Raw genomic sequence first — 72089 nt, forward strand, 5'->3', positions numbered from 1 at the left:
TTGCTACAGGAAGGCCCCATTTTCTGCAAAGCTTCCTTAGGTCAGCCTTAGTGAGGTGGTCAGTACGAACAAAGAATGAGTAGGTACACAATCCCATTCTGATAAGATTTTACCAGCAAGAACCAAAATCCAAAGTCCCAAATATCAATAGTATATCCAGGAGGACATCAGAGAACCAAAAGCGAAAAAGATGAAAAATCAAGTTGACCTTCAACTGTGGGTAGGTAGTGAAATACTTAGCTACTGTATGTCACTGCACAAACACAAGTCTTATCCTCACCGCTGATCACCAATGTTAGAAATGGGGTTTTTGGTTGGCAGTCAGGTTGCCCTCTGTCCAAGCAAGAACCCTCACTCTAGTCAGGGTAAGTTACACACAATCCAAAATCAGCCTGTGCTCACCCTCCGGTAGCTTGGCACGAGCAGTCAGGCTTAACTTAGAAGGCAATGTGTAAAGCATTTGTGCAATAAATCATACAACACCATAGTATAACACCACAAAAATACACCACACAGTGTTTAGAAAAATATAGAATATTTATCTGGGTAATTGTAGGTCAAAACTATCAAAGTTGCAATACGAATTTGTAAAGATATCACTGAAAAGTGATTTTAAGTGTCTTTAAGTCTTTAAAAAAGCAATAAAGTGTCTTTCAAGCACAGAGTACCTGGTTTCTGGTGGGAAATCTCCTCAGAGGGCCTCAGGAGAAGAGATGCGTGGAAAAAGTGGTGTGTGCGTCGATTTCTCCTCAGCACACACAGACTGGCGTGGTTCTTTTCCACGCGGGGAAGTCGGGCGTCGTTTTCCGGCGCGCAGACAGTCTCTTTTTGTGGATCGCGGGGATTACCAGATGTCCCGGGTTTGTGCGTGGATTCTCCTGCTTGTTTTCCGGCTGCGCGTCGTTCTGCGGGGCTGCGCGTCGAAGTTTCGATCTCACGGTAGGCGTTGCGTCGATTTCTCCTTGGAAGTCGGGCGGCGTTGTCCTTGCGAGGCCGTGCGTCGAAATTTTGGTCTCACGGCAGGCGTCGCGTCGATTTCTCCTTGGAAGTCGGGCGGTGTTGTCCTTGCGAGGCCGTGCGTCAAAGTTTCGCGCTCACGGTAGGCGTCGCGTCGATTTCTCCTGGAAAGTCGGGCGGCTTTGTCCTTGCGAGGTTGTGCGTCGAAGTCTCGATCGTCCCGAGGGCGTCGCGTCGATCAGCGTCGGTGTGCGGCGTTTTTCTCGCCGCGAAACAAGCTGTGCGTCGAAATTTTCAGCGCACGGAGCGTCCAAGTGAAAGGAAGAAGTCTTTTTGGTCCTGAGACTTCAAGGAACAGGAGGCAAGCTCTATCCAAGCCCTTGGAGAGCACTTTCACAGCCAGACAAGAGTTCAGCAAGGCAGCAGGGCAACAGCAAGACAGCAGTCCTTTGTAGAAAGCAGACAGGTGAGTCCTTTGAGCAGCCAGGCAGTTCTTCTTGGCAGGATGTAGTTTCTGGTTCAGGTTTCTTCTCCAGCAAGTGTCTGATGAGGTAGGGCAGAGGCCCTGTTTTATACTAAGTTGTGCCTTTGAAGTGGGGGTGACTTCAAAGAGTGTCTAAGAAATGCACCAAGCCCCCTTTCAGTTCAATCCTGTCTGCCAGAGTCCCAGTAGGGGGTGTGGCAGTCCTTTGTGTGAGGGCAGGCCCTCCACCCTCCCAGCCCAGGAAGACCCATTCAAAATGCAGATGTATGCAAGTGAGGCTGAGTACCCTGTGTTTGGGGTGTGTCTGAGTAAATGCACAAGGAGCTGTCAACTAAACCTAGCCAGACGTGGATTGAAGGGCACTACAAGTTTTTAGTGCAAAGAAATGCTCACTTTCTAAAAGTGGCATTTCTAGAATAGTAATATTAAATCCGACTTCACCAGTCAGCAGGACTTTATATTACCATTCTGGTCATACTAAATATGACCTTCCTGCTCCTTTCAGATCAGCAGCTGCCACTTCAACAGTGTATGAGGGCAGCCCCAATGTTAGCCTATGAAGGGAGCAGGCCTCACAGTAGTGTAAGAACGAATTTAGGAGTTTTACACTACCAGGACATATAACTACACAGGTACATGTCCTGCCTTTTACCTACACAGCACCCTGCTCTAGGGGTTACCTAGGGCACACATTATGGATGACTTATATGTAGAAAAAGGGGAGTTCTAGGCTTGGCAAGTACTTTTAAATGCCAAGTCGAAGTGGCAGTGAAACTGCACACACAGGCCTTGCAATGGCAGGCCTGAGACAAGGTTAAGGGGCTACTGAGGTGGGTGGCACAACCAGTGCCGCGGCCCACTAGTAGCATTTAATCTACATGCCCTAGGCACATGTAATGCACTCTACTAGGGACTTACAAGTAAATTAAATAGTCAATCATGGATAAACCAATCAATAGTACAATTTACACAGAGAGCATATGCACTTTAGCACTGGTTAGCAGTGGTAAAGTGCTCAGAGGTCAAAAGCCAACAACAACAGGTCAGAAAAAATAGGAGGAAGGAGGCAAAAAGTTTGGGGATGTCCCTGTCAAAAAGCCAGGTCCAACAGTGGCCATCTTGAAATGAGATCCTATAAAAGGAGAATGAAGTCAGATTCTCATAGCTTCCCAACGCAGTTTGTATTTGGCAGTCATTGGAGGCTCATTGTGGAGCCAGTGTTGGATTGGAACTTTTGACTTTGTACTTTTTGCACTATTTCGCTACTCAAATCCTTTTCACAATCGCTATCGTTTTCAAGGCCTTTTATATTAGCACTTGTTTTGTGCACAGACTACTTTCTATCACGTTTTTAGTTTTTTTGGCCCACTGTTATTTTTCACTTTTTTTTCTCTCTCTCCCTTTTCATCGTTGACATTGTACATATCATTATTTTCCCTGGATCGAAACTCATTACAAACTTATGTCCATTGAATTTTCTAGTAAGGCCGTATGAGTCATAAGCAAAGACTACACCACAAAGAGTTTCAAGAGAACAAAGAATAACCATTGCTTTCTTACAGAAAAACCGCTTCAAGTCGTTGAGAAGGAAGGGCAAAATTAGAGGACTTGCCACTTGAGGCATTTAGGTAAAAAGATAATAATTAATTGAATATTATAACGTTCTTGTCTAATCTGGTATTGTTTCAATTCAGATTTCCATAAACAGATTCAAAGGCAGTGTGGCAAACGTTACATCAGTGTTTTCTCTCTATTCTCATTTCCCTTTTTCTACTTTTTATGGGCTGCTGAGATATCTGTTACAATTTTAAAGCATGGGCTCTGTGAAAGGGAATATGATTAGCTTCATGGCAATCCTGGAAACCTGTAGGGGATATATGTGAACTATGACACTCATCTTGGGAACATTCTGCCCTCAACAGCAAGGTGAAACCCTCTCCAAAAATGACCAAAAACACCCCATGAGTAGTTTTGTCTTACCTTGGGGCTTGTCACTAGTGTGTACCCTGAGTCTTATGGTACAGTGAGCACAGGAACCATGTCTGGGTGTACACATTATACTTAGGGGAATAGCAACAAGGTGATGGATGGAATCCTTGCATTAATCACAGCCACTGGCAATCAGTTGGGGCCTTATTCCAGTCCATTGTTTTTCACCCTTCATGCCACTCCAGGCAGACACTGCAGTGTCACCTCTTGAGGGCATCCTACATGCCACAGCACATCTCATCCTGAACCTGAAGAAATGTAAGCACATCACCACCATCATGAAGGACCTTCACTGGCTTCCCTTGCCTTTTCATCACCATCTTCAAAACCAGCAGAATCATTTACGAATCCATTATGACTAGTATCCATGCTTATCTTGCAGAGAAGCTCGCCATCTCTGGTGATTCTATTAACACCTGCAGCCAGGATATCATCAGAATGGCAATTAAGAAGTATTAAAAAGAAAAAAAAATCCGCAAATGTTTTCCATCTATGTACTCAACATCTGGAACAATGTCCCTGTAAGGACGTCCCCAGGGCTGATCCAATTTTAAAGAGAAGTTAAGACATGCCTCTTAAAGAATACTACACCGGAATGCATTAACTGTCCACAAAACAGCTACCTTTCCAATCAATTGTTGACTGTATGCTTGTCTTTCACCTGGTACCGTGCTATACTTCAGTTTAGCTAGGTTTGCAATATAGAAATAATACACACATATATATAGATATATATATATCAAACCAAGGCCCTTTCAGGGTTAGAGTGACGCATAAATTATGCAAAAAACAAAGGAGAACTCTGGGAAGTTTCCAATTTTAGGTGTAGAGCTGCTCTAGTAAGGAGCACCCTGCAACACCAGCGACACTCTAGATTTGCTCACCTCAAATGTCTGCTTATCTAGCAAAGTTTTTAAGCATAGGATCAGCACAGTGCTATCCTTGCCGAGCTAGATAGTGACAAAGGGGGGAGGACCACGGAAGCACCGCCAACAGGCTGGCGGTGCTTCCCTGCCCATTCTGACCGCGGCGGTAAAGCCGCGGTCAGAAAAGGGAATCCGGCGGTTTCCCGACGGATTTCCCCTGTCTGGGCTGAATCTCCATGGGGGCGCTGCGAGCAGCGCTGCCATGGAGATTCCGACCCCCTTCCCGCCACCCTGTTTCTGGCGGTTTTTACGCCAGGAACAGGATGGCGGGAACTGGTGTTGTGGGGCCCCTGGGGGCCCCTGCACTGCCCGTGCCTCTGGCATGGGCAGTGCAGGGTCCCCCTAACAGGGCCCCAGCATGATTTTCACTTTCTGCATAGCAGACAGTGAAAATCGCGACGGGTGCAACTGCACCCGTCGCACCCCTGCAACACCGTTGGCTCCATTCGGAGCCGGCTTCTATGTTGCAGGGCCTTTCCCGCTGGGCCGGCGGGCGCTCCTTTGGCAGGCGCCCGCCGGCCCAGCGGGAAAGCCAGAATGGCCTCCGCGGTCTTTTGACCGTGGAGCGGCCAAATGGCGGTGACCGCATGGCGGGCGATGACCGCCAAAGTCTTTTGCCATTTGTACAGCAAAATCTTTAAGCATAGGATTGACACAGTGTCATCCTCACTGAGCTGTAAAATGACAAAAGCCATTTACCACTCCAGGCACAGTATTACAGCTTTGGACTGGTCAAATACCATCCAAGCCAACCTGGAATGATTAAAGCAACCTCTGACATGTGTTTCGCTCTCATTTGAGCTCTTCAGAGGGGTACCGCTTTGTCCAGACACAAGAGAGCCCCTAGTATAAGTCAAACCACGGCCCTTTCAGGGTTAGAGTGACGCATAAATTATGCAAGAAACAAAGGAGAACTCTGGGAAGTTCTCAATTTTAGGTGGAGAGCTGCTCTAGTAAGGAGCACCCTGCAACACCAGCGACACTCTAGATTTACTCACCTCAAATGTCTGCTTAACTAGCAAAGTTTTTAAGCAGAGGATCAGCACAGTGTTATCCTCGCTGAGCTAGATAGTGACAAAGTCTTTTGCCATTTGTACAGCAAAATCTTCAAGCATAGGATTGACACAGTGTCATCCTCGTCGAGCTGTAAAATGACAAAAGCCGATAGCACATACAGTCCTGTACTATTTATTCACCAGAGAGGGACAGAAAACCTTCATAACTGCATTCCAAATTGCCAAGTGCAGTTTGTCTTTCTAGCCCTTGTTCAATAAAGAGATAAGGGCTGTCATGAAAAATATTGGCTTAATGCAAATGTTATACTATGTTATGTTACATTATGTTATGTGTATTTGTATTGTGCACAACTCACCCAGGGTGATATTGTGGCGCTACAGCAGAAACTGGAACTGTTTTTGCTGAGCTAGAGACAATGCTAGGCAATGAGCCACATCTTATGTTTTTTGTGGAATTCAAGAATGAACCAAGGAGGCAGCTCTGATTAGCAAGGTAGGAGAAGGCACGAGTGCTAGATCTGGTTCTGCGTATGCAGAGTGTATGCGAGTGGGAGTCTGGCTGAGTGGAGGTGTCTGCTAGGTTTGCAGAAGTTTATGACGCTGATGAGGTATGAGGGGCCAATGTTGTGTGTATGAGGAGATTGCAGAGTGCTCGTTTGTGGATTGGGAGTCAGTGGAGCTCTTTGAGGTGTGGTGTGGATTCAGTGTGGGGTAGGAGGTTGAGAGTGAGCCTGAATGGTGACTTTTTTATGGTCTGAAGTCTTCTGGTCAGTTGAGTGTTGATTTTGGAATAGAGTGCAGTGCCATAATCCAGCTTGGTAGTGATGATGACTTGAGTGACTCTACAGTGAGCCTTGGTGGGGAGTCATTCAAAGATCTTCTTGAGCAGGGGACAGAGACCGCATTCACTTGGCCAGCCATGGTGAGTTCATTGTTGATTACTATTCTGAGGTTTTTTGCATGGGTTGCCGGGAGGGGTGTGGGTCCAAGTTCAGAAGGCCAAAAGGTTGTGTTTTGCAGTGAGGTGTCTTTGCCAAAGATTGCTATTTTCACCTTGTCTGTGTTGAGCTTCAGATATGTTTCTTATACATCTGGAGACTTCGGTCATGCAGGTAGAGAAATAGGTACAGATGTTTGGCCTCTTGTCAGGGAGGGAGAGTATTACAAGTTGGGTGTCGTCATCACATGATATGATGTTGATCCCATGGGCACAGATGATGCTGGTAAGTGGGGTCAGTTAGGTGCTGAATAGTGTGGGGCTGAGTGAGGATCCTTGGAGAACTCCAGATATGAGGTTGATAACGTCTGATATAAAGGGTTCAGGCTGCCCAACTGTGCATTGCCTGTCAGGAAGAAGCAAATCCATGAAAGTGCAAATGCTTGGATGCTGGCGTCCAGCAGTCATTGGATAATGATGAGGTGGGAGAATATGTCAAAATGTCCAGTAGGATGAGGGCTGTGGTATGACTTCTGTTCATGATCCTTTGGATGTTGTCTGTAGCGGTGATGAGGGCAGTCTGTGTAATGTGATTGGACCAAATCAAGATTGAGTGGTGTTTGACATTGAGGTTGGGGAGCTTGGCATTTGTTGATCATCTTTTCCATGACTGTTAATGGGCAGAGTAACAGCAAGATAGGGTGGTAATTGGCTTGCATCCTTGGGTCTGCTGCAGGTTTTGAGGAGGGAAGGTATTGTGGCTTGTTTCCAGCTGCCTGGGTGGCTATTATGATGAAATCATTCAGGATCAGGTGAGAACTGGGCTGATGGGGTCAGGCCCTTTGAGGAAGATGTGGTGATAGAAGAGGTCCCACAGTGCTCTGGAATGTATGGACCACATGGTCATTGTGGTTTCTTGAGTGTTGATGGTGAGCCAGGTTGCCAGGGTGCTTTGGTTGAGATGAAGAGGAGAGCTTTGATGATGGAATTTGTTGCAGATGCTGGTGATATTTTAGCTGAACAATAGAGGCAGCTAGATGCAGTGATCCTGAGAAGATGTTATGCTGGTGAAGCTTGGTGCTAGAGAGGTGAAGTCTTTCCTAATGGCGAATATTTCCTTGGCACTTCTGTTGCTGCTTTTAATGTGGTTGGATAGTGTGGCACATTTGGCAGCTCTGATTTGCTGATAGTGTCTGCAGGCAGATGTGTAGGTGCTCTTGTTGGTGCTGACCGAACCTTGTCTCCATCTGTGTTTAAGATGCTTGTAGTAGTGATTGGTGAGCCTGAGGTCTTCTGTGTACCTGCTTGATTGATTGTGGTCTGGTTCTCATGGCTTTGTTGGCTTTGAGAGAAACCAGGGTGTCTGTGCAGATAGTGATCCAGGTGTTGAAGTTGACGATGGATTCAGGGAGTTTGCTGTGTCAAGGCCTGTGGTGTAGGAGTTTGCAAGTCAAAGATGTTTCTGAGATCTTGATGTAGACCTGTTGTGAAGATTTGGGTATGATGTTACTGTGGTGGTGTGGGATGGCTATGGTGAAGTTGAAAAGGGTGTGGTGAGACCAGTTGATCAATGTTGCTTGTCTAATGAGATGTTGTGAAGCTGGAGAAGATGGTGTCCAGTGGGTGTCCGTCAGTGTATGTGGGGCCTTGCACTCTCTGGGTGAGTCTGAAGTTGGACAGGGAAAAAAACAGCCCTCCCTGGGTCATAGACATTTGTCAGGTCAGATCTATGGTTGGCTGACTTCTTAACCTAAATCCAATTAGTCCCAATCTTCGTGTTCTGCAGAAGCAAAATATAAAAAATTGAATTAACCTTACCTTTAGGGGTGCATGCTCAGAGGATAGAATCCATACTGTTCTTATGACAAACCCAGCAAAAGATAAAACAAAAACAGCTAATTGTCACACTGGGCAACGTAGTTAAGTTCAGGACCTCTCTGATTCATAGCATTCTGACTATTCATACCCATCTTGTAGGCGGTATTCTTATTTCACAGTCAATTTTCACACTGTCGTAAATGGGTTGCCTCAGCACTCATAGTGAATATAGCATAGCTATTACATTGAATGCATATTAAAAATGTTAGACTTTTTTAGTATTTATATACAGACAGACACACACACACACACTAATTCCTGGTTTTTCCACACCTGACTGCAAATATATTAGTTGACAGTCATTTCGAGAGTATGAACTGCTTTAAGGAAAAAGACCATTGCCTGGGGGAAAACGTCTGCTATGTGATGTTTCCATGTGGATTGAGCATTACATTTGACTCCATTTTAGGTTGGCAACTAGTCTCAGTCTCAGCATGTGTGTTTAAATTATATTGGCTGGTGATCAACAAAAGCCCAGACTATTGTCAACTTATGCCTCACTCCCCCTAATATGTTTGCCCATATTTTGCTGTTGCTCTTCCTCCTTATGCTCACCGATGTAACCTCTCACCTTAGTTTTTAAACTACCTCAGTTTCAGAATGTCAGTATCTCTCACCTGCCAAGGTTTTTGGATGTCACCTTATCCATAATTTCACTGAAAGATGATCATTGAAAGAGTTAATGCATCCAGCTGGCATATCCAAGGAGGCATAGAACAGAAGGAGTGCAAAAAAGGCAACTGTTGAAATACTTCTTGTGTGTGTGCTTTCGTATGTATGCTGTTTCTGCCACACTATAATTATCATAAACTCCTCTGTCTTTAGATCTGAGAGGAGTCAAAAAGTGTTGAACCATTGGGAGCCCATTGTATGTCACAACACTGATGCAAGAATATTGTGATACCCAAATAAAGTTGCCTCACATGCCATTAAATGACTTCATTAATTGAGTCCAAAACAACTAAAATGGGTTTAAAAATAAATCTTTCATGAGGAATATACCATTACAAACAGATGTGAGGGTTAATAGGTATCCAGTGAAATGTTCATTAAACACGTTTTCAACTTTGATCTGAAAGACTTGAAGGATGTGGCATTTTTGCAGCCAGGCAGGATCGGCTTCAGTTAATCCGTGCCTGATGTGGAAAGTTGTTCCCTACAGAGGCTTTTCACTATTTTGACCGCAGCAGAAGATGTTTTCAGTTCTAAAAGTCAGTTGAAAGGGGGCTAGGAGGGGCCTTTTTAAACCAAACACTAGTATTTCTGTTCTCTCCATGTTTAGCCAAAATAGGACAACTTTAGATATTTACAACTGCCATGACCCTTAAACAAACGTTCGCACTGGGAGTGTACTAGATATTACTTTAATAGACGCAATGGGAGAGCGTTCATGGTTAATGATGTAATACGAAGAATGTCATTAATCACAACGACAATGTACTTTTTTAAAGCAAATTTTAAAAACAGCATACATAAGTTATATTTGTTTAAACATTTCTAAAACATTATACATTATGTACATTACACATACATTGTATTGTATTAGTATTTATATAGCGCTTACTTCCCCTGACGAGGCGTCAAAGCACTTTTTGGCGAGTAGCACGCTACTCCGGAACCCAACAAGAATTAGTGTGGATTAGTATAGGGAAATATGAGTACAGTTTTAGTATTATTATGAGTTAATTTGTGCCATGGGTATGAGAGTTTGTCCGTTTGATTGACTGGAGTAATGGAGGAGTGGAGAAGGAAAGAATCCAGAAGTGTTAATTGGGAGTTTATGGTAATAGGATTTAGGCTTGGGATGAGTAAAGGGAGGATGGAGGAGGGAAGAGTCTGTGGAAGGGGTTAGGGAGATCATAGTAGCAGGGTGAGATAAATGAGGGAGAATATAGTAGGGTTGTTTGGGAGATCATGGTAGTAAAGTGAGGTTTGGGTGAGTTAGATGTGGAAGCGGAGGGAAGAGCTTAGGCAGAGTTATTTAGAAGATGAACGTAGTAGAATGGATTTGGGATGAGTCAGAGTGTGAATGGAGGATAGATTGATAGAGACATGACATATGGTGATGGGTAGATAAGTGTTATATAAGCTGAGAGCAGGGATTCATAAGTCTCTAGTATAACAACGTATCTAGGAGTTATGCAATGACCTATGACCATGTTAAGCATAGAATAACATACACACACATATATATATATATATATATATATATATGTACACACGCACACGCACATACACACATGAATACACACACATATGCACACATATATGTACATATATATAGATATTTAAACCATGAGTAAATACACTCAGTTAAACAGGTTTAAAGAGTGTGTGTGTAGTTTATTGTTATGACATAGTAGCAATACATATTTTCTAAAGAACTATATATAACTAGAATATACACATAATCAGACAAAAATATTTATCAACATAGGCATATGCAGTCCATAGTTGTTTGAATATGGTGGTTATGAAAGAAAGAGCCAACTCTTGAGTAAAGTAATTGTCTGAAGACAAGATAGTTATCTGTGGCTCTTATAGTTGGGAGTAATGAATTCCATAGTTTGGCTGCTTGAACGGAGAAGGATGTACCACCTATAGTCTTTTTCTTGTATGGTGGTGTTCTAAGGCGGGGTGCCAATCTTGAGCGGTGGTTTCTTTGTTGAATGTATTTGCTTATTTTGTTTCTGATAAAAAGTGGTCCTGTTCCATGTATAGCTTTGTGGTGATACAAAGCAGCTTGAAAGTGCATCTTCTGGCAATGGGTAACCAGTGTAGTGCTCTCAAGGCAGGGGAGATGTGGGCTTGTGGCTGTACATGTAATAGTAGCCTGGCTGTGGAGTTCTGAATACGTTGTCGTTTTTTCATAATAGATAGAGATGATCCATGGTAGAGGCCATTGACATAATCCAGTTTGGATAGTACAAGCGAGATAGTAGCTTGCACCTTGTGTGGAATTACGAGGTGGGGGAAGATGCGTCGTGGAGTCTTCAAGGTGATGAAGCTTGTTTGTGCTAATTTGTCCACTTGGGCATTCATAGTTAACTTGGAGTCCATGGTGATTCAAAGGTTTTTAACTTCCTTGGATAATTGAGGAATTGGTCCGAGATCGTCAGACCAGGCACACAGTGGGTCACAATTTTTCCAGTCACCACATATGAGTATTTCTGTTTTGGAGGCATTTAGTTTGAGATGGCTCCAGGTCATCCACTGATCAACGGCTCTGAGGCAACTGAAGATATCTGAGTTTTCAATGTTTTTGGGGCATTCTAATTTAAGTAGTATTTGTGTGCCATCAGCATAGTTGTAGCATGTGAGATGAAAATCATTGATCAGTTCTGGTAATGATATCATGTAGATGTTGAAAAGCAAAGGTGAGATGATTGATCCTTGGGGGACCCCTGCTTTTGTGAGGTAGGTTTTGGACAAGAAGGGGGGAGAATAGATGATATTAGATCTTTTTTGAAGATAGAATGTAATCCAGTCGCGAGCAGTCCCTTCTATGCTGGCTTCGTGGAGTCTTTGAAATTAGGGTGTCATGGTCACCCATATCAAAGGCAGCCGAGAGGTCCAAGAGAAGTAGTGCAGCAACTCCATTGCAGTTGACTGTGTTTTTAAGATCATCCCAGATTGCTATGAGTGCAGATTCAGCGCCTCATCCTGGGCGGAATCCAGTTTAGAAGACTGAAAGCATAGAATTGTCTTCAATGGATTGTGACATCTGGGCGAATGCTGCTCTTTCTATCAGTTTGCCCAGGAAAGGTCCATTTGTGATTGGCCTGTAGTTGTTGGGGTCCAGCGGGTCTAGGTTTGTTTTCTTTAATAACGGTCATATGTATGCCTTTTCAGGTCTACAGGAAACGTTCCTGTAGTTAAAGAGTTGTTGATGATTCTTCTTACAGGTGTGACAGCAGAAGTAGATAAAAGAATGTTCTTGAAGATTTGTGGTGGACAAGGGTCAGAAGGTCAACCAGAAGGTCTGCTTGCTTTGACCAAATCCTAAAATTCCCCTTTGGGATATTTGTTTGAAGGACTGTAGAGGCTGGGTTGGTTTATTCTTAGAGGGTATTTTAGGAAAGGGGTTGGTGCTGATGGTTTTCTTCTGCTTTAAATAGGAGTCCAATGTGTCTGCCTTGGTTGTATAATGATTTGCCAGTTTGTTTGTGAAATCTTGAGTAGTGGGATGACTTCCTTCCATGCATGTAGGATTTCGAAATGCATTGAGAATTTTATAAAATTCTTTGGTTGTAGATTTAGCATTTTGAATTCTGTCTGAGTAGCTTTTTTGATTGATGATTTGTACATTCTGTTAAGCTTGTGTAGCTGCAGTTTGTCTTGACTGTTGTTTGTTTTGAGCCAGGTCCGCTGCAATTTTCTGATTTGTTGCTTTATCTTTTTAAGTTCTGTGTTTCTCCAAGGTGTTGGTTTTCTTTTTCGTGTTTAGTGTTTCTGAGTGGTATTAGGATATCAAAAGCTTCCTGTAGCCACTCATAAAGTTTTGGAACAGAATTAATTGTATCTAGATCTGTGTTGGCTGTTAGTTGTGTTTCTAAGTCATCAAAATTGAGTTTACTCCAAGGTCGATAGGTGTATGTATGTAAGTAGTTGTGGCGTGTGCTGATTTGTGGAGTTTTATGTTGGAAAGTTATCAAATGGTGGTCTGACCATGTGATTGGCATGATACTATGAACGGTAACTAGTTCAGGCTTAACAAAAATGACATCTAGGATGTGTCCAGCGATGTGTGTGGGATTGTGTACAATCTGATATAGGTTCAATGCGACTAGGCCAGTGGTGATAGCTTTTGGATGGGGCGTATTAGGTTTGTCAAACCAAATGTTTAGGTCCCCAAGAATGCATAGGTTTGAGTATAATATAATAAGGTTTGAGACTGTGTCTAGAAAAGCGTTGGGGAATGGTTAGTTGTAAGGTGGAGGTCTGTAAAGGAGGAGAAAGTTACAGGAGGAAGTTGAAGTAGGGTGGCATCTGATGAGGAGGGCTTCACAACCTTGTATGGAAATGTTGTCTGTTTTACTGAGATGTATTGCCTGTTTGAATATAATAGCTAGTCCACCTCCTCTCTTGCCTATACAGTTTTGTGTCATGGTTTGATAGCCTGGAGGAAGGGCTTTGTGCAACACTGGGGCCATGTCATCTCCCAACCATGATTCTGTTATGAATAGTAAGTCAGGTTGTGTGTCTGTGAGCAGGTCGTAGATGTGGTGCTTCTTTTTTGAGAGTGACCGAGCATTTATGAGCTGGCAGTTCAGAAAAAGTTTGTTAGTGGCAGTGTTGTTTTGTTTAGGAGAAGGGTAAGCAGTATAATTTGAGCTTGAAGCAGGTGTGTTGTTAGTTGTGATAACTGTGTGAGGGTCACAATAGTCTTGTTTTTCAATATAGTGTTCCTCTTCCAGCAGGTTTAGGAGGCATTTTGTTGGGTCTGTGTGTGTGGGTGGTGGACTTGGCGGCTGAGAGAGACATGAAGAGTGTACTGTCTTTGTAGGGTAGCCTTATTATGTAATAGACAAGGGGATGCGAAGTTGTTAAGAGTGTCATGTTGTTTATTTTGTTTGCGTCTGTTTAGTGTGGATGGGGTATAAGTTAGGGGTGGTGGAGGAGCATGTGGATCATGATGTAAGGCTCTAAATTGTACAATGGAGGAGTGGCGAGTGAATGAAAGTAGCTGGGTTGGGGTGCTTGTGGTATGTGTTTGTGAGGAGTGAGAATAAAGGGATAAAGATAGGGCGGGACTTGTATTCTTTGTGTAGTCATGAGGGTGGGAGTGGGTGTGACGATAAGTATAATGAAGGTTTGTGTTGATTTGATGTGCTGATGTGTGTGGTTTGTATTGTGTTTGTGGAATAGTGAGAGGGGATATTGATGTAGTTGTTTTCGGTGAGGGATTTGTATGTGAGGTAGTGCTGGTGAGTAGAATTAGAGTATTACAGGGGTTATTGATGTGTTTTGGAGATTAATGTATGAGGTGTGTAAGAGGGGATGGATGTGTGTCATGGGAGTTTGTGTTAGTTGAGATGACTGGAAGAGGTAACATATGTGGTAGAGTGGAGTGTGGGGATTGTATGGTTGTGTGTAATTGATGAAGAGATGGGAAGGATGATTGTAGATGGTGTGTTGGAAGGCTGGGTTTGGGCATTGTTATGATGAAAGGTGGTCTGTGGGGAGCAAACAGAGGATAGTGTTGTTTGTTTGTATGAACAGAGAGTGTGTATCTGGAAGGCAGAAAGTAAAGTATAGTGTGGTTTTGTGTTGTGTGGGTGATGGCCGGTTGTGTTAGTGGGAGTGGACAGAGTAATGTTTGCTGTGAGAATGCAGGGGTTTGACTGTTGTAGTTGTGGAGGATATGTGTATATGTGTCGTATAAGGGATATTGTTTTGGATGATAGGACATTGCAATCTGTCTGTGGTCAGTTTATGATGCATGAGTTGGATGTCTTTGCAGATAATGTGTTTGCATGTTGATGGATGTGTAGGGAGTAAAATCCTTTCTGGTCAATAGAGAATTGGGCAGTATTACTGGCCCTAGGCCCTACCAGTCCCGAACAGGCCCAAACAGACAACTGCCCTTGTCCTCTCCGCCCTTAACCTTGACGCCCAGGCTGAGACACACTGAGTCCTAGGCTTAAATAGCCCTATTGGCCAATAGAGATCTAGTCCTAAGCCTAACCAATCACATTTGTAACCCTGATTCTAACAACCAATGGGAGACTCAGCCCTAATTACCAATCATACCCCTTAACCTGACAACCAATCACAACTCAGCCCTAGAACCAGGAACCAATCAGAATCTCAGCCCTATCCACCAATCACAAACCCCAGCCCTAGAACCAGGAACCAATCAGAATCTCAGCCCTATCCACCAATCACAACCCCAGCCGTAGAACCAGGAACCAATCAGATTCTCAACCCTATCCACCAATCACAACTCCAGCCCTAGAACCAGGAACAATCAGAATCTCAGCCCTATCCACCAATCACAAACCCCAGCCCTAGATCTAGGAACCAATCAGAATTGCAGCCCTATCCACTAATCACAAACCCTAGCCCTAAAACCAGGAACCAATCAGAATCTCAGCCCTATCCACCAATCACAACCCCAGCCCTAGAACCAGGAACCAATCAGAATCTCAGCCCTACCCATCAATCATAACCCCCAGCCCTAGAACCAGGAACCAATCAGAATCTCAGCCCTATCAACCAATCACAACCCCAGCCGTAGAACCAGGAAACAATCAGATTCTCAACCTTATCCACCAATCACAACTCCAGCCCTAGAACCAGGAACAATCAGAATCTCAGTCCTATCCACCAATCACAAACCCCAGCACTAGAACTAGGAACCAATCAGAATCGCAGCCCTATCCACTAATCACAAATCCTAGCCCTAAAACCAGGAACCAATCAGAATCTCAGCCCTATTCACCAATCACAACCCCAGCCCTAGAACCAGGAACCAATCAGAATCTCAGCCCTATCCACCAACCAGGAACCAATCAGAATCACAGCCCTATACACCAATCACAAACCCCACCAATCACACACCTCAGCCCTAGAACTAGGAAACAATCAGAATCTCAGCCCTATCCACCAATCATAACCCCCAGCCCTAGAACCAGGAACCAATCAGAATCTCACCCTATCTACCAATCACAAACCCCAGCCCTAGAACCAGGAACCAATCAGAATCTCAGCCCTATCCACCAATCACAACCCCAGCCGTAGAACCAGGAAACAATCAGATTCTCAACCCTATCCACCAATCACAACTCCAGCCCTAGAACCAGGAACAATCAGAATCTCAGTCCTATCCACCAATCACAAACCCCAGCCCTAGAACTAGGAACCAATCAGAATCGCAGCCCTATCCACTAATCACAAACCCTAGCCCTAAAACCAGGAACCAATCAGAATCTCAGCCCTATCCACCAATCACAACCCCAGCCCTAGAACCAGGAACCAATCAGAATCTCAGCCCTATCCACCAACCAGGAACCAATCAGAATCACAGCCCTATCCACCAATCACAAACCCCACCAATCACACACCCCAGCCCAAGAACTAGGAAACAATCAGAATCTCAGCTCTATCCACCAATCACAACCCCCAGCCCTAGCAGCAGGACCCAATAGAAAAACCAGCCCTGCACAACCTATCACAACACCATATGCAACAACAGATAGGAACTTATATAAGGGGCAATGTAACTGAACTCCAGTCCCTGTGGGCAGAGAGGAGGCAGCTGCTGCCCTATTCAGAATTTCCTTGGATACAGACAAGCTGAATTCACACTTCCAAGCTAGCAGAGTCTACTTTCCATGTAAGGGATAGACTGTTTAAAGAAAACACTGAAATATTGCTTGTCGCGCACTCTGAAATGTGGCTTTTTTAAGGCAAAAATCAGGGGACGCGGACAGTTTCTAAATACAATTTACATCACAGAAACAGATAAAGCAGTCTCCTAAACACACTCTGCAAGATGTATGTAGCCTTTTTACTTAGAAAAGGGGGGGTGAGGGGGTTTTATGCAGTCTTGTGCCAAAAACTAGAAGGGAAATTCACACAGTCATGGCTAAGAAAACACCACTTTAAAAGTTCAAGCTGCCTGAAAAGTTCAAGCTGCCTATGTCAAGCTGCCTGTAGACATAGAGTCTACAGTAAAAAAGGCACGGGTAGCAGTAAAAAACACCTTTAAACAAATAATACTATTTCCCAGAAAAGTCTGGGGCTCCTTATCTAGGTCTTTTACACTAGCAAATTGAAAAATTACACTACTCTTAATCAACCCCTTCAAACCAAAAGAAAATACATTTTCAAAATACTCTCTTCTGCGTAGCTGTAGAAAATCCAAAGAAGAACTTCCTTCGTCACCGAAAATAATTTATATTAGCACCCCATAAACTACAAAAATAAACATGGTCCCAAAAACGTTAACATACAATGTAGGGTTCCATACGACATTCATCGATTCCTTTAAAAACATGAAAACATAGATAATGTAGTCCAAACATATCCTCATTATTTTTAGGTACATTCATTTTAAATTAAAAAATAAACAATGTTTCTGTGTTTAATTGTATTCTATTTTAATTACTATGCACTTATAACTCATTAATTTATGTTTCTACATTACATTGATGTAAGGTTAAATATGACTTGTGTAACTCCAGTCCAAATAATACCTACGAAACTGTAAACAGCGGGTTATATTAACCCACCTAAAACAATTTTCAAAATATTAAGGAATAAGGGCCTCATTGACAAGAGGCCTACGCCGCTAGAGCATCACTTTTTACGACACTCCAGTGGTGCAGGCCTCACAATCATATCTATGAGGTAACGCAAAGCCACCCTGTGTGGCTTTGCATGGTCTCATCATATGAATTAAGGCAAGGAAGTGCAAAGCACTGCATTGCCTTTCTCTACATCAAGGAGGCGTTCCATGGGTGTTGTGGTGGGTTTTCCCTTGCAACACCCATGGGTTTTGACACGTTTCCAGACTTACAAGAATCTGTAAACCTGGGAATGTGTCAACACTGTCCGCCTCCCCAGGAGAGGCATAAAGATGAGAAATAACTTTATTTCTCCTAGTTTTTATCTCTTTCTATGTGTGTTTCCTTGTGCAGCAGACATAGAAATAGTAAAACGCCTCCATTGATTGTTTTTGTGTAGGAAGATGTCCCTTCCTGCACATAAACAAAAGGGCCAACTATGGTGCAAGGGTACCTGGATTGGTGCTAGGTACCAATTTATGAGCCAGCACAGATAGAAAGGATAGCAAGGAGCCCTAATATGGAACCTTTCTGCTCTTTCCTTTTGACGCAAGGCGGCACAGCAAGATGCCTTGCAGTGTTGCCCTGTACCAAAAAGTACTAAATAAGGCCCTGAATTTAGAGTGTCAGAAGGGAGATTTGCTATTCTGACTCTAGTCGCCCCACAAACATTAGAGAAAGTGTATTTATTTGGAGGTATGTGTCAGACTCTCTACAGTCTCACAAACAATTGGGGAAATGCATATACCAAGGCCACACTTACTATTCCAACCCTAAGTTTACAAACCTTTGGGAATATGCCCTTATTTTTTAAGATCAGTTTAATATTCTAACTCCAATCTATAAACCTCGTTGAAAATGCCTATTTCTGGGAGGATGTGTGGTCTTATTTATTATTCTAACTCCAATCTCACAAAATAATGGCAAATGCATGTATTTTGGGGATCTTATTTACGATGCTATCCAAATCACACAAGTGTTGAAGTAAGTGCATTCATTTGGGGAGAGGGTCAGATTTACTGTTTGAGGTCCAGATCCACAAATAGTGTTGACACTGTAAGTATTGAGAGTGCCATTCTAACTCCAGTGCCAAATGCATGCATTTGGTTGCATGCAATTTACTATTTTAACTCCAGTTCAACAAGAATTTAGAAAACTATGTGGAGTGATTTACTATTCTAACGTGTCTCCCACATTAAAGAATATGTATACATTACATGGTGCCAGATTTACTATTCTAAATTCAGTCTCACAAACATTTATTAAATATAGGAATGTGATTGACTATTCCAGTGGTTCCCAGCCTGTGGTCCGCGTATCCCCAAGGGTCCATGACATGTTCCTAGGGAGTCCGCAGCCCTCGGCTAGGAGGAAGGCACTTCTCCAGTTGGGGCCTCCTTCACATCCAGCAGCTTCAGCATCAAGATAATTCTAGTGATTAATGTACCTGCTGGAGAGAGTTAGGAGTTTTGCATACTTGCACTTTGGACTCAAAGGTAGCTCAGATGGTTAATATGTCTTTTGCAAAGATTGTGTATTATGCAAAGAACAGTATTTTATGTGCATAACACAGCGAGTTGCTGCTTTGTCACAGATATTATTTTTTTATTGTGCAGTTCATAAGTGACAATCGTAATCTAGCACAATGAGCTATGAACTGCCATTAAAAAGCTGCATGCAAACTGCATAGCACAAATTAGAAAGTTGTTTTTTCCCAGACTTTCATTTTCCTTATGATGCTAAACAAAGTTTACTTGCATAGAAATACATTCTTATTATTAAAGTCAACATAACCACTATGTTGAGTACCGAATCCTGAGTTTTTGCTTCCCCATACCAAGCACTCTTAGAAAATGCCTACCAGTGTGGCTGACATGTGAATCCTACATCTTGTAGTCCCCTGTAAAGTGCTCCAACACCCTACACTGGTATGAGAAGTGCTATAAAAACAAATGAAGTACATGTGACAGAGATACTGTGGAGAAATGAGAGGCCCTTATGGTTTTACCTCTTTTTCCCACCACATATTTATGCAAAAAAACGTTCTCAGATCCTATGTACCGAAGATACAAAACAGAAATCGCTTGGGAAATGTTGAATCTAACCTGAGGATTCAGGTTTCCTACATAAAACTAAACATTGAAAAGTTAGTTGCCGAGATGCAGCACCAACCTTCCCATTAAAATGTTTTGATTACTGCTAAATTTTCACATAATTCGAGTATTTGTTTGGTGTGTACTTGTCTGTGTGTTTTTGTGAATTACTGTTTTAATGTTTAAAATGTAAATCGTACAAATTGCTTAGGGGTCCCCGGCTTCCAGTAATGATTCAGTAGGGGTCCTCAAAAGACAAAAGGTTGGAAGCCACTGGACTAATCTACTCCAGTCCCACAAACATTGAGGAAAGTTCATATATATGGTGACGTGAGATGTACAAATCTATATCTAGAATGTGAAAAGCATGATTAGGGGACTGGTGTACTATTATAACTCCAACCCCAGCAAAACTGGGCAAAATACATACATTGGGTTTGTCAGAATTACTGTTACAACTCCCTACTCACAAACATTTGGGACAATCCTTATTTGTGTTAGGCTAAATTTACTATTCTAACTCTAGTACCACAAACACCAAGAAAAGTACATATACAATGTAGGTCTTATCTGCGATTCTAACCCCAATTCCCACAAACAGCAGGGAAAAAGCAAGTATTTTGGGCCTTATATTTACTTAGATTGGCTGTTATAATTGCATTGCCATAGATAATGTGAAAAACAGATATATAGGAGTAGGTGCATGTTGGGAATGGCTCTCTCTACAGGTCACCCTCAAACGTTTTGCCTTTTACCCTCCACTTTTAGCTGAATACATTTCTGTTGGCTTTAGGTCTCTGAGCACTTTACCACTGCTGACCAGTGCTGAAGTGCATGTTCGTCTCCCCTAAAACATGGTTTGATTGTTATATCCACAATTGACAGATTTAGTTTACCTGTAAGTCCCTAGTGCAGTGCACTACATGTGACAAGGGTCTGTAACTTAAATGCTACTAGTGGGTCTGCAGCACTGCTTGTGGCACTCACTCAAGTAGCTCTTAAACATGCCCCAGGCCTGGCATTGTATAGTCTGTGTGTGCAGTTAACTCTGCCATGTCGACTTGGCATTTAAAACCTCTTTCCGAGCTTTAAACTCCTCTTTTAGTATATATATGTCATCCCTAACGTAGGCCCTATGTAACTCATATGGAAGGGTGCTGTGTAACTACAAAGCTGGACATGTGCTTTTAATTCTTACATATCCTGGTAGTGAACAACCTCCAAATTTGTTTTTCATTACTGTGTGGCCTTCCCCTCTCATAGGCTAACATTAGGGAATAAGTATTACATATAATAATAAGCTGTAATTCCTAATTGAGGAGGAGTACCTATGTCATATTTAGTACCTATGTGTTAGACCTGACAGCCTTAGGGTGGTGTTCCCTAACTAATTGCCTACATTCCTCCTTTTTTCTGATCTCGTTTTTGCTTGTTTAAGGACTCTGCCCAGTTTACCACTGCAGGACATTACTAAAGTGCTTGTGCTCTCTCCCCTAAACATGGTAATATTTATGGCTACCCAATTGGCACATTTAATTAGCGTATAATTCCCTAGTAAAGTGCATTATATGTGCCCAGGGCCTGCAAAATGAAATGCCACCAATGGGCCTGCAGCACTGACAGTGCAACCCAGATAAACAGCCCCTTAACTGTGTCTCAGGCCTGCCAGTGCAAGGCCTGTATTTGCCTTTATTTGCACTTTACTTGTCTCTTAAAGCCTTGCCAAGCCTTAAACTCTCCTTTTCCTACACATAAGTCACCCCGCAGGTAGGCCCTCAGTAACCCATAGGGCAGAGAGCAGTGTATTAAAAATGCAGGACATGTACTTTTAAATTTTACATGTCCTGGTAGTGAAAAACTCCCAAAGTCGTTTTTTCACTAATGTGAGGCATTGGGAAATCCTTAATATACTTTGAAGCTGTAATTCCTGATCAGAAAGGAATAGCTACATCATGTTTCATATCTTTGGAATGGTAATGATAAATCCTCTTTACAGGTAAAGTTGGATTTAGAATGACTATTTTAGAAATGCCAAAGTAGGCATTTCTCTGCTCTTACTGCGTGCCTTAAAGCCTGTCTCCAATACATTTCTGGTCTGCGCTGGATGACTGCTCCCTTTGTTCATTCCATCCAGACAGCAAAACACAGGACGCTCAACTGCATCTGCATTCACCTGCATACTGATGGGTCTTCCTGGGCAGGAAGAGTAGAGGGGCTCACAATTACACTTAAAAGGGTAGTGGCTTTACCCCACACAAAGGACTGATAACCCCCACAGATGGGCTAAAAGACAGGACTTGGCCTTAAAGGAATTGGTGCACTTCAAAGTTACTCTTTGAAGTCTTCCTCACTTCAAAGGCACTTTTGGGTATATGCACTGGGTTTGTGACCCCCTCAATTCAGACATGTGTGGACCTGGAACTGAACCTCTGTCAGAGGAACTGCTGTGTTGCTCAAAAGTCTCACTTGGACTGCTTTTCTGCAAGGACTGCTTTTCTGCTTGTAGCTCTGCTTCCTGTTGCTCTCTGATTTTACTAAGAGGACTCTGCCTTCCCCCCAGAGTGATCTTTAAGGGTTTGCTGGCTTGCTCCCTGTTCTTCCACAGTCTCTGGGACATCAGCAACTGCCTGCAACACTCCTGGTGCTGGTGGACTCTGCCTTCTGCGAGTTTCACCCTTGCCTGAGGTGCTCCATCCAAGGTCTGGGCCCCAGAAGTGGGGTCTGCAGTTACTTTCTGTAAAAGATGATGCATCACCTCCAGGGTGGGAGAAAAATTGGCTCATTGCTCTCCGACGGCAAAGTAGTGGCTGCCTGATGACTGCAGATTCACAGCCTCCTTGGATCACCGAGGATGCTCTGCATGGCCTGATGCCAATGCATTGCATTCACCTCAGTGGATCCCGACGATGATGCAGTGACCCAACTGCATTGAAAATATTAGTGCATTGTGCCCTCAACGTCAGCGCTTCGCTTAACCAAAGATACTGTTACAGCAGACCCCGGAAGTGTTCTGTAGACGGCCAACTCCATCACAGTCAGCCTGGATTTTGGATTAGCACCGGTCCCTCACGACTTCAAGTAACCTGCTAGTGATTTCTAAGCACTGTTTTCACATTTAATCTTTCAAAATGTATACCTTGACTTCCATTGGATGGATTTTTGTTGTTTTTGTCTTGTTTAACTTGGATAAAAAATTTCTATTTTTGTAACCTGGTGTGGAGCCTTTTTGTTGTATTTTCACTGTGTGAATGAGGTATTGCACAAATACCTTACACTTTGCCTTTTAAGTTAAGCCTGCCTGGTCTGTTCCAAGGTACCAGAGGGTGAGCACAGGATAATTAAGGCTGTGTTGTGACTTGCCCTGACTAGGATTGTGGTCCCTACTTGGACACGGGGCATACCTGTGTCAACTAGACACCCAGTTTCTACACTATGGAAATGTGATGACAAATCCTCTTTAATGGAAAAGTCAGATTTATTGCTAAAGTTTGGAAAATGCCACTTTTAGAAGTTGGCATTTTCATGCTTTTCACCTGCAGCCTGTCTCTAATACATGTCAGGGGAGGGGTGACAGCTGGTTTCCTGCATTCCCTCTAGACAGCCTCAAACAAAGGAAAGGTAGGTGTGACTGAGTGGCCAACTGCTTGTGGATGGGTCATCCCGGGGAGGGCGGGAGGGAGTAGATAACAATTACACCTGAATAGGCAGTGTCCTGCTTCCACACAAAGGAACCCCTAGTAGTGAGTCTGGAGCCAGGGCAGGAAGAGAGGTTCTCTATGCACTTCAAAGACCCTTCTTTGAAGTCACCCCTACTTCAAAGGCACAACTGCGTATAAGTACTGGACCTCTGACCCTGCCAAATCAGTGCACTTCTGGACCTGTAGATGTTCTGCCAGGATGAAGGACTGCTGTGCTGCTACAAGGACTGCTATTCTGCAGGGCCCCTGCTCTGGAAGAAGTGCTTTTCTGCTTTGCTGTCCTTCTGCTACCATCTGTGCCTGGGCGAGAAGGACTGGAACTACACCACTTGAAGCTGGAGTGACTCCAAGGGCTTGTCTGCTTGCCTTCTGTTCTGAAGTCTCAGGGACATCGAAGCCTTCCAGCAGCTTTTCTCCAACAACTGGGTTCTTGATAACTGTGAGTCTTCCCTGCCAAGTGGTGCCAATCCAGTCCTGTGCCCTTGGAAGTGGGTTTTCCTGTGCTGAACCAGCAGAATCCACGCATTGCATTGTTGTGCCAGCCATAACCGACCCATCTCTCTTTGAGGTTGATGCATCACTGCTGCCACTTCTCGAGGACATCACATTGCTGGCTGTGTAACTTGACGACGATGCATCACCTTCATTGTAAAAGGGTTCGCCACCACACCGCTGCTCGAGGACATCACATTAACGACTGTGTGACTTGACGACAACACATCCCTGATTGCGCGGATCAGAACTGACACATCTCCTTTAAACCGGCCCTCATAACGGATCATTGACACTGACTCAGCCCTCCAGAGAAGGTACTTTTTCATGGGCATAAAGTTGGTCCATGTAGCTGACCGGTGCTCCATCGCGGTCAGACTGAACTTTTCAATTTACCCCAGTCTAGCATGACCGGTAGCCCTGGTTGGCGTTTTCAGCTTCTAAACACTATCCTTGTGAATATTCTTTCAAAATTCATATCTCAGCTTCTACTTATTGGATGTTTGTCATTTTGGTCTTGCTTTGCTCATAAAAATGTAGATTATCATTCTACTTTGGTGTGGAGTTTTTTGTGGTGTTTTCACTGTTTTACTGTTCTAAGTGTAGCACAAATAAGTTAAGCCTGCCTGCTGTGTGCCAAGCTACCAGGGGGGTGAGCACAGTTTAACTTATGGTGTGTGATTGACTTATCCTGATTAGGATTGTAGTCCTTAGTTGGACAGGGTGCATACCTCTGCCAACTAGGTACCCAGGGCCTCATTTACAACTTTGTGGCACAGGGCAGTGCCGCAAGGTTTCTTGCAGCACTGCTCTGCATCAAAAGGAAAGGGCGGGAATGTGCCTGTTAATAAATATGGCGCATTTGTGTCCTTCCTGCCTGCGCTGGTGCTGAAACTGGTACCATGATGCAAGGGTGCCTGCATTGTTGGCATGATTGTTTTTTGTGGAGGAAGGAACACCTTCCTGAACAAAAACAATCAATGGTAGTGTGTTCCTCTTTCTATGCATGCTTCAGAATGCAGCACATATAGAATTAGCAAAAACAAGATGAAATAAAGTTATTTCTGCACATTATGCTTCCCCTAGGGAGGCGCACAGTTTTGACACATTCCCGGGTTTACATATGCTTATAAAACTGGGAATGTGTCAAAACCCATTGGTGTTGCATAGTAAAACCCACTGCAATGCCCATGGAGCGCCTTCTTGACATAGAGTAAGGCAAGGCAGTGCTTTGCGCTGCCTTGCCTTTCTCTATATCTATCAGGCCATGCAAAGCCATGCTGGGTGACTTGCATCACCTGGTAGATATGATTGAGAGGCCTGCACTTACGCTGATCCTAGTCCAAAAAACTTTGGGGAAAGTACATATTTTGAATCAGATTTATTTTTTACTCTTAACTCCAGCCCAACAAACAATAGAAAAAGTGTATTGAGAGCATGTTTTTAAGTCTCTCTCCATTACCCGTAGCATTGTGAAAATTGCACTGGCTAGGTGAAATTTACTTTCTAAACTCAACTCTCACAAACATGGTGGAAAGTGGATAAACTGGAGAATAGTAAAAAAATATGCTATTCCAACTTCTTCCCTAAGAGCAACTTTATCATAATTTACATTACAATGCATGGAAACTAAAAAGACAGTTTTTAAAATGAACTCAGAACTGTTGGGGTACAAATGACATACTAATGAAAATGAGATCTATAAAAACAAATTCTAAATAAAGTTAAATCGCAAAACATAAAAACTGCATGAAATTGTAAGCCTATGTTTACATTTCAATTACAAAAAAAAAGTCCCTTGGTTGTAAATATTTCATTACATATACAAAATTTAAACAACAAATGTAATAAATACATGTGAGTCCATAAATTGTGATATCAAAAAGTATAGCAAATATAATAAAACGCTGTTATAGAAACTGCAAAAAAGAAACAAATTCTAATATTAAAAATATTGTTAAAAATGTAATCTAGAAATGTAACACCGTACACCAGAGTAACCAATAAACCCTTTAACTCATAAAATTAGAGGCATACAACTATAGTAAAATTTAACACATTCTTAACCCAAAAATAAAATTAAATACATTTGATTCAATTCATTTAAAAAATGCTAAACCCCAATAAATGAAAACTTTGAATCGTTTCCCATTTTATAAAAAACATATTTTATATTTAAAGCCTTATCTACCCTAATAAACAAAATGATCCATTACATAGCAAAACAATTATAATAACAACAGATAGAACATTGACTTAAAAATTAACTTTAAATCCAGAACTTGATACTAAAGCACCTGATTAAGATATTACTGCAAATTATATTGAATCTCATGATATGTTAATATACTGTGCATCAGGTCATCAATTTACAAAAAGAGGCATAAAAGACACATTGACCTTTGACGATTGATTCTGATTTTGATAACTGACCTACGTACTAAAACATCAGTTCCCAAATCCACATTCAAAGTGGGCCACAATCTGACCTACCACATGAATATTAAAGAGGTGGGCCGCCCATTGCGACTTACTTTAATTGGAGGCCATCACAAACATAGTGGCCTGTGGGGGGTCGGAAAGCAGACATATCTCTGATCCCATTTGAATAAAGTAAATGGCTACTTTAAAAAAAAAAAAGGTTTCTTTGAGTGTTGGCATTGATCCAGTGAACCACTGCCTACTCCTCAACAAACTTTGTTTTACAGTTTGCAAAAGGAAAGGTGTCGCCTTGACACTGCTTTCCTTTTACACATGAGTTATCACCTCCATTGACATATCAGTATCTTTTCAATGGTTTATTTTAGAAATTAAAGTTGTAAAACAGTAATATCGTTAATACCAACTCGCAATTTGTCAGAGAGGTCCTAAACAAGCCCCAGGAAAATTACAATTCTGTTTTCGTTTTTAAACCAATTTTACAATTCGGTAAGCCATATAGAATCTCAATGCTGGTTTAGTGAATGCCAAAAACTATTTTGATGTCACAAACCATCTAATTTTGTGTAAATCTCAGAGTTTGCGCCCACAAAATGGCTCATTAACATCTGGTCCTATACTTTTAACACTAATATAATTTACAAATAGGAAAAATCTTTATTGTTGTCTACAATGGTGGCTGGCAACTACAGAGACCAGTGGGGCGGGCAAATAGGTGGTGGGTGGGAGCCTGCATGTGAGGCACCTATATACTACAATAAATAAAATAATTAGTCACTTATCTTGTTTGCTGCACAACACGTCCTTCTCACTCTGGTCCAGTGTCCTTCTCTGTCTCCTTCAGGCTCCAGTGTGGGCCCCAGCCAACTCCCCTAACCAGTCCTGGCACTGCTGTCATGCTGATAATCAGCATGAGAGAAGCACCAGGATTGGAGAGAGAGCAGCCTCTCTCAGCACTCTCAAGGACACTGGAAGTCCGTGCTTGCTCTCAACCCAACTGTCTAAGGGAGGATTAAAATGTGCATGCCCGGCTGGCTGTTGCAAGACAGCCAGTCAAAGTGGCATGCAAACTTTCAGCTTACGTGCATAGCCCACCATTCCTCCTTTTACTGCAGCCATGGCCCAGAACCGTCCTGTGAATTGGTTCGGAACAGGTTGTTGAAAAATAAACTAGTAATAAATTAACTTTATTACCATTTTTATGTTTCATCTACGGGGCTTTTCTGGGGACACTTTTGTTAGTGGGGAGACACGCCTCCACCCTAATGTAGGAGCCAATCCTGGTTGTCTACCGTAATTTTTTAGATGTCACAATATTTTTTCCATGATAGTCTAGACCCTCAATAAAAAAAAAATATGTTCAGGTACAAATCATATGGAATCATCAGAAAAATATCATGATTACACTTACCATATTAAGACACAAACAGCAGCCCCATATGTATTTCAGTATATATGGATGAACTGCTCCAAACTGGAAGCCCTGAAGCACCTTAAATCACAAATATAGAAGAAGAGTTTCAACAATACAGGCTGTATTAGAAGCAGCCATATGCAAATCAGTCTTGACCATGCTTCCCATGGGAACAGTTCAGCCCTGTTTGACTTGTGCCACATTCTATCCATCATCTCTTCTTTTTGCATTTGTTGCCCTAAGTGGAAAAGGCATGCCCAAGAGTAGGTCCCATGCTAGCTATGACACCAGATTCAAGCTTGCCTGGCTGATGACAGGTGATACCCCAAAACCCATCACAGGGTGCTTGTTTCTGGTCCAGGGAACACTTGGCCTGGCAGTTTTGACTGGACTGTTCCCATGGGGAGCAGGGTAAAGACTGATTTGTATATGGCTGGGTCCAAACTGGAATGGCATGCCTAGCAAAAAAAACTGAAGGATTAAACCCAGATCAGTGACTGGGGATGAATGTTTGATTTGTTCTGCATTCCATCCATCATCTGTTCTGTTTGTAAATATGTTTCTGCAGCAGCCCTCACTGACAGAAAGAGCTGCCCTCTTTTGGCAGGACACCATTCCCAGAGCAGGGACACCAACCATCTTTCAGATAGACCAGAATATGTATTAAACATGGAACATATGAAGCAAACAATCTCTTGCCACAACTACTGCTATGGCCTTTAGCGGTGTTTTCTGGTTTTACAAATGAGAAAATCTGGGGGAGTTTCGGAGTGGGAGTGGCCCAAATGTTCCTTCCATAAATTAAGGTATAAACACAAAAGTTTTCTGTCCTAGGAGGGCTCACCATCATGTTACAAACTGGCATAAATAAAAGGATGACGGGTGACATAATCTGCTGCCAGTTCATTGACACAAAGTTTGCTGATGGGCTTCTGTTTAGCATTCTACCCTTTGGTCTTTATTTCCTAAAACAGTAGATCATTTCTCACAACGTTCGTAGTTCTGCAGATACCATGAAGATGGGAAATGGAATAAAAAGAGGAATGGAAAGTATAAAATCAGTATTTCATGAAAGTATAAAATTTAGCATTTGTCAAAGCCCAGCTCACCTGAGTTCTTGTTCAGTTCTGATGGAGGTTGAAGACAATCCGACCCCGCCCTGAAACTGCTTGTTCCAGCACACTAGTTTTTAAAACAGTGCACTAAGAACAGAAGCTCAAGGGAAGGGGGGAAGTGGATAAAATAAAAAAAAGAGAGACAACACCGTTCTTGCGTTTCCACTGTTGAAGTGCTGCACAAATCTGCGGCCCTTTCTGACTTCTGTAGAAACTGGTGCCTAATGAAACATAAACAAAGAACAGATAAGTGCAACCTATTCCTAAATGGGTTCCTGACTATCCCTTTATTTATTAGAAATTCTCTTCTAAAAGTACCTCTTGGATCCTGGTCTCTAGTTTCCAGGTTTGGAATGTGTTACTGCTCTGGGATGTGTTTTCTATTACTGTAAAACTTTTTTTCCATATTTCCAGAATCTTTTATAAAACAAATACTGTACTTTTACATCAAAATACAGCATGTAATTTGTGCAAGTCCTTGATTTACTGTTTGCCTTGCTGTTAATGGTTTCCACTGTTCGATTCTTAAAAGTTCCATGAGAAAAAACAATGTTTGCTTCACAAAGTTCTGCAAAATATTCTTGTAACAAAGAGTTTGAATCACAATGTTCGTGGAAGGTATTTCGTTTCAAATTGTCTATACATGAATCCAGAAATTGTTGTCAAAGTTCTTTCAGGTAATAAAAGGTTTTGCACTTACTTGTTGCTGGCAAGAGATACTGATCAGTCTAACCTTGTCTTCTTTCTCTTTTGCAGGTTACTCATAGGAGAGAGGCTGAAGCAAGGAGGAACCGGAAACCGGAAGAAGGAAGAGCCAGAAGCTGCGCCCATTGAAGTCAATGAAAGTCTGTAAAGAGCTGGAGTGCCAGCGCTGAGGGATCTGTTCTAAGCGGGAGGTAGACGAGCACAAGCACTGGGTGAGGCTCGGGGGATGCCTTTTATAGACAGGGCTGGGTGTGGTTTGAAGGGCTGGGTGTGGTCCTCACATGCTGCACATGTTCTTGAAAGGTGTGCAGAGTTTCAGTTATTATGCAAATGAGTTGGATTAACACATGGCCTAGGGAGGAGTGTTTTAAAGAAGCCTTGGTAAAAGCGAGGCCCAATGTGTAAACAAAACAGCACATTAAACAACATACACAGAAGCCTGGGGGGGGGGAAGGTGAGATAACAAGAAAGGCTTTCAATAGTAAGTTTAAAATGGAGCTATTACAGAACCCACTAGTGCAGTGAGAGGGGACATGCTCTTTGCTGTGTACAAACTCTAACAGCATTATGAGAAAAACAAAGGGACAGGAGGACAGCGCAGAGTTAATAAAGATGAAAAGGAAAGTTGTATACAAGATAGTGTAATGTAGGCAGTCGTTTCAACAAGATTAGTGGCGATTGAAGGTGCAATTGTAAAGCAGCCGCTGTATGGCTTGTTCGCACTTTGAAGTTAATGTTTTGATTCTACGTCCTTCTGACCAGTTACCATTTGTTTGTTTGGTCCTTGAATCAATAATCAAAGGACCACTTCTGTCACTTCTGTCACTGAAAACATGCTTACTTCCCCTCTGGTCTTATTTCTTCTGCAATAGCACACATCTTCTGATTTGGTTTCTGGATTCCAACAAAATTCACAATTACAAATGCACAATAACGTACTACTTTCAGTCCATACTGAGGGTATGTATGTCTTCATTTTGCTGCAAGATTACATGTGTTGCTAGCAATAAATATTTGCAAAAATAGATTGGACTAAAGTTATTTGAACTTAGACCATTTTATATATATAAATATATATATATATATATATATATATATATATAGATATGGATATACTGTAGATATATAAAATTGTTGGCCACCCAACCCTTTTTCAGTCATTACGTGTCCATAGGCCAGCTGTTCTTTAGGTCTGGCTGCTTGTTTTGTCAAGACTTGTTCTAAATGATGAAGACGATTTAGGAAGAATATTTCTTTCTAATTGTATTATTTGTCATAAAGGGCTCTACTACGAGTCGGGTGGAACAAAATTATGGCATACTTTCATTTTAGGTTTATCCACACCCGATTTTTCAAGAGTGGAAGAAACTGGCTTGATTTTTTCATCTGGTGAAACTGATAGGAAAAACTGCACCAGACTTTCTGTTAGTCTTGACACCCTTGTGGGGTAGTTTGACAGACTGTTTGCCTTCATCCTTCCTGTTTTTCTGAATTAGTTTTTGTTGCTTCTGGGAATCTGCACTTTACAACTGCTAACTAATGCTAAAGTGCATATGGGCTCTCCCTAAAACATGGTACAGTTGGCCTACACCTAATTGGCACATTTAATTTACTTGTAAGTCCTTCGTAAATGGTCCTCCACATATACAGGGCCTGTAAATTAAATGCTAGGTCTGCAGCACTCATTGTGCCTCTCATTCAAGTAGCTCCCTAAAACATACCTCAGGCCTGCCAATGCAGACTGTTGTCAGTTGTAAACTGCTAATTTGACTTGGTAAAATAATCCCCTTGCCAAGCCTAAAACTTCCTTTTTATTTCATAGAAATCACTCTTAAGGTAGACCCTAGACAGCCCATAGGGAAGGGTGCATTGTATTTAAATGGTAGAACATGTGGACTTACATCTTTCATATCCTGGTAGTGAAAAACTCCTAAAGTTGGGTTTCACTATTGCAAGCCCTATTGTTCTCCATATGATAACGTTGGTTTATCTTATTGTAATTCTATTTATAAAGCGCTTACTACCCCTGACGAGACGTTGAAGCATTTTCGGTGAGTAGCACACTACTCCAGAACCCAAAAGGATTAGTGGTGGATTAGTAAAGGGAAATAAGAGTGTAGTATTAGTATGGATAAATATGAGTTAATTTGAGCGCTGGACATGGGAGTCTGTTAGTTGGATTGAATAGAACAATGGAGGGATAGAAGATGGAAGAATCCAGAAGTGTTAATTGGGAGAGCATAGTAGTAAGGTGAGTTTTGGGATGAGTAAAGGAGAGAAAGAGGAGGGAAGAGTCTGAAAAATGGATTAGGGAGATCATAGTACTAAAATGAGGTTTAGGATGAGGCAATAGGGAGATACATGAGCGGGAATTTAGTATGGTTGTTTGGGAGATTAAAGTCGTGAACTGAGGTTTGGGCTGAGCCAGGAGGGGTAGAGGAAGGGTTATTTTGGAGTTCACAGTAGCAGAATGAGGTTTGGGATGAGTCAGAGAGTGGGACAGAGGATAGATTGATAGAGGTACAGGGTGAGACAGAGTAATGCATTGGAAAGTGTTTTTTTGTTTGTTTATAGTACAACATTATACAACTCAGAGAAGGCAACCATCCCAGCCCTGTTATTATAGCACCAACTTTCATAACTCAGTAGGCAACTAGCCCAGCCCTGTTTATAGCATAACCCTATGTAACACAGAAGAGGCAACCCCCCAGCCCTGTTTACAATACAAAATTACAAAAATCAGAGGAGACAACCACCCTAGCCCTGTTTATAGTATAACATTATACAAATAAGAGAAGCCAACTCACCAGTCCTGTTCTTATAGCATGACCTTTCATAACTCAGGGAAGACAACCACCCCAGCCCTGTTTATTGTATAACCCTGTACAACTCAGAGGAGGCAACCACTACTGCCCTGTTGATAGTGCAACCCTACAGAACACAGAAGAAGTAACTACCCCAGCTGGGTTTATGTTATAACTCAAGGGAAGCAACTACCCCAGCCCTACTTATTGTATAGCATTACAAAACTCAGAGGAGGCAGGTACTCTAGCTTTTCCTTCTAGTAGTACACCATCTACATTGAAAGTAATATCTTGCCTTTTTTTGTACAGCTAAAGTGCCCTCTAAGACTATGACTTGTTAGCCAGTAATCAGTGAGGTACATAAAGTGGCAGCTCGGACACCACTTGATTTTTAATCAATCTTTAGCTGTTTTAGAACTATGGCCACAATCATAAACAGACTTAAATGGGGAGAAATGCACATGATGATACCCCCTAATCATTTCAGTCCTCAGTAGCTTTCCAAACCGCAGTACCAGAAATGGCCCCGCTCCAGTCTTTGCAATGCAGGTACAAGTAACAGGGTGGCCCTCTCGCCTTTTTAAAATATGGGGCGTATTTATTCTTGTTTTGCGCCATTTTAGCTTCATTTATTTAGATGCTAAAATGGTGCAAAGTTAACTCCATATTTACATTTTGACGCTAGACCCATTTCGTGTAATAATATAGGGCTTAGCGCCATACTGAGGATGCGGCAAACTACTTTGCGCTAATTAGATGCAAGGAAGGCGTTCCCGTCCTCAATATCACGCTAACCCCCTAACGCCTTATTCATACTCTGGCGCAAAAATGATGTGCGTGCAGTAGCCGGACCCAAATAATGGTGCTAAGCCTGCTTAGCACAATTATTTAACGCCTGGGTCTGACCAGGCATTAGGGGACTTTTGGACCCATTTCCATGGCTAAACACCATTGAATGGGCCCACAGGTGCCCACCCCAAGCCCCAGGAACGCTCCCACCCACACCAGAGGGACACCATAGGATGGGGCCCCATCCTGGGTAAGTAGTGGTAAGTATATTTCAATTTTGTTTTGCAGTGCCATTGGGGGGCCCTTATATGGGCCCCCCGTCTGGCACTGGGTATGATGGACATGCCCAGGGGACACTGGGCCCCTGTGCTGACCACTGGGGTGGTGGGCATGACTCCTGTCTTTACTTTACTATGGGTGTTTCAGGAAATTTTGCTAGGCTGGATATCGGCATATTTATATTTAGGCAGAGAATTGGAGGGAAGGTATACAGAAGACCCAAGGTCCAGAGTATCAAAAGGACATCCACCGCCCATTCCTGGGGGCAGACCACTTCTGAACAAAATCGTGTAAGGAGAGCATTGTGGGGAGAGCCAAAGAGGTTGATCAATGGATCCCAGAAGTGGAGACAAATGTCTGAGCAAGAGCACAGATAGATCGTACAGGACTGAGGAAGGAAGGTTGCAGTTCAAGTTGTCAGCACGGTAATTGAGTTGACCTTGACTGTAGACTACCCTCACCGCTCTGAGATGAGCCTCCCCTCAGGAACAAATCAGTGAGGTCAGATGATTCAGAGGGGCACTCCGCATCCCACTTTGGTGATTAAATAACAATGAGCCACCTGATTGTCGGTATGAATCAACAGATTCAGCCCCAGCACTAGTCCTGAAAAACCTGAATTGTCTCTCAAATCACAGCCAACTCCCATCAATTGGAAGAATGAGCCCTGTTCCTCAGAGACCACTGACCGTTTGCTTCCAAGGACCCCAGTGTGGCCCCCCGAACTCCAGACACTGGCATCTGTGGTCAACAACAAGGAAAAAGGGAGCTGGAATCTGATCCCTTTCTTCAAGTTGGGAGTGTGCTGCCACCAACCCAACTCCTGAACCACAACAGGGATGGGAGGAACCCTGGAGTCCAGGTCTGTATGGGACGGATCCCAGAAGGCCAACAAATAATTGATGAGCGGCTTTAGGTGAAGGCAAGCTCAGAGAACCCATACCATGGTGGATGCCATGAATCCCTGGATCCTCAACCAAGTCTGAGCTGGAACCAATTGTTGAGACAAAAAGACCAGCAGAAGATGTTGCAGAGTCTCTTTTCAAGCAAAAGGTAGGAAAGTGACCCCATCTGAGTTTGGAACACAGTGCCGATAAACTTCAACCATTGAACTGAGACTAGCTGTGATTTGGCCAGATTCAGTTTGAAGCCCAACTGTTGAAACAGAGACATTGTTGCTTCAACCACCAGCAGAGCGAGGGAGAGAGAGAGAAAGCCAGATAAAACAATCATAAAAGTTGGGAAACACAGAGAACTCCCAAAGCTGTAAAAACGCCTGCAGCCTGAGCCAATACCTTGGTAAAAGTCTGAAGAGCAGTTGAAAGACTGAAGAGTAATACCTGGAACTTGAAATGGGCCTTGTTCACCTCAAGTCTCAGAAACTGCTGGCTGTCCCGATGGACAGGGACATGAAAATAGGTCTCTAAATCCAGGGTCGCCAAATCAAATCTCCTTGCTGAATCAGAGGAATGATGGATTGCAAAGTGTTTATCGGAAATGGCTCCACCTTTACCAACCTGCTCAGAGCCTTCAGATCTAGGATCAGCCGCTAAGAACCACGTGGCTTGCGAACAGAATGGAGCAGAAGCCTGGACTTTCCTCTGCTTCCTACACTATGATGATTGCTTCCCTTGTGAGCAGCTTCTCCACTCCTGAAACCAAAGCAGTTTGCTTCGGAATCTCTTTTGACAATGGGGTTTCCTGAAATTAACCCACTGGAGGAGGACCATCAAAGGGAATCCGATAACTATGGCTGATGATCGACAATACCCACTGGTTGGAAATCAACTGTACCCATTGATCCTGGAACACCCTGGGACTGTTGATTCTGGGGTCTAGACTTTTTGGTGAACACGGCTCTCCTACCTCGAGTCCGTCCATGAAAGGGCTGAGAAGAGGACAACACCGCCTGAAAATTCTGTTTGAGAAAGAAAGATTTCTTCTTCTGAACAGATTGAAAATGCTCCAACAGCTTCTACTCCTCAGCAGACCGTTGAACCATAGTGTTCAAATCGTCCGCAAACAGCTTGGGACCCTCAACCTGTAATTTATGAATCAATAACTTTTGCGCTGCCTCCAGTTGCCATGGTTCCATCCACAGAGACCTGCATGAAGCCAATTCTGCCTTTTAGGAGGAGGAAAAAGTCCACTAGCTCTCAAAAGTGGCATCAGAGAGGAACTGGGCCAACACCTCCAATTGAGCCACGACAGGCGCTTAATCCTCTTGATCTTGAAGGCAATCAGTCTATCAAAACCCTTAATGAGAATCTGTGAGGCAACTCTTTTGCTTTGTTGAGCTCTATAATGTTTTGATTTTGTTGTTGTGATGCTTTCTTTTTCATGTTATATTATTTACTTTAGATGTGTCACTATCTGCTGCTACATTTCTAATCTAAAGCAATTGATGCTATTAACTCCATCAGTGCAGAGAATGGAATGGTTCCCTCCTCAGTATTGGCACCCATGCTGAGGATGGAACCGACCATTAAATCTCTCTGCTGTTTACAGCAGAGGGAAGAGTTTGTTTTCTAAAAACAGCCTTGGGAGCTAGGAAAGAGCTTTCCCAGTTGCTGATTCTGCTTTTAGTTTTCACTGAAATGACAAGCTGTGCGCCCGTGCGCTGACTGCATTTTAGTGAAAATGAAAGTAAAATGAGCCGATCAGCTCATTTCACTTTCTCTGCCTTGTTGCTCAGGGGTCTATCTCAGGCACCTGAGCACTGAAGCAGACGGTAGAAGTATGAGTAGAAAGGGGAGAATCCCACCTTTTCAGTAGTACCCTTCCTTAATGGATCCCTGCTTGGATTCACCACAGGAGGGTAATCCCTAAGCAGGGATCCACCCAGTAGACACGAAGGAGGGGGAACGGCTCCTTGGGCAAGGGCTTTTGCTCCCACCAGTTTTTTTCAGCAAAATCAGTCTTTTTGACCCCCCTAGGGGGCTCATGGGAGCAATAGCCCCCAACCCTCCCAAGAAATGAGAACAGTCTGTCTGCCCACCTGGGGAGGAGGATGGGGCAATAGCCCCCAATTTGCCTCAAGGGGGGCAGAAAGCCCCATAGGTCCTAGGGAGTATCTTATTTAGTCAGAATAGGGGTAGATGATGCCCAGAATGGGCTTGGCAATGCCCCCACCCTTCCCAAAAAAAGAACACAAAATGTTTTGTCCCCCCTAGAGGCCAGATGGGGCAACAGCAACTGATCCACCCCTGGGGGGCTGAAATCCCACTAGGAACCAGGGAGTAATTTTTTTTACCCAGAGTAGGAGTGGGGGCTTCCCAGAATGGGCTTGGCAATGTCCCTACCCCCCATAAAATGACTCTTTCCGCCCCAGCTGGGCAGATGGGGACAATAGCCCATGATCTGCTGAAAGTCCATTAGGGAGCAGGAGGTGTTTTTTCACCAGAGTAAGAGTGGGTGCTCCCCAGAATGGGCTTGGCTATGTCCCTACACCCCCCATCCCCTGAAAATATTAGCACAGTCTTTCTGGGAGAAAGCCCACTAGGTACCAGGAGTTTTTATTTTTTTTATTTTTTATTTTTACCAGAGTGAGGTGCAGGGGTCGGCCAGAATGGGCGTGCTAATGCCCCCACCACCCCCAAGAAATGGCCACAGTCTTTCTGTCCCCCGGGGGAAGATATGGACAACAGCCCCTGATGTGCCCGAAAAGCCACTAGGTACAGGGACTACTTTTTTCTTTGTGTGGGGGTGAGGGTTGCCCGGAATGTGCATGCCAATGTCCCCACCCCCCAAAAAGTAGGCACAGCATTTCCGCCCCCCCCAGGTTTGATGGTGGTTATTACATCTGATCTGCGCCCCCCCCTCCGGGAGCAGCAGAAAGCCCACTATGCACCAGGGATATGTTTATAGGCATGTCAGGGAGCGACCCTATAGGCAAGGGTCATTCGCCTTTTTTGGGCACACATTTTTGCAGTTTCTGCCTCCCCTGGGGGCAGATGAGCGCTAGTTTTGGGCTCATCTGCCCCCAAGGCGAACCGAAAGCACTGGATACCAGGAAACGTTTCTGTGTGTCTGTGAACTGGAATTCAGCTGACGGTCTGCGTGTACTGGTGTTTGTCTGGCTGTGTATACTGGCATTTTGCTGGCAGTGTGTATGGACTTGCGCTTGGCTGGCGGTGGATGAGGACTAGCACTTGGAGGTGGTGTGTGTAGACTGGCACTAGCCTGGTGGTGTGCGTGGACTGGTACTTGGTTGGTGGTGTGCATGGACTAGCACTTGGCTGGCGGTGTGCGTGGATAATGCTTGGCAGGCTGTATGTGTGTATGGCACTTGGTGGGTGGTGTGTGCGTACTGAAGCTTGGCTTGCAGTGTATGCAGACTAGTGTTTGGCGGGCAGTGTGCGTGGATTGCACTTGGCTGATGGAGTGTATGGATTGGTGCTTGGCAGGCAGTGTGCATGGATGATGCTTGGTTGGCAGTGTGCCTCGATGGCGCTTAGCTGCCAGTGTGCGTGGATGGTACTTGTCTGACGGTGTGCATGGACTGGCACTTGGCTTGCGGTGTACAGGGACTGACGCTTGGCTGGCGGTGTGTGAGGACTAGCGCTTGGTGGTGGTGTGTGAAGACTGCCACTTGCCTGGCAGTGTACGTGAACTGGTGCTTGGTTGGTGGTGTGCATGGACGGCACTTGCCTTGTGGTGTGTGCGAATGGCACTTGGCAGGCAGTGTGCATGGATGATGCTTGGATGGTGGTGTGCATGGACTGGTGCTTGACTGACGGTGTGGCTTGCAGGGATCCCCAATGTTTTCTTATGCAGAATCCCCTGAAAACCTCAAACTTAAATAAAAAGTTACTTTTTCCTCACATTTCTGTGAGCTCGAACTACCCCAAATATGCTTAGCACGGGGGGGGAAGGCTTAGCAGTGAAGGGGTTACAGTTCCTGTGACAGGCAACTGTTGCTTCTCTTTAAGGTGGAAAAACAAATTTGCTCGAACTCCTAAACCATTTAAGACACAATTTAGCCCACAGTTGTGGTAAAAGCTGTGTCCTAAATTAGGATTTGTACTTTATATGATACTGCTTTCACGGTCAGACGGGTCTATAGGGCAATCCGCAGTGCCTGAGGGGGTGCTCTGACAGGTCAGTGTATAGGCTACTTTTAGATGTCTGTGGGCATAATTCATCATCTGCTGGGCTGTTTTTTACTGTTGGTTTTCCTAATAGGAAACAATTGTTGCCTGTAGAAATGCTCTAATCCATGTAGTCTTCAAAATCTCAAAAACTATTTATACAGCATGTATTTACACATTCAAAAGTTCCTGAATTCGTAAATATGGGGCACCTTTTACACTAGCTGATTCACTAATAGGGGTCATTTTTATTTTGGTGCTGAGCCTATTTTTGATCCCAGTTTGACCCAGACAACTTCAAGAAAGATAATTTAACATTGTAATTTGAGGGGGAGAGCATGAACAGAAAGAGAAAAATGTGTTTGCTTACTGGATATTTATGCTTCAGAGCACTAGTCTGATATGTGAGGACTGTAAGGTATAAGAATGAGGATTTAAGGTGGGAGGACACACATTCTATGGTTCCAATTATGGGTGATGCAAAATTCCATGGGTCAATTCTAGGAGACAATCGTTTTCAAAACAGGCTTGAATTTCCTAAGGGAATTCCTGCAATTATGTATTAACTCCGATAGTATGGAAATAACTAAGCAAACTTGGCAGAATTCTGCATGGTATTCCCTGCTCTTTGGCAATCAGTTCTCTCATCTACCACCTATTTTTGCAAGTGGTAAAAACGAGTCAGGGGCCTGGAGTGACGTAAGAGTGAGAGGAGGGTGTTGCTAAAAGTAGAAGGGGCAAAGGAGACTGTCGCTTGGCACATGCGAGCATTACGTGCTCCCACCATGCCCTTGCTTGGGTCAGGTGGGGCTGAACATGGGTTGGAATGCAATGCAACCCTTTCTCCTTAACAATTTTACATGCCAGAATTTCCTGGGTGCAAAATCAACTCTAGTGTTCCGGGTACCCAGTAAATTGTGATGCAACAACAAAGACCATCTTGTGATCGAGCAGTGTGGAATTCCATACAGGAATTCTGCTCTGTCTGATTTATATTCTAGTGCTAGCTAGTAAAGACAATATTGAAAACATTAGGGTTTACCCACGTATTGATGAAGAATGGCTTTGAACATGAATACACATTGTAGCAGGGTAATTTAGACAGATACAGTATGTAACTTGGGAGATGAAAATTAAATGTGAGTGTGAAGCAAACAAGGGCGAAATAGTGAACCAAAGAGCTGTATTATACTAAAGCAGATTTATTATCCCCTTTATAGTACTTCTGAAAAAACGTAGGGCCTGATTACGAGGCTGACGGTCATGAGACTGCCAGCCCCGATGTGACGGTCGGACCACCTGACTCCAGGCATTCTGACTGCCACATTACAACACAGGTGGGTGGGACCGCCAGAAGACCTCTGTCCCCATCAGGAACATTGTTCCTGATGGGCTGAGGGCAGTTTAAGTTGTGGTCAGCCACGGTGGTGGTGTACTCAGTGCCGCCATGCTGATTATAACTCAAGTTTCTGCCTGCATTTTCATGGCAGGGAGCCTGCCAGGAAAAGACTGGTGGAAAGCTAGCACCGGGGACAACAGGAGAGCCCCTGAACTGCCCATGTACAATGCACGGCCAGTGCTGGTGCCCCCATGTCCAGCACCCTCAGAGTGCACACTTTCTGCTTTGCAGACAGTGCACATTCCAAGGGTGCTGGTGTGCTATGGTATTGGCCTCCGACTCCTTAAGGGAGCCAAGAGCAATACCGTAGCACTGTTCCCGCTTATCAGCCTGGTGGGAATGTCATAATACAATGTCCCTGCCAGTCAGTGCCTCTGGCATGACAGCAGTGTCCTCCCCACCTGCATTGGAGGTCCTTTGGTGGGACCACCAATGCCATAATGAGGGGCTTACTCTCTAAAACCCCAATTTACAACTGCACTCTTTGCTCCATTAATAACTAAGATAAGAGAGCCAGGGACCAAGGGTCCAAGTTACTGCAGAAGGCCTATACATCCACAGTGCAGAGGCAACAGTCTTACAGATGTTGCGGTAGATGTAAAAAAGTACATCTTGCAAATGGGACAGAAGCAACACTATTATTATCAGACACACTTACCTGTAGGTGTATTTGCCATGCAAACTCTAAAAAGAGACAGACAAAAATCAAGCAATCAAGCATTGTCAAAGCCTACAGGTCTGACCATAATGTGCTTACTCATGCTGTAGGGAAGGAATTTGCCTTTTCCACCTGGTTACCCTGTTGTTTTTCCTTATTTTGCCGAACCTCGTTGTTGCTAGCCATAACGGATACTAACCAGTAGTAAAGTGCCTGTGCTCTCTCTTTTAACCTAGATAAATTGGGATACTCTTAAGTGCCATATTTATCCTGACCATAAGTCCCTACTAGATGGTACATGGTGTACCCATGCCCTGTAAGTTTAATGCCACTAGTGGACTGCAGCACGTATTGTGACATCCACTACAGTGGCAGTGCAAATATGGCTTCAGCCTACCTCTGTAGCCTGACTGGAACAGTTTTAAAAGTGTAATTTGACCTCTGAAAATAAATCCATTGGACAGGTCTAAATCTTCTTTTAAATGATTTATAAGACACCCCTAGATATACATCTTAGAGTATGTAAGGCAGGGTGCATGCTATTTAAAGATATGACATATAGAAATGCACAGCTAAACATTTCCTTATAGTGACGAGCAACCAAAACCTATTTTCACTGCATCAAGGTTAGCCTTTCCATAGAGAAATACCAGGATGCACTATCATATTTATTTGGCTAGAAAACATAGGAATGTCATTGTTGCACTCTTTGCAATATGTATTAGAAACCAAATTGAGATTTGTAATAACTAACAAGGAAAAGGTATTTTTAGAAAGTTATATTGTCCCTTCTTAACGCCTCTGGAGGCTAATTTGCACTAACCTTCAGCTGCAGCTCCCTGAGTTCTCAAGCTCTGAATGAGGAGTGAAAACTCTTCCCACAGCAGAGACAAAGGCCTGAGTGTAGGAAGGTGTTTCTGTTCTTCTGGCAGAATGACCATTTGGGCAGTACCCAAGAACTTATTTTACTTCAAAAGTGTCTCCCCAATCACAGACAGATGTCAGATGACATCTGGAGCCATATTACAGAAAGCTCCCTGAGGATGCAACGGGCATGTGCCCCTGTTTTGTGCATCCCTGAGCACTTTGGTATTACAGAAGGGACCATAGATGGTTGTGCAACTCCTTCTGTAATACAGATAGCACTGGTGCAAATGTAGCACCAGTGGTATCTCAAGAGGGAGTTCCCTCATTTGCACGAGGGCACCTACATGCAAAGGGATCTCTAATCCCTCTTTAAAGTGCAGATGGGTTGCCATCTGCACAGTGAAACTCTGAATGGCTTTGAAACAGCAGCTCTGTATTTCACTACCCCTAGGGCAGCATGAGTTTGCACCAGCCCATGAGGCAGCACATTTCTTGTGACAGGGAGCACTTTTCCTGTTTGTGCACAGAACAACTATTTAAAGGACGCTGTGGCACGAACAGGGAAAGTGCACTGTATGTGTAGTACGGGTGCTAGACAAGCCCCTTGTTTTTGTTCACCCAGTCGGGAAGACAATACAATTGGAGAGAGAGTTGCCGCAGAACTGGTTCAGAGCAATCACAGAGAAGGTGTTACTAATTTCCCTAGTCACACCTCTAGGTTGGGTACAAACGTTCTGCTGAAGAGGAGAAGGGTTACACACCATGTTGGATTTAGGCAGAGAGGAGGACTGTAGGATTGTTTGCAGAAGGGCAGACCCAAAATGTGGCTAAAGTGGGTAGGGTAACTGCAGAGAACCTTTAACCCATTGGTCAGTAAGGAGCCAGGAGTCACTCCCACACACAAACTGGTGAGAGGCATAAATGTGGCTTTCCCAATACCCTACTCAGAACACTACTGGATCTGAGGAAGATCAGAAGAGAACTGAACTTGCTGTCTGAGATCTGAGGATAACTGAAGCTCTGGATAAGCACCCTCTTGTACCCAAGATACAGAAGTGGACTCCAAGGGGAACCAAGTTGGCCTTCTTTAGTCTCTACAATTCTTCAGTGGTACAACAAGCTACAAGAGGCCTTTCCTGGGGAAGATTCTCCACTTACCAGTTCAAACAGGACCTGCCTTGGCCCGGTGACTGGCGTCTGCTCTAGTGAGTCCTGAACACTAAGGCGGTCATTATGAACATGGCAGGAAAGACCGTCGACCGCCGTGTTTGCGGTGAACAGAATCCCGCAGGTGGCAGCGAATGGAAACCCACCATATAATGATTGAAAAACACAACCCGGGAAAAAATTCCCAGACCACCACTCCCCGCCAGGACCCTGTCGGCGGGAATCCCGGGCCACCCCACCCCGCCACCGCCAAGCACACCCACATCCCGCCCTCCAAAAAATGATGCACAAATCACCTCGGCGGACAGTGGAGGCCCGATGACCATTGGCGGCTGCGACCGCCACGGGCAGCAAGTGGACACAACAGCAACAAGTGCACACATTGGCTAGGCCTATCACCCACACACCTGACACAAATCCAGAACACCATAAAACACCCCATACACACCCCACAATCCCTTGCAACGAAACCAGGACCCGGAGACAGAGAGCACCTGAGCCAGACAGAGAACGCCAGCATACAGGTCACGCATAGTGACCCACACAGGAGCACCCATACCACGTCCCCAGTCCCGACGCCATCCACCACCCTCTCCATGTTCCCCACCCAAAATCCCACGATTCACCGAAAGGGAGCTAAGGACCATGGTAGACGAGGTCCTGAAGGTGGAGCCACAAATATTCGGGTCAGAGGTGCAGAACACACCTATTGCACGGAAATCGGAGCTGTGGCAGACCATTGTCAACAGGGTGAATGCAGTGGGACACCATCCACGCACCAGGGACGACATCCGCAAGAGATGGAATGACCTGCGGGGGAAGGTCAGGGCCATGGCATCCAGGTACCACATCGCAGTGCAGAAGACTGGGGGAGGACTGCCACCGACACCACCCGACTACACCGACTGGGATTAGAAGGTACTCGCCATCATGCACCCAGAGGGACTCACAGGAGGAATGGACTCGGGTAAGTCATATACAATTACCCCATATACAACACATCTTCAATGCATGCACCACCCCACCCCACCTACACACACCTCGACCCACACCACACCCAGCCATTACCCACCACATCCACTACCCTGCATTACCCACAACCCACTACCAGGCCCACATCACTCCCGCTGTGCACAGCCACCCACCCCTGCACGTACCCACAATGGAATAATATCCCCCACCACAATGTAACCCCGCCACTAAATGCAATGTCCACCTCACAAAGGTACCCTGGAAGGCCACTGAAAGTCACACCAGCACAAAATAGCATAGTTCTGTACACCTCAAACCCTCAGGCATATGTAAGAGACATGTCTATGTCCCCCAACAGGCACCACCACCCATGCAACCCTAATGGAGGGGACAAGGAGTGCCACTGCACTCCAGGGAGACAGAGGCACATCACAAGACCTTGGTGAAGAACCCCTGGACACTGATGAGCAGGCAGGCCCCTCACACAGCCATGGATGCTCACCATGCAGCAGCCCCACCCAGGAAACCACTGTCACCCCTAACACCCAGTCAAGACCAGCAGGCCAGGGGAGGCGTACCCACACCAGAAGACCCAGGGTATAGACAGGTGGAACACAGCTACAGAGGCCACAGTCTCCCACTCCCAACATGCAGGAAGGCGAGGCCCAGTACAAGTGGCATGTCAAGACCTGCACAGGGGACACAGTCACAGGGGGCTAGGGCAAGTTCATGTGCCCCAGTGGGTCAGGGGGCAGGGCACTGTATGGATGCAGCAGCCCAGGACGTCATTGCAGAAATATTGGGGGCCTACCAACATACCCAAGACAGGTTGGCACAGATTGTGTCCACCCTGGAGCAAAGTCAGAGGATGCAGCAGCAACAACACCAACACGCCATGGAGCAGTGGAAAGAACACAATGCCACAATGGCCACCATTGCTGGAGCACACCGGACAAGAGGCCCCCACAACAGCCCAGGCAACCAGCAAGAGATGACCCAAGCAGCAGAAACAGCACAGGAAATACCCTCCCAAGAATCACAAGGGCCAACCATGCCACCCCAAGAAGCTCCACAGCAGGCGCCCAAACGTAGTCTCAGGCCAAGATATGGCACAGGAAACCCAGCTAAGAACAAGCCCCACTCCAACAATTGACACTGCTACTACTGCAAAGCAACCATCCTACCCATTCACCAACTACACTTAGCTGAGGGCAAAATGAAGTACTAAACTACAAATAGGACTCACCTATGACATCCAACAGGGCTGCCACCAAGTTGGTTTTGAGGACACCCAACCCTTATGACTTCCATCCTTCCATCACTGTATATAGCACATTTCACTGTATTAGACCAATAAAACACATTTCTCACCTGTAACACTGTCCCCTGTCTTCAATGTTGAACAATGTGGAGTATGGATGCAACTGGCAGAGAACAACTTTATTGTCAATTTGTGCTTGATGGTGGTAATGTGTGTTTCAAATTAGGCAAGGAGGGAATGCATATATTGTCTGTCAGTACCATGCTGAAGAGGTCCATGTCTCGCCTATCATGACCAATCCCCCATATATGACATGGCACACTGACATTATTAGTCACTAACCACAATTACAGGCTTAAGTCCCAGACAGTTATTGGAAGTAGAGTTGTATCAGTTGGTTCCTGGAATTGAAATCTTCCCCTTCCTCATCCTCACCATCACTCTCCTCACCTCTCTGAGGTAACTGATCAGGACCTATTGCGCCCTCCATCTCCAATAGGGGGATAGAATGTCTCACAGCCACGTTGTGCAGCATGCAGCAGGCCACCTCTGTTCTCCAGACCTTATCAGGTCCATAGGCCAGGGACCCCCCAGAGATATGTAGACACCGGAATCTAGCCTTCAGGAGACCTATAGTATGCTCTATCACCCTCCTAGTACGTCCATGAGCCTCATTGTATTTCCTCTCTGCATCCGTCCTGGGATTCCGCACTGGTGTCAGGAGCCAACGCAAGTTTGGATAGCCAGAATCACCTAGAAAAATGGTCAATACAGAGTCGTCATTGTAATGTCCCTTAGTCAGACTGGCAGGTTTTCTGCAATGTGTCAGTTAGTGACTGGCAAACTTACCTATGATCCACCCTCTGTCCTCTTGTAGTTGTTCCATCTTCTGTGGCACATTACTGTTCCTCAAAACAAATGAATCATGGACTGAACCCGGAAACATGGCATTCACATGGGAAATGTACTGGTCTGCAGTACATACCAATTGGATGTTCATAGAGTGAAAGTTCTTCCTGTTTCTGTACACTTGTTCACTCACTCTTGGGGGGATGATAGCTATGTGGGTGCCATCGATGGCACCCATGACATGGAGAATGTTTGCAAAGGCATAGAAGTCAGACTTGATGGCAGGGAGGTCAGCACTTTGGGGGAATCGCACATAGGACTGCAGATGTTGTACAAATGCATTCAGAAACCTTGTCAGTACCTGGCTGAACATTGTTTGTGAGAAACCAGCACCCATGCGCACTGTCCCTTGAAATGAGCCTGTGGCCAGGAAATGGAGTGTGGAGAGCACCTGCACCTCAGTTGTAATGGCATGCTGATTACAATTTCCGGGAGTCAGTGCAGGATCCAGTAATGCACATAGGTCCTGAACAGTTGCACGTGTGAGTCTGTAAGTGATAATGATATGACGCTCCACCATGGTCCCCATATCCACAAGTGATCTGTACACCGATGGTGCCCTTCCTCGCCACAAGGGTCGGTACCTATGAGGGGTCAAAAAAAGGAGTGATGTGCACACATACATTGGCATATTTGCTAAATACATGCAGTGCATTGTTCATAGTAGTGTCTGTACAATAACTGCAACATGACAGATGTACATGTACAGCACTAGGATTGAACAGAGCAATTAATGTGTGCTAATATACGCAATGGAAAGAGGCCTAGGTGCTTCATATGGCTAGTAGGCCCTGCATTGTGAGTATTATGAATTTCAAGATGCGTAGATGATGGCAAAATGTCTGCCACCTGTAGTTCTGCCCCTTTGTTGTGGAAGTGACCTAATACTGCTATCGGTTGACGTCACAGCGTACGGCGGTGTTGACCGCTGTTCGCACCCTCATTGGCTAACATGGATGCCAATGGGGAATCCTGGTGTATCATGATCGCTGCCGGCGGTGACGGTGCATACCGCCGCGGACCATACGTGCGTTCGTCATCATTTGATCACTTGACTCCCTGATCTCGTGCGGACAGGTACTCCACTCTGTGTACTGCTGTGGCCTGCCTCTGGCTATGGATGTTCCACGTGGTGCAGGAGAAAGGGCCCTGGCCTTCACCCAGGAAGAACTGGAGAAACTAGTGGAAGGGGTCCTGCTCCTGTACGACAGACTCTACGGCCGGCCAGAGGTACAGATGAGTCCGGGTTTGGGGGGCACTATGTGAGTAATGGATGGAGTGGATTGCACAGATGTGTGCTCCTGTGAGCCTGGATGGGCCATGGTGCATGGAATGCTGCATGCCACTGGCCTGCATATCTGGGAGTACTGTCAGTCCTATGTTTGACAATCTGCCAGCTGTTACCATCGTGCAGGTGCCTGACCTCTGTGTTTAATTTCTGTGTCACCCTACTAGGTCAGCGCCCACCAGAAGAGGACACATGGGCATGCCATCGCCAAGGAGGTACGGACCCTGGGGGTCTACAACCGGTGGAGCACCCACTGTCGAAAGAGGTGGGAGGACCTGTGGCGCTGGGAGCGAAAGATCAGTAAGGCCCAGCTGGGGAAGTCCTCCCAACGTGGAAGGGGTGCCCATCGGGCACTGACTCCCTCATGCGAAGGATCCTGGTGGTGGCGTACCCAGACTTGGATGGGCGCTTGAAGGCTGCACAGCAGTCACAAGGGGGTGAGTACTCACAGACCATACTTCAGCCTGGAAGGATGAGTGTGTGTGCGATAGGGCTCATGGTGCTTAGAGCAGGGAATTTGACTGGTGTCCATCTACTGCATGTTCCCCAAAGGGTGTAGGGGTGTCCCTGTCAGGTTTCACCTACCTCAGCTCCAATACTATTTCAGGGGATGGGTGTAGGTCAGTATACTGCTCAGTAGTCAGGGGCATGGCCATGGGCATAGTGCACGGTGAGGCCTGTCGGGTATGTCTGCTGGGTAGGTGTATGTCTGGCCATTGTGTATCAGCATTCAGATATTTACAAGTGTCTCTCCTGTTTTGTCTCCCCATCCCTGTTCTCTTGTGTTTGTTTGGTACAGCATCAACATCAGGCGAGGGAGCTGAGGCACCGGCAAGTGGGGAGGCAGCGGCCCACGGATCCTCTAAGGCAGAGACAACGGATGCCCAGGGGACCAGTGGGTGTGAGGGTGAGGGGACTTCCATGGGGGAGGCTACTACCACAGGAGGTAGTGACTCTGAGACCTCCTCCGATGGGGGTCCTCCGGCGGTGGCAGACCCTAGCGTACACACCACTACCGTGAGATCTTCCGCCACCCTCCATACCATCAGCGCCCTCCCTTTTGCTCCCCACCGAGTTGCCCGTGCCCGCCCACCCAGAAAGGTGGGCGTCTCCTTCGCCCCAGGCACCTCCTCCCTTGCCCCAGTCAGCCCTCTGCCCTCACAGAGGAGTCTATTGACCTCCTGAGAACCATCTCTGTAGGGCAGACAACCATTGTCAATGCCATCCAGGGTCTGGCATCTGAGGTGCAGCAGACCAATGCCAATCTGGATGGCATTCACGGTGTTGTGTCTGCCCTACAGAGATCTTTTCAGGCTCTGGCCTCCTCTTGGACGGCAGCCAGTTTCCCTGGCCATTCCGTCCCCCCTCCAACCTCCTCTACCCCTTCCAGCACCCCACTCCCTTCACCCGTCCAAAGCACACAATCATACCTGCTTACAGGCACATCAACACACAAGAAGCACACTTCCAAACACAAGCACCACAGCTCCCACCACAAGCATTCACACAGCCAACACACACCTGCACACTCAACAACGTCCACTTCCCCAGTGTGCCCGCCTCTTCCGCCTTCCTGTCTGTCCCCTCTACATCCACACCCTCATGCACTGCACCTTCACTCACTGTTACTGCTCCTCTTCCTGCACTCACCATGATAGCAGACAGACATACATGCACCCCATACACCACACCTGCACTCACCACCTCTACTGCAGTTGACACATGGAGCACACTCACTAGACTTGCAGGCACCCACCCAACATACATCCACACTAGATGCCTGTCTTCTCCCACTGTGTCCACCACCCCTCCTCCCAAAACACACAAACGCACCAAGACACCCACCCATCAGACATCCACCACACCACAGCATACTGAGTAGTCACCTGCATCCACTACACGCACACCTACACCCCATACATCAACTCCTTCTGCCTCCACTCCCACGCCCTCATCCACGCCCACCCCAATTGCTCCCAAGAAACGTTTCCTCTCCAGTGCAGACCTGTTCCAACCCACTGGCCCACCCCGTCTTGTCCCCAAACGTGCCCACCTCCTTGCCCTTTCCGCTCCCTCCACATCACAACTCACCCCGGTCCAGCCTTCCCATTCCTGTGCCCCTTCCCCGGTGAAGAAGGCCCGGTCAGAGCCTAGACCATCCAGCTCCACCCGAGCCAAACAGCCCCCACCCCCTTCAAAGGAGAAGCCCACCTCCCCAACCTTCTCACGCAAGTTGAAGTCCCACCCCTGTCAGGAATCCCCACCCCCCTTCTGTGAGGTGCCTGGATCCCCATATGGTGCCCCGTTCAGTGGAGTACCCAGCACTTGTGGGAGTCAGGTGTGGCCAGTTGTGGCCAAGGACAATTTGCATTTTATGGACTGACCATTGACCCTGTTTTGCTCAGTGAGCTACAAATTAAAGTTTGTGTGTGGCCTATGTTTGGGCTGCATGCAGTTCCACCCTGGTGTTTGTTTTAATTTTTTATGGGTGTGGGGCTATTGTATGTACTATGGTCAAGTTGAAGTGGCCTTCGGTCGGGTACGTACCTCTTGGTCTGGGGTGTCTGACTTGTGCTGCTGGGAAGGGTTGGGGGGCCGTTGCAGAGTGGGTGGGTATGTAACTATGTCTTCGTCGGCGGTCTCGGTTGTGTAGGTATATGGCAAGGAGCAAGGCTGGCATGATCAGCAGCTCTCTGTCCATGGCTGCTGCTGCACGTTTTGTGGAACTCCGGTGAGTCTTTCCTTCTATTTGTTTCATTTACGCCTGGCTTTGTGTGGCAGTGGTTACCGCCCCGGAACTGGCGGCGGAATGGTGGTTCATAATTTGATGCGCGGGTTGGGCCTTACCGATGGCCTTTGGGCAGATTCTGCCGTCGTCAGCAGGACTCCTTTCCTGGTGGTGGGTGGTGCACGGGATGGGTGTGTTTCATTTGGTGCATTATTTGGCGGTCCAGACCACTCCTCTGTTGGTGGTTTTTACCACCACCACCGGCGGAGCGGAACAGACCGCCATGTTCATAGTGAGGGCCTAAGTGCTGTTCCTGAGGTACTGGAACTCTTGCCTCTGTCTGTCCCTGAAAATCAGGGACATCTGAACTTTTTGGTTCAAAAGACCTCTGGAGGATCAGAACAAACCTACCAAGCTGACATAACCAAAGTGCATAGGTTTCTCCCACTCAGAACTTTTTGGCAATAGCAAATCTCTTGCTGCAAGTTGACCTCATGAAGGCTAAGGTGGTCATTATGACATTGGTGGTCTCAACCAAAGACCACTGTGGTGAAGGCCGCCAACAGACCGACGCAGAGGCGGAAATTCACCCGCCAGATCATGACACACAAACACAAAACCGACAGAAACCAGCCACAACAACAATTCCGCCAGACCCAATGGAGATGAAAAACTGTCTGACCCACCACCCACCTCACTATAACAACAATACACTGCCCTCCAAACCATGGACCTCAAATCACCACAGCGGACACTCAACGGAGGTCATCCGTTGGCGGTGCAGACCTCCACAGTAGAATTGGGCACCCAACACAAGCCAACATTGGCCAGATTGAAAAACCCACACCTGACACAAAAACACACACCGTACACACCCACCAACAGCACCATAAAACACACCCCCACACAACCCACAATCCTTTGCAAACACGAAAAACTAAGTACAGCTTGCCAGTCAAAGATAATACAAGACAAACAACAGCCACCTATTCACCTTTCACACATCACACACCGCACACCATACCCCAACACCTATCACCCTGCACAACACACACACTACTCCCACTACACAATAGGCATGTCCTCACAGAAGAATCCCCGTTTCACAGATGAGAAGCTGCTGGTGATGGTGGAGGAAATCGTGAGGGTAGAGCCACAGCTATTTGGAGCACAGGTACAGCAGATATCCATTGCCAGGAAGATGGAGCTATGGCAGAGGATCGTGGACAGGGTAAACTCCGTGGAAACATATCCATGCACAAGGGCCGAGATTCGCAAGAGGTGGAACGACCTATGGGGGAAAGTGCGTGCAGTGGCCTCCAAGCACCAAGTTGCCATCATGAAGGCTGGCGGTGGACCCACACCTCCTCCCCCACAGTTGACAGCATGGGAGGAGAAAGTCTTGGCAATCCTGCATCCTGAGGGCCTCACTTGAGTCACAGGAGGGCTGGACACTGGTAGGTCACCATTACTACCCTACCACCACCAATACCTGCATGGCATGTCACCCGCTCACCCTGACTCTCTTCACCCCAATCCGTCTCATAGGGTGAACCACCCTCATAACCACCCTCAATTGTGTACCCCTGCATGCCCTACCCACTGCAAGCTCACCCCTCCCAGCTCTGCATGCACACACAACAGTAATGCATGGGCAGTATGTAGTACCACCAATCCCACAATCCACCAGCATACAATAACCAAAGGTGGAAGGGCGACACCCAGCTCATAGGGAAAGCCAGAAATGCTAAATATGTGAAAGACAATGACTGTTACAAATATTTTACATGTCCACAGGTACCCCAGCCAATGACAGCGACTAGCATGTGCCACGGCAACCCAGTCCTCCACCAGAAGATGCCCTCAGAGATGACAGCAACTCTGGATGTCCCGATCTGGATGATCTCCCTGTCCCATCTGAGACCACTGGTCAGTCACCTTCTACATCCCACACCCAGTCCCCACAGCCCCGCCATCCAACTCCAACACCAGAGCAACCCCCCAACATCCCCAAACCTCTGTCCCCAGGACACGTCGATCAGTTGCGTGCCCACCTCTACAGGGACCCGAGTCATCCCACACCGGCAAGGCGATGAAGGTCCTGGTGTAAGTGGGAGTGGACACATCTTTCAGGGGACACAGCTACAGGGGAACAGGGCCAGTGGGAGGTTAGCTTTGCACCAGGGGGAGGCCCAACCCAGGGAACCGACTGCCCAGGAGGCACTTACACATGTACTGGGGGCCTACCAACAATCTCAGGACAGGATGGGCCAGGTGAATACCATCTTGCAGGAGAACCTGCGGCTGCAAGGGATACACCACCAGGAGGTCATGCAGCAGTTGCAGGGCTTAAATACCAACATCGTCTCCATTGCAGGGGTGCTGGGCCAACATGATGCATGAGTACACAGCACACCAGCGGGCCCCTTCCAGTAGCCAATGTACTCACCAGCCAATAACTTCTGCTGCAGCTACCCAGACAGAGACCAGAGACTGTTGCCAAGACCAAAACCACCACCATGAAATGAGCTCCTCCTGAATAACTCCCTTGTGTGCCACTGCGACACCTTGTTCACTTTGGACTGCCATTGCTCCTTTTCCTAAGGCCCCAAGGATACTGGACCTGTGCTACAAACCATCTGGGCCACTACACTGAAGTTTTCGTTCACCATCACCCCACTCTATAGCACTCTGTCATCCTTTTTGTCACTTCAATAAACACCCTGGACCATAACTGAAGTATTTGTGCTTTATCATACAACAAAATGCAATGTCTTGATCAGCATTATCCTGTGCAAATGTCCTGTAATGTGTGAATCCATACAACAAATGTGTATAAGTAGTCTGTAGTCATCACATCTGTACACAATGGTGACAACACCAACATCTGCCAAAAGGGAAAGCATAAGTGACAGTCAATTGAGAGGTAAAGGTAGTGCTTGGCACAAAAAAGCAGCCACATAGCACTTAACTGTAATGGAGGTATGAACAGAAGTACAGTCTTACCTGAGTGTCAGTGGAGGTACAGCTGTATTATATGTGTCTTGTTGTCCATATCCTCCTCCTCCTCATCACTGTCTTAAGAGTCCTCTGCTGCAACAGGTACATTGTCTCCTCCCTCCCCCTGCAGGTAGGGCACATGGCATTTGAGTGCCAAATTGTGCAGCATGCAACATGCAGCAAGCCACCACTATCTGGCAGGCCTTATTATGGGCCTAGAACAGGGATCCATCAGTTACATGGAGGCACCCGAACTTGGCTTTCAGTAGCCCAAATGTACGTACAATAACCCTCCTGGTATACCCATGTGCTTCATGGTTCTCGATTTCTGCCCTTGTCCTTTGATGCCTCACTGGTGTCAACAGCCAGGACAGGTTTGACTAGCTGGAGTCACCTGGAAGTAGTGAGGGACACACATTACTCATATACAATGGCACAGAGTACAACTTCAGGTGGCATACAGTGACATACATTGGGTGAAGACGCAAGCTCACCTATGAATCACACTCTGTGCCTCTGTAGTAGTGCCATCACCTGTGGGACGCTGCTATTCCTCAACCCATAGGCATCATGCACTGTTAGACTTTTCATCCTTGGCGTGGTCTCCCTTAACCTTTTGCCTCTGTTTCCCAGGTTGTTGATGTGTGCTGGACTCTGTTTTCGCAGTTTTTGTTACTCTGGGCACTTTATCACTGCTAACCAGTGCTAAAGTGCAAGTGCTCTGTTACCAAAATGTGTATGTAATTGGCTTATCCATGATTGGCGTATTTGATTTACTAGTAAGTCCCTAGTAAAGTGCACTAGAGGTGCCCAGGGCCTGTAAACCAAATGCTGCTAGTGAGCCTGCAGAACTGGTTGTGCCACCCACGTTAGTAGCTCTGTAATCATGTCTCAGACCTGCCACTGCAGTGTCTGTGTGTGCAGTTTTAACTGTAAATTCAACTTGGCAAGTGTGCCCACTTGCCAGGCCTAAACCTTCCCTTTTCTTACATAGAAGACGCCCGTAAGGTAGGCCCTAGGTAGCCCCAAGGGCAGGGTGCAGTGTATGGTTAAGGTAGAACATATAGTAATGTGCTTTACATGTCCTGACAGTGAAATATTGCTAAATTCGTTTTTCACTGTTGCAAGGCCTGTCCCTCTCACAGGTTAACATGGGGGCTACCTTTAAATCTGATTAAAGTGTAGATTCTCTTTGGGAGCGGATGGACATGTGGAGTTTGGGATCTCTGAGCTCACAATTTAAAAATACATTTTTTAGTAAAGTTGATTTTAAGATTGTGTGTTTGAAAATAACACTTTTAGAAAGTGAGCATGTTCTTGTTTAAACCATTTTTGTGACTCTGCCAGTTTGTGGATTCCCTGTCTGGGTTAGTTTGACAGTTGCACTGGTTGCACCTCACACTAGACAGTGGCACAAAGGGAGGTGGGGTGTAGTCTGCATTTACTGATGAGCCATCTGTGCTAGGAGGGAGGGGAGGAGTGGTCACTCAGACCTGAAAGGGCTGTGCCTGCCCTCGCACAATGTAGTATCCAACCCCCTGGTGAGTGTCTGGGGCCTGGCCTGGGCAAGGCAGGGGTTCACATTCAAGAGAGACTTTGCTTTGAAATAGGCCTACTTCAAAGGAGAAATTGGGATTAAGAAGGGCACCCAAAACCACAGGCTTTAGAACACTTCTGGAAACCAAGAGGAACCTCTGCCTGCAGAAGAGCTGAAGAGCTGAGGAAGAAGAGCTGCCCTGCCTGTGACTGTGCTTTGTGGAGCTATCCTGCAGTTGCTGCTTCTGCCAGAGTAAGAGGGCAAAGACTAGACTTTATGTTGGCTTCCTTCTTGTGATGATCTCCAAGGGCTTGATTTAGAGCTTGCCTCCTGTTATTTGAAGCCTCAGGGACAGCAATGACTTCTCTCTGCCAGCACCTGGAGTCTCTAGAGAGACTCCTTGTAGGAGGTTGGCTCTGTATATACTATATCAAAGTCAGAGATAGTGGGCCAGATGTAGCATTATTGCAAATTGCGACTTGCAATTTGCGAGTCGGTGCGACTCGCAAATTGCAAGTCGCAATTTGCAATGCAGAACGGTGTCTCAGACACCGTCTGCGAGTCGCTATGGGGTCGCAAAGACCCACCTCATTAATATTAATGAGGTGGGTCGCAAATTGCGGCCCCATAGCGACTATAGGCACTCGCAAACATGGAGGCCTGCTGTAGTCAGCAGACCTCCATGTTCATGACTGCTTTTAAATAAAGCAGTTTTTTTTTTTTAAGTGTAGCCCGTTTTCCTTAAAGGAAAACGAGCTGCACTTCAAAAAAAAAACGAAACCTTTAGTTTCGGTATTTTTTCAGGGCAGGTAGTGGTCCTTTGGACCACTACCTGCCCTGCAAAAATAGTTTTGGGTCCATTCACAAAGGGGAAGGGGTCCCATGGGGACCCCTTCCCGTTTGCGAGTGGGTTACCATCCACTTCAAGTGGATGGTAACTGCGACTCCATTTGCGACCGCATAAGCGGTCGCAAATGGAATTGCATTCCACTGCAAATCGCAAATAGGAAGGGAACACCCCTTCCTATTTGCGATTCGGAAATTCATTTTGCGGGTCGGTCCCGACTCGCAAAATGCATTTCTGCATGGGAAACACACATTTGCGAGTCGCAAACGGCAAATTTTGCCGTTTGCGAGTCGCAAAGTGTTTCCTGCATCTGGCCCAGTGTGCATAGAGTCCAAGGGTTCCCCTTATAGGTTGATAGTGGCAAAAGTAGATAATGCTCTATTTTTATGGTCGAGCAGTAGGCTTATCAGAGGGTAGTGTTAAGCATTTGTTGTCCACACACAGGCAATAAATGAGGAACACACTCTCAAAGACTTAACTCCAGGCCAATAGTTTTTATATCGAAAAATATATTTTCTTAATTTATTTTAGAACCACAAGATTCAAAGTTTGAGGTAAGTACATAAAATGCAAGGTACTTCACACAGGTAAGTATAGAACTTTGAGTCAAAGCAGTAGTACACACAGTTTTAGGTAAAATGGCAATAAGCTATTTTAAAAGTGGACAGTGCAAAAATCAACCGTTCCTGGGGAGGTAAGTTTGGTTAAGTTTCTCAGGTAAGTAAAGTGCTGACCCAGTCAGTCTCCAAGGAATAGGCAGCCCACCATTGGGGGTTCAAGGCAACCCCAAAGTCACTGCGTTAGCAACAAAGGGCAGGTCAGGTGCAGAGGTCATAGGAGGGCCCAAAACACATAGGCGCCTATGAAAAACAGGGATGCTCCGGTCCTAGTCTGCTTACAGGTAAGTACCTGCGTCCTCGGGGAGCAGACCAAGGGGGTTTTGTAGAGCAGTTGGGGGGACACAAAGAGGCACACAAAACACACCCTCAGCGGCACAGGGGCGTTCTGGCGCAGTGTGCAATGTAGGCATCAGGTTTGCTATTGAAAGCAATGGATGGACCCGGGGGTCGCTTAGGCGATACAGGCAGGGCGCAGGGGGTCTTCTCGGGCCAGCCACCGACTGGGCTAGGAAGAGGGCAGGGCCTGCTGGTCACTCCTGCACTGGAAGGTGGTTCCTCTCGGTCCTGGAGGCTGCGGGTGCAGTGCTTGGTCCATGCAGCAGGTTCCTTGTTACTAGGCCGTCACGGTCAGGGGGATCCTCTGGATCATCTGTGCAGGCGTCGCTGTAAGGGTGCAGGGGGGTTGACTCAGGTTACTCACATCATCGTAGTCGCCTGGGAGTCCTCTCTGTGGTGTTTGTTCTCTGGCGCTCGAGCCGGGGGCATCGGGTGCAGAGTGAGAAGTCTCACGCTTCCGGCGGGAAGAGGGTTCTTTCAAAGTTGCTAAAAAGTTGCAAAGTTGTTACTGTTTTTGAACAGTGCCGTTGTTCTTGGGAGCTTCTTGGTCCTTCTGTTTCAGGGCATTCCTCTGAGTCCTCAGAGGTCGCTGCTCCCTGTCGGATGCATCGCTGTGCAGGTTCTTTGAGTCTGGAGACAGGCCGGTAGGGCTGGGGCCAAGTCAGTTGTCATCTCTGTCGTCTCTGCAGGGCTTTCAGGTCAGCAGTCCTTCTTGTTGTAGGTTGCAGGAATCTGATTTCCTGGGTTCAAGGTCGTCCCTAAATACTAAATCTAGGGGTGTGTTTAGGTCAGGGGGTAGTAGCCAATGGCTACTGTCCTGGAGGGTGGCTACACCCTCTTTGTGCCTCCTCCCTGAGGGGAGGGGGACACATCCCTATTGCTAGTGGGAGAATCCTCCAATCTCATGATGGAGGATTTCTAAAGGCAGGAGTCACCTCAGCTCAGGGCACCTTAGGGGCTGTCCTGACTGGTGGGTGGCTCATGCTTGTTTTCCTCATTATCTCCTCCAGCCTTGCCGCCAAAAGTGGAGGCAGTGGCTGGCGGGGCGGGCATCTCCACTAGCTGGGATGCCCTGGGGTGCTGTAACAAAAGGCATGAGCCTTTGAGGCTCACCACCAAGTGTTACAGTTCCTGCAGGGAGAGGTGAGAAGCACCTCCAACCAGTACAGGCTTTGTTCCTGGCCACAGAGTGACAAAGGCACTCACCCATGTGGCCAGAAACTCATCTGGTTGTGTCAGGCTGGCAGAAACTGGTCAGCCTAGCACTAGGAGTCAGATTGGTATTCAGGGGGCATCTCTGAGATGCCCTCTGGGTGTATTTTACAACAAATCCCAAACTGGCATCAGTGTGCATTTATTGTGCTGAGAAGTTTGATACCAAACTTGGCAGATTTCAGTGTAGCCATTATGGAACTGTGGAGTTTGTGTTTGACAAACTCCCAGATCATATACTCTTTATGGCTACCCTGCACTTACAATGTCTAAGGTTTTGCTTAGACGCTGTAGGAACATGGTGCTCATGCACTTATGCCCTTACTTGTGGTATACTGCACCCTGCCTTAGGGCCGTAAGGCTTGCTAGAGGGGTGACTTACCTATGTCACAGGCAGTTGGAGGTGGGCATGGCACTCTGAGGGGAGTTCCATGTCGACGTAGTCATTTTCTCCCCACTAATACACACAAGCTGTGAAGCAGTGTGCATGTGCTGAGTGAGGGGTCCCCAGGGTGGCATAGGACATGCTGCAGCCCTTAGAGACCTTCACTGGCAGCAGGGTCCTTGGTACCAGGGGTACCATTTACAAGGGACTTATCTGTGTGCCAGGGCTGTGCCAATTGTGGGAAAGGAACAGTTTAGGGAAAGAACACTGGTGCTGGGGCCTGGTTAGCAGGGTCCCAGCCCACTTTCAATCATAACTGGCATCAACAAAAGGCAAAAAGTCAGGGGGTAACCAAGCAAAGGAAGGCATTTCCTTACACTCCTACTGTGCCAAGTGGTTCCCATCCAGTTCCTGGGACCCTGAAAGGAGAAGCTGGCAGCCTAAGAGGAAGAAATCCACGCACAGAATACCGTTGGGAGAAAAGATCGACGCAACTACGATTTGCAGCTGAAAAATCAACGAGCCGCCAGCTTCACAGCTGAAAATCAACACTTGCCTGCAGCACAACCGAAGAATCGACACACGGAGCTGGTGAAATGACGTGCAGCATCGCTGACGGGGCCTGGTACGTTCACAACCCATGCTGCGTGGTTTTTAGGTCATCGTGCGGCTGGATTTCCGATGCAAGTACCGTTGGGTGTGTAACAATAACGCAAGGCCTGCCCGGTCCCGAGAGTGCTGACTGGATCGATGCATCGCTCTCCTGCGGAGAGAAGAAATGACGCGCCAGACCCGATGAAAGGAGAAATGACGAAGGGTCTCGCTCGTGAGTGAAATCGCTGACGGGGCCTGGTCCGTTCGCAACCCATGCTGCGTGGTTTTTAGGTCATCGTGCGGCTGGATTTCCGATGCAAGTACCGTTGGGTGTGTAACAATAACGCAAGGCCTGCCCGGTCCCGAGAGTGCTGACTGGATCGATGCATCGCTCTCCTGCGGAGAGAAGAAATGACGCGCCAGACCCGATGAAAGGAGAAATGACGAAGGGTCTCGCTCGTGAGTGAAATCCTTTTTGACGCACACTCGCCCGTGCAGGGTTATTTTTTACGCACCAAAGGTACATTTTCATGCTAACAGTGTTAGTGTGTGTTTAAAACTACATGAAGACTCTTTTTGCTTTTTAATTGATAAATTGACTGTATTGGTGATTTTTGTCATTTTGGCCTTGTTTTGTTTAGATAAATATTTTCTATTTTTCTAAACCTGTGTTGTGTCATTTTGTAGTGTTTTCATTAAGTTACTGTGTGTGTTGGTACAAATACTTTACACCTAGCACTCTAAAGTTTAGACTACTGCTCGTGCCAAGCTACCAAGGGGGTAAGCAGGGGTTAGCTGAGGGTGATTCTATTTTACCCTGACTAGAGTGAGGGTCCTTGCTTGGACAGGGGGTAACCTGACTGCCAACCAAAGACTCCATTTCTAACATGCACCAATCCAGGAAACCTGGCAGTGACGTGGAAGATGCATTGATCAGCAAGACACACCATCTGGACATTTATAGAGTGGTAACTCTTCCTATTCCTGTAGACCTGTAGACCTGCTCTTTTGTCCTGGGAGTGACCAAGGCAAAATGGGTCCCGTCAATGGCCCCAATCACTTGGGGTATGTGTCCCATGGCGTAGAATCCAACCTTCACAGTGGGCAAATCTTCACTCTGGGGAATGAGATGTAGCTGCTCATATGTTTTAGCAAGGCAGCCAAAACTCTTCCAAGCACATTCGAAAACATTGGCTGTGATATTCCTGCAGCCAAGCCCACAGTCACCTGGAAGGAACCACTTGCCAGGAAGTGGAGCATTGACAGTACCTGCACTGCAGGGGGTATTGCTATAGTGCTATGGATAGCAGGAATCAGATCTGGCTCCAATTGTTGACACTGCTCAGTAACTGTGGCCCTGTCCAGACGACAGGTGATGATGATTCCTCCAGTGTAGCCAAGTCCACTAGGGGCCTGTACATGGGTGCTTGCCTCCTACGCAGTGGTAGATAGCTAAGTAAACCAAACATGAGATGTGTGTGACTACAGGTGGTATGGACACACAATATCACAGTACCCAGACCATTTACATCCGAATACACCAACAAGATTTGAAAGTGGAATGGTGTCCTCTACATGCAAAAGGACTTTCCTCAAATGTACCAATACTTTTGATTGGCTATTGTGTCTCACAGATGTAATCACAGTCATGTGTTGTGATTACTATCAGCCCATTGTAAATGTCCTGTCAACTACAGAGTGCACTGGCATGGGATTTAATTTATTTGAGTGCCAGAGTTTACAAGCAAGCCAGAGTATGTAGCAGACTAGAATTGTCTTGGTGTGAACCATTGGTACCTATGACACACAATAGATTGTCTGCCACGAGTACCAGCATTAGGCATTGGCAACCACCTGTCCTGTATGCAGGGATAGGTGGAAGTGACCTCACTCCACTGACGTTTGGCGTCTTGGCAGACGGCGGTCTGCACAGCTGTGCAACTCCTCATTTGTTAACATGGAGGTCTATGGAGTACAGGAACTGTAGGAAAGTACCATCTTTCTTGGCATGTCACCCCCAATTTCTGCCTGTTTGTCAGTGTGTTTTGCCTGTCTCACTGGGATCCTGCTAACCAGGACCCCAGTGCTCATAGTTTGTGGCCTATATGTGTTGTCAGTATGCTTGACTCTGTCATTGAAGTTCTGCGAACCAGAACTCCAGTGCATATGCTCTATCTACTTACCAAATTTGTCACTACAGTTTAGTGACTCCATATTCCAATTCTGATTGCCACACTGGACCCTCCCTTATAAGTCCCTAGTATATGGTACCTAGGTCCTCAGGGTAAAGGGGTTCCAGGAGATCCTTATGGGATGCAGCATTTCTTTGCCACCCATAAGGAGCTCATACAAACCTTTCATCAGGACTGCCACTGCAGCCCTAGCGAAATAGTGCACACACTATTTCATAAGCATTTTTCACTGCACTTCTTAACTCATAAGTCACCTATATGTCTAACCTTCATTTACTGAATGCTAGGTGCAATGTTACTGTGTGAGAGGGCACCCTTGCACTAGCAAAGGTGCCCTCACATTGTCCAGAGCCAAATCCTCAGACTTCGCGAGTACGGGTACACCACTATAAGTGTGCACTACATATATGTAAATACATCTATGTAGCTTCACAATGGTAACTCTGAATATGGCCATGTGAGGTGTCTAAAATCATGGAATTAATCCCCAATCTAAATCTGGTATTGGGTGGCCAATCCCATGCACCCTGGGGGCTCCACCATGGAACCCCAGTACTGCCAAACCAGCTCTCTGAGGTTTCCACTGCAGCCCTAGCTCCTGCCACCTCATAGACAGGTTTCTGCCCTCCTGGGGATTGAGCAGCTCAATCCCATGAAGGCAGAACCATACATTTCCTTTAGGAGAGGGGTGTTACACCCTCTCCCATTGGAAATAGGTGTTACAGGCATGGGAAGGGTATCCTCCCAAAGCCTCTGGAAATGCTTTGAAGTTCACAAACGATGCCCTCCTTGCATAATCCAGTCTATACTAGTTCAGGGACCCCCCAGTCCCTGCTCTGGCACGAAAAAGAGGAGTGACCACACCCCTGTCCATCACCACCCCAGGGGTGGTGCCCAAAGCTCCTCCAGAGTGTCCTTGGTGTTAGCCATCTTGGATTCCGAGGTGTGGGGACTCTCTGGAGACCTCTGAGTGTCCAGTGCCAGCAGGTAATGACAGAGACCCCTCCTGATAGGTGCATACCTGGGTTGGTAGCCAACGCCTCCTCTCAGGGCTATTTAAGGGCTCTCCTCTGGGTGTTTCCTCAGTATCCGGTTTGCAAGATTCCTCCAGGACTCCTCTGCATCCTCTGCTTCAGCTTTTGACCATCGGATCAACCGCAGACTGCTCCAGGAACCGCTGTAACTGCAACAAAGTATCCATGACGTTTCCTGTGACCTGCAACTTCATCCCTAGCCAGCATTAGCAACAGTTTCTAAGGTGTGCATGCTCTGAGGACTTCCTGTCTTCACCCTGCACCAGAAGAACCAAAGCAATCTCCTGTGGAGTGATGGCATCACTTCCCTGCTTCAGGGGGCAACCACAGCCGGTACTCTGGGACTCCTCTCCTGTCAAAGAGAATACTCCCTGGAACAGAGGTGGTGGACCGAAGTGACCCAGTCTGTCCAAAGGTCCAGCTGTCCAAATTTGGTGGAGGTAAGAGCTTGCATCCCCGTGCTGCGACAGTACCCTTGTGCACCACGTCTTCTGCAGCTCATTGGTCTTCTGTACACTTCTTTCAAACGTTCTTTGTGCACAGCGTAACCCAGGTCCCCAGCACTCCATCCTGCGACGCACAGCTCCCTGAGTTGTTCTCCGGCAGCTTATGACCCTCCAGTGTAGTGCTGTGATGACCGCACTTTGCATCTTCTTTATCCCCATGTTCTGGGACTCCCGTGGGTGCTGCCTGGTCTTCTGAGGTCTCTCTAAAGTGCTGAGAGCCCCTCTGTCTCCTCAGCCTGAGTTGAGACCCCCAGGCCCCTCCTGGGTCCAAGCAGCTCCTTTTTTACTCAAACCGTGTACTTGCTTGAACCAAGGCTTGTTGGCGGAATCCAGGGATGCAAATTGCCTGCATTCAACAACTCGACATGGGACATCTTTTGCACCCATCAGGAACCCGCAGCTAACTTCTTTGGTGCATTTCTGTACTTTTCTTCGAACCAGAGAATCCACTTTTGCACCTTCTTCCAGGTTGGCAGGGGCTCCTGTTCTTCCTGGACTCTTCTTCGACTTCTGGACTTGGTCATCTCTCTCCACAGGTCTTCAGGTCCAGGAATCCATCATTTGTTGCTTGCAGTCTTGCTTGGTTCTTGCATAATTCTTCATCACAACTTGCAGTCTGAGGAAACTTGCTATACTTAACTCCTGCTTTCCTGGGCTCTGGGGTGGGGTACTTTACTTATCTTTGGTGTTTTCTTACACTCCCAGTGCCCCTCTATACACTACACTTGCCTAGGGGGGAATTCGACATTCGCATTTCACTATTTTAGTATATGGTTTGTGTTGCTCCTAGGCCCATTGGAATCTATTGTATATTCTACTGTTTGCACTATTCTATGACTGTTTACTTACCTGATTTTGTATACTAGTGTATATATTGTGTATAATACTTACCTCCAGAAGGAGTAATGCCTCTGAGATATTTTTGGCCTTGTGTCACTAAAATAAAGTACCTTCATTTTTGGTAACACTGCGAATTGTTTTTTATTGTGTAAATGCACGATGTAACTATAGTGGTATTGCAGGAGCTTTGATTGTCTCCCAGTTCAGCACTGGCTGCTCTGCTACAGCTACCCCTAGACAGCCCAAGCTGCTAGAACACGGCCTATATTTCACTAATAAGGGATAACTGTACCTGGTATAAGGTGTAAGTACCTTAGGTACCCACTACAAACCAGGCCAGCCTCCTACAGAAACCAATGATGATCACCACCGGCGGTGACGGTGTTCACCGCCGCGGACATGACCGCCATTTTCTCTGTCCCACTTCACTTGATTCCTGACTCTCTACAGATCAACACCTCCACCTCCACTGTGTGTGCTGCTGTGTCCTGTGTCTGGAACCCACGATGGCCTGTGCTACAGGGCAAAGGGCCCCAGCTTTCACATCAGAGGAGTTGGAGAAGCTTGTGGATGGGGTCCTACCATTGTATGGGCAGTTATATGGTCCTGCAGAACAACAGGTGAGTACCTAATGTGTACGTTGGATGCAACATGCCTGTATGAAGATGTATGTGTGTGCTGGCAGTGTGTCATTTGTGGAATGTGTTTTTGGTACATGCAATGTGTATGCAGGGGTACATGTCATGTGTGGGCATAATGTGGGGTATATGCAGTATGTAAGCCATTTCTGTAACAGAATGAAGTGTGGAGTTCATGGTGTCCATTCATCTGTGTTTTGTATGCAGATCAGTGCCTATCAGAAGAAAGGGTTGTGGCGTGCCATCGCCAAGGATGTGCGGACCATGGGGTTCTATAGCCGGCGGAACACCCACTGCAGGAAACGGTGGGAGGACCTGACACGCTGGGCACGGAAGACCGCGGAGGTCCAGCTGGGGATGGCCTCCCAGCGAGGGAGAGATGCCCGTCAGAACCTGACTCTCCTAATGGCCCACATACTGACAGTGGCCAATCTGGAGTTACATGGGCACTTGAGGGGCACTTGAGGGCAGCACGGCAGCCACAAGGGGGTGAGTACACACTGTGTGGTATTCATTTTTGTTGCCTGCCATGGTGTTTGGGTGCAAGATTCTAGTCAGTGGATGCCCCAATATGCTGGTTTAGCTAATCTTGTGGAGTCCTGCTTAGTAATTTAAGGTGGTATGTATTTTTGGTATTGTCAAGTAGCTGGCATACCATGGCAGACATGGCTTAGTGAGTCCCAGTAGGTGTGCAGATGGTAGTGTTTAGGTTCATTTCTGCTGTTGTTCCGAGGCACTGGTTTGTCATGGTGGTTTATACTGCACAGTGTTAATCCCAGTGAGTGAGTGTGATGTGTAGGCAATATGTGCTGTTGTTGGTGTAATTGACCCTGTGCTTCCTTTCTTTCTCCCACCACCCTCTCTCATTTTCTCATCCTATCCTTGTGTGCATTAACATCATCTGGTGAAGGAGCAGGGGCACTGGTGAGTGGGGGAGCTGCAGCCCATGGGACCCGGGAGGCTGAGCCACCGACACCGAGGGGACCAGTGGGTTGGAGGGCAAGGGGAGCACCACAGGGGAGACAGGAGCTATGACTACAGACTCTGATTCCTCCTCCAATGGAAGCTCCCTGGTGGTGGTGGCAGACCACCCCAGCTAGAACATCTTCCGCCACTCCCTGTACCACCACTGTCCTCACAGTAGCCCCTCACCCAGTTGCCCGTGCCCACTCATTCAGGAGGGTGGGCATCTCCTTTGCCCCAGGCACCTCAGGCCCTGCCCCAGTCAGCCCTGCTGCCCTCACTGAGGAGGCCATTGACCTACGGAGATCCATCTATGTAGGGCAGTCAACCATTGTGAATGCCATCCAGGGGCTGGCATGCCAGTTGCAGCAATGCAATGCCTACCTGGTGGGTATTCACTGTGGCTTGGCTGCCCTATAGAGATTGTTTCAGGCTCTGGCCTCCTGCTTAATTGCAGCCAGTGTCCCTGGTTCTTCCATCTCACCTCCAACTACCTGCTCCCAGTCTCATAGTTCTTTCCCCCACCCATCCCACGCACACAATCAGGCCAGCATACACCCAAGACAACACACAGGACTCGCACAAACAAGCACAGGCACCACACTTCAAACCAAAAGCATACACACAGCCAACACACAGAAGCACATACAATAACAGCCACTGCCTCCACTGTCTCCCCTCCTCCTTCTCCCTCACAGTCACATCAACATTCACACCTGCAGTACTGCATCTTCAGTCCCAGATCCTGCCACATGCAGCACATCCACCTCACATGTAGACACCACAACAACAAACATACACACGTCCTGTTTGTCCTCTCCCACCCTGTCTGCCCACCCCACTACAAAGACACATAAACGCTCCCACTCAGACAATCATCAGCCATCCACCTCACACACACACACTGCACATACACCTGCAACCCAGTCCAGCACACCTACACCTCTTACAACTAATCCCTCTACCTCCACTCCCAAACCTCCTCCCACAACCTGTCCCATTGGACCTAAGAAACTTTTCCTTTCCCGCCTTGACCTCTTCCCTCCTCCTCCCCCATCCTACCTAAAGGAAGCTCTCTCTCCCCCAGCCTAGTACCTCCAGCTCCCAGTTCACTCATGTCCCTCCCCCAGCATCTAATCCTACCACTAAGGGCCACAAGAGTGGCAATCCAGCCCCCTGCTCCAAGGCAACACTTCCGCCCCATAAACAATGGAGCAAGAACCCACCTTCTCCTACACCCAAGGTCCCCCCCCACCCCTCCAGCCCCCTGAGGTACCTGCCTACCATCAGCATGATGTCCCTGTCCAGTGGAGTGACTTGGGATGTCAGGAGTCAAGATGGGCCTTGGACGTTACCCTGTGGGTTTTCCCAAACATTGAACTGGCCAATGGCCCTTTCTATATATTTACATTTATTTTCTTGTGGTCGCTGTTCCCACCGTATTACAGTGGTTGGACTAAAGGCATGTGTCCTGGCTTTCTTTATTCCTGGATTACGTTGTTGTTGAATTTCTCTGCAGATAGTTCTCTGTGTGTAGTATGTGTATATGGTGTGTGTTGTGCATGTGGGTGTGTCTCCCCTCCCTTCTTTGTGGTCTAGGCGGCAGTACTCACCGTTGTGGTCGGCGTTGCTGCTCCTGGACTGCCATCACGTGGTACAGCATCAGGAAGACTTCCAGTTCGGGTTCCATGGTGGCCGCAGACTCCTCTCTGTCCCTGGAGGTGAGTGTCTCCTTTATATGATTTGTTTCCGCCAGGCTTATCGTGGCGGTGGTCGCACCCCAGAAATCCTGGTGGCCTGCTATGTCATTATAGGGTGGGCGTGGTGTGGTGTTCTGCCAGCCTGAAGATGGTAACCACCAAGGTCAGTAGACAGACCGCACTGGAGGTTCAGGTGGTACTTTGGCTGTATAAGGGAGGGATCACCGCTGTGGTCATAATATGGCGGTCTTCCTTCCAGTCTGGCGACTGATCTATCACCATCGCCGGCATGTCGGTCACCTGACAGTTAATGTCATAATGACCACCTATATCTGGCCTTGTGGAGCTCTCTTTCTTTATAGCCTTTAGCCTTGCCCTGTTAGAGGAATCCAAGCTCCAAAAAAGGGACTAAGGGGCTCATTAAGAGCCCGGCGGTAAAAACTGCCTACCGCCACGGTGAAGGCTGCCAAAAGACCGTTGCCTCGGCTTCCAGCCATCCGCCGGATTATGACCACAGCTGGATTTCTGCCAGAAGGATGGTGGAAATCTGGCTGTGGCCATGCCGGCGGATAGCAGTAAGGTGGCACTGCTGCCAACAGCAGTGCCACACCAGTAGACCGCCATTGGCCATATTATGAGAATAATACGGCCTGGCCATGTTCTGCTGGTGGACCCCCGGCACACTGGTAAGTCAGGTGCTCCGACAGGGGATGGGGGTGGCAGGTGTTGTGTGTGTTTTTGGTTGTGTGTGTGTCTGTGCGTGCGTGAATGCGGGTGTGTGTTGCGTGTTGTGTGTGTGTGCATGTATGGATGTGTGAGTGCATGTATGTTGAGTTGTGTGAATGGGTGTGTGTGTGTATGTATGTAAGTGTGTGTGGATGTGTGTATGAATGGATGTATGCATGCGTGGATGACTGTTGGAATGGGGGGGTGTATGCTTGTATGAATGGAGGGGGCGTGTATGGGGGTCTGGAGAGGAAGGAGGGGGAACCTGCGGAGGTGGAGTGGAGTGGGGAAGACCCCTATCAGTGACAGGGAAGGGATTCCATGTCACTGATAGTGCCTACCGCCATGGTTTGTATGACAGTAAGGATGCCACAAAAACCATGGTGGTAGGCAAGGTCATAATCCCGCAGGTGGGAAAGTGACGGCCGCTGGGCTGGAGAGTGAAGTCTCCAGCCCGGTGGTCATTACCGCAATGGCGGTCGGTGTGGTACATTGGTGGTTTGGCTTTGGCCAAACCACCAATGTCAAAATATGGAGAAAAGTACCGCCAGCCTGTTGGCAGTACTTTCCTCCATATTAACGCCTACCGCCAGGGTCATTAGGGCCCCCTAAGTGTGAATGGAGAAATCTTGACTGTGCAAAGATGCTAAAAGGGCACATAACTTTGACTTCTGCTGATTCAAGCTTTTCTGTCAGACCTGGGCTAAGTCCAACAGCTATCTGCTCTTGTGGAACCTTCTTTGTCTTTAGCCAGCTGCCTTGCTCAGCTGAAGTCTTTAGACTTTCATTTTTGAGACTAAGGCCCTCGTTACAACCCTGGCGGTTGGTGTTAAAGTGGCGGTAATACCGCCAACAGACCGGCGGTAAAAAAATTGGATCACGACCATGGCAGAAACCGTCTATACAGACAGCCACTTTAATACTCCGACTGCCACAGCAGTAGCAACCAACATCACGGCAGTAACCACCAAAAGACAGGCGGAAGACAATGTACCGCCCACACTATTACAAGGCACCAATCCGCCAGCTTTTCCAGAGCGGTACCAACGCCATCAAAAGCACAGCGGAAACAGTGTTCTGAACGGAAACCACTCACCTCTCGACACTCAACAAAGAACCAGGATGCCATGGAGCCCGAATTGCAGATCCTACCCATTTTGCTGTATCTGTTAATACACCACAAAGTGGAAAGAAGGCGGCAGTGATGACAACGACAGTGAGTACTGCACCTAGCACAAAGGGGAGGGGAGGAGTGAAAAGAGAGTGACACACACACTCAACACGCAACACCCCCACACCCCACCCACAACAACATACACACACAAATATCCAATAACATCACAGATACACTCCGTCACCCCCTGGAAGAACGCAAGGACCAAACGAAATGAGTTTAACTTGTGTGATATTCGAACAATCAGATACATCAAGAGAACAGCAAATAATCAGTGTACACAAATATTTACAGCAAGTACATAAGTCTGTACCGTGTCCCATGAAATGTCTGTGGACCAGTGGTCCCAAAAAGCATGGGCGAAGCCCACACATGACACCTGCCTCAAAACGGAGAGAACACTGCAGGGGCATCAGGTAAAAAAAAACAGGCACCTCAGGGGGAAGGGGAGGGAGGCACCTCAGCCGGATGATGGTACAATGCTACTGCTCCTCGAGGGGGCTCCATGCCCACTGCTTGGTCCTCGGGAGTGCAAAGCCACAGTCTCTCAAGTCTCTCAAGTGGGTGCACTGCCCACTGCTTGGTCCTGGGGAGTGCAAAGCCACAGACTCTCAAGTCTCTCAAGTGGGTGCACTGCCCACTGCTTGGTCCCGGGGAGTGCAAAGCCAAAGTCTCACAAGTCTCTCAAGTGGGTGGTTTGCCCACTGATTGGTCCTGGGGAGTGCAAAGCCACAGTCTCTCAAGCCTCTCAAGTCTCTTAAGTGGGTGGTTTGCCCACTGCTTGGTCCTGGGGAGTGCAAAGCCACAGTCTCACAAGCCTCTCAAGTGGGTGGTTTGCCCACTGATTGGTCCTGGGGAGTTCAAAGCCACAGTCTCACAAGTCTCTCAAGTGGGTGGTTTGCCCACTGATTGGTCGTGGGGAGTGCAAAGCCACAGTCTCACAAGTCTCTCAAGTGGGTGCACTGCCCACTGCTTGGTCCTGGGGAGTGCAAAGCCACAGTATTCCAAATGGATGCCTTTCTCCACTGGTTCTGGAGGGGGCTTTGTGCCCAGAGTGCTTCATCCTGCCAAGGACGGGGTGAGTGGATGTATCTCTCCACTGGTTCTGGAGGGGGCTTTGTGCCCAGGGTGCTTCATCCTGCCAAGCAGGGGGTGAGTGGATGCCTTCCTCTACTGGTTCTGGAGGGAGCTTTGTGCCCAGAGTGCTTCATCCTGCCAAGGATTGGGTGAGTGGATGTATCTCTCCACTGGTTCTGGAGGGGACTTTGTTCCCAGAGTGCTTCATCCTGCCAAGGATTGGGTGAGTGGATGCTTTTCTCCACCGGTTCTGGAGGGGGCTTTGTGGCCAGTGACGGCTGCACACTGGGGATTGGGCTGACGTCCGACAGAGTGGCATCGGCTGTGCAGGTGGCAGTGCTGATGGTGGTGCAGGTGGCGGTGTCTGCGGCGGAGATGCTGCCAGTGCTGGCCGTGGAGCAAGTGACTGTTGTGGTGGATGGAGACACCATACCTTCTCCGGCAACCTCGGATGGCTGATCCTTGGGGAGGATGGTGCAGACTGACGTTGTGGCAGCGGCGGTGCAGGTGGCAGTGCAGGTGGCGGTGCAAGTGGCAGTGCAGGTGGCAGTCGGAGCGGCGGTGGTGAATGTGGCTGCCATCCCTGATGATATGGTGGTCACCAGTCACGCACCAGGAGACATCGTGCCCAGAGGTGATGTGCCCTTTGGCTTGTGGTCCTTCCCCATCTTGACAGTCGCTTCAGGGACCTTGGCACTGTCCACTCGGTGTTTGGGCGAGGCCTTGCTGGGTGGGTGGTGTGACTGTCCCCTGCTGGAAGCTGCCCCCTTTTTGACCTTTGCAGGTGGTGGAATAGGGTGGTCCTTCTTTTCTGTTGGTGGCACACTGGCAGCTCTGATGGGTGCCCCCTTAGACCGTACTGGAGTAGCAGGGACCACAGCGGATGCAGATTTGGTGGCTGAGGTGCTGAGGTGCTGAGCTGGGATCTAGACATCCTGGCCCTAGGGGAAGCACGGTGGGGAGGTGCAGGGAAGAGGTTAATGTTTGCTAGGAAAAGTTGTTTTGACACACTGGGATGGGAAGATGGAGGGGGTGTGGGAGTGGAGGAAGAGGTAGTGGTTGTAGGCGGTGTACATCTGCTGAGTTTGGGTGAAGGTGCGTGGGTTGGAGGCTGTTGTGAGGTGGATGGCTGTTGAGTGGGTGTGTGCCTGCGTTTGTGTACTTTGAGAGGAGGGCTTACAGACACACTGAGAAAGGACACTGGGGACGTGTAAATTGTAGTGTGGGTGGTGATTGCACGTGAGCGGTGTGTAGCGATGGGCATGCTGGTGATGGAGGCAGTGGCTGATGATGTAGTGCATGCAGGTGTGAGTGGAGATGAGACTGGGAGGGAGGTGGAGGACGTCGAGGAGGGGGACACAGTGGAGGAAGTGGATGTTGGTATGTGGGCATGGGTATGGTGCTTGTGTGAGTGTCTGTGGGATGTGTGATGCTTATGTTTGCCTGAGCCACTTTTGTGTATTGATGTGTGTGCATGCTGTTCTAAGGGTGTGCTTGGGACGGGCTGAGGTAAAGGGGATTGGGTCTTGGTAGAGGAAGTTGGAGGGGGAGGCCGGAAACAGGGACAATGGCTGCCATCAGTGCTGAGGCCAGAGCATGAAATGCGCTCTGTTGGGCCGCCACGCCAGAATGAATGCCCTCCAGGTATGCATTTGTTTGCTGCAAATGCCTCTCAACACCCTGGATGGCATTCAGAATGGTTGACTGCCCAACAGTGAGGGATCTCAGGACGTCAATAGCCACCTCACTGAGGGCAGCAGGGCTGACTGGGGCAGGGCCAGAAGTGCCTGGGGTGAAGGATATGCCTACCCTCCTGGGTGAGTGGGCACGGGAAACATGCTGAGGGGCTGCTGGGAGGGCGGTGCTGGTAGGGGGGGTGGCAGCTGTCCCCGTCGTGGAGCTCCCCACGCAATCCGTCCCACTGGTGCCTTCACCCTCCGTAGATTCACCCTGCAGGGCAATGTGGGATGCAGCTCTCTCAGTCGCCGGTGCCTCGGCTCCTCCACCAGATGATGCTAATGCACACAAGGACAGTGTGAAAAAACAAGAAGGGGGAACAGAAAACACACCTGGTCAATGCCTGCAACACCACTACCGTTGGCAGACACAACACCCAGGTAGCAGCCCAATGCACTAGGTCATGCACTAGCAGTTAGTAGGAAATTCACCAGACCATGGGCTACTCTGCCTAACACCATTTGCTGCACACTTGGAACCCACAGGAGCCTGCCCAGTTGTAGATACCCACTAAAAATATTGGAGTTGGAGTGCCTCAGAGCCTGCCCAACAAGGGACCTACCCTACCAAGTTTGCCCTGGCCTAGGGGAATCCACAGCCCGCATCCCCCACCCAGACACTTCGTAAAGTGTGCAGAGTCAGCTTAATGACACTGTACTCAGCCCATTGTGGCTGCTATGATGGCCTCAAGCACCCATCCAACTCCGGATATGCCATCGCCAGGATCCGGAACATCAGGGGGGTCATGGTGTGACGGGCATCCCTTCCACGTTGGGAGGCCAGCCCCAACTGGACCTCTGCCGTCTTCTTGCTCCAGTGGCGTAGGTCCTCCCATCTCTTGCGGCAGTGGTGCTCCTTCTATGATAGACCCCAAGGGTCCGCACTTCCTTGGCGACGGCACGCCAAATAACCTTCTTCTGGTGGGCGCTGACCTGGAGGAAAGGTACAGGAGGAAAGGAAATTACTCACCCGTCCGGAGCATCATACTCATTGCCCACCAGTTCCTACCCATGCCCTGACGCACAAATACTCACCATCCTCACATGCAGGCCTCAGCCCCCCACCACATGTATCTTCCATCCACACCACTCCAAACAGGCATTGCCCACGCATTATGTTCACAGTTTACTCACCTGTTTGTCTGTAGGACCTTAGAGTAATGTGTACTGGGGGAGGACCCCATTCACCAGTTTGTCCAACTCCTCCGCAGTGAAGGCAGGGGTCCTTTCTCCAGACACTCGAGCCATTGTCGCTTCCAGCCTCAGGTGACAGCAGCACTTGCTGTGTAGGTCCTCTCCTGTTGACAGTCAGGTATCAAGTGAGTGAA

Source organism: Pleurodeles waltl, chromosome 1_2 (assembly GCF_031143425.1).
Source record: "Pleurodeles waltl isolate 20211129_DDA chromosome 1_2, aPleWal1.hap1.20221129, whole genome shotgun sequence".
In the NCBI taxonomy this organism is placed as follows: Eukaryota; Metazoa; Chordata; class Amphibia; order Caudata; family Salamandridae; genus Pleurodeles; species Pleurodeles waltl.